The sequence below is a fragment of the Procambarus clarkii genome, chromosome 31 (assembly GCF_040958095.1).
Source record: "Procambarus clarkii isolate CNS0578487 chromosome 31, FALCON_Pclarkii_2.0, whole genome shotgun sequence".
Classification (NCBI taxonomy): domain Eukaryota; kingdom Metazoa; phylum Arthropoda; class Malacostraca; order Decapoda; family Cambaridae; genus Procambarus; species Procambarus clarkii.
The window spans coordinates 14,765,133-14,837,221 of NC_091180.1; the positions used below are offsets into that span (position 1 = coordinate 14,765,133).

The window sequence follows — 72,089 nt, forward strand, 5'->3', positions numbered from 1 at the left end:
GAAAGTTGTTTTTACAAACAGAGTTGCAGATGATTTGAACAAGTTAAGTGAGAAGATGATGGATGCCAAAACCATTAGAAGTTTTAAAGCGTTATATAACAAAGAGTACTACAAAGACGGGATACCACGAGTGTAGCTCTCATCTTGTAACTACACTTAGATAATTACTACTAAGAACTAATTGAAGACTTGATGTAACTTCTCCAAATTAGCAATGAATACTGATTTTAATCTTCTCTCTCTTTTTTTTTCTGTAGCTGTCTATTTTCAGATTATTTTCTTGCTTTCTTCATTCTACACGACCCGTTAAAAAACATATACTGTACACATCAGCCAATTAATCACATTTTCCTCATTGCTCCACGGAGCAAGCACCTGGATTACAGCTAATTTATGCTGTGTCCAAACCTCTTTATAAAATTCTTTAACTAATGTTTCAGTAGATGTCTAAATTTAAATTAAAAAAAATATTAAAGAAATGTCTGAGAGATTTTGTTACGAAAGTCAAGATCTATAATTCCTAGCGAATTCCAAAAAGTGTCTTTTATTAAGACAGCAAAATTAATTCTTTCAGTAGTTGCATAAATAATCCTTTCAAAGCTTCTAAAATACAAAAAATTAATAAAAAGATTAATCAAGACTTAACATGGGGTTTCAATGCACACACAGAAAATAGACCACACACATCTTTTAGATTACAGTATGTGGAAAGGAATTAAAGAACTCTAATAAAGAACGAGATCTAGTGGTGGTTTTTGATGGTAAACTGTTACCAGAGGAAGACAAAAGAACATTGTGCGAGGAGCATATGCGTCTCTTTCTAACTTCAGACTTGCTATTAATTACATGGATGGTGAAATACTAAAGGTACTGTTCATGACTTTTTGCAAGACCAAAATTGGAATATGCAGCCGTTGTATGGTGTCTATATCTCGAGCAGCACATCCATAAACTGGAAAAGGTGCAAACGAATGCATCAAAATGTCTTCCAGAACTTGAAAACAAGAGTTTCGAGGAGAAGCTAGAGGCATTAAATATGCCAAAGCTAGAAAATAGAAGAAAGAGATGTGATACGATCACCACTTACAAAATAATAACAGGAACTGACCAAATTAACGAAGAGGAATTCCAAAAACCAGCAACTTCAAGAACAAGAGGACATAGATTCAAGCTAAGAAAACAAAGGTGCCAAAAAAATATTAGAACGTTTTCTTTTGCAAACAATGGTAGATGGTTGGAACTAGTGAGAAGGTGGTGGAGACCAAAGCTGTCAGTACCTGGTTGATACCTGGTTGATGGGGTTCTGGGAGTTCTTCTACTCCCCAAGCCCGGCCCGAGGCCAGGCTCGACTTGTGAGAAGTTTCAAAGCATTATATAACAAAGCACTGGGAAGATGGGACATCATGTGCGTAGCTCTCATCCTGTAACTTCACTTGGGTAATCACACACACAATTAATGGAAAGTAAAAAATGCAAAATGTAAAAAACAGTTTAATGTACAAGGAACAAATACAAATGTTATGGTATAAAATGGCAAGGCAGATAATGCTCAGACAAAGAGAGTCAGTTTTATCAAAAAAATTCACTTACGTTTGTGTTACTGTATCTCATGATATCAAGGTCAATATATTATAATTTTCAAATCATTCTTCATTATGAAACAACTTTGTAATAGACTATCTACAAACACTTTTCAGGTAATTAGTAATGTAACAAATATTAAGATAATGAAAAGATATTTCTTATTTTATAAAAAAAATTTACCAAATTTTATATGTATTAAATACACTGACATATCAAAATTATCACTCGAGTAAAATACTAGATTTCTTCAAACACTTATTTCATACGACCAGTAAAACAATAAAAAAGATTATGATTTCCCTTATAGCTAATGCAGAAGAGTTACAATTTCAACTTCGCTCACCAAGACCCCAGAGTTTGACGGTCCCGGCATCACGATCTCGTTCTCGATCATCTTTGTCATCACAAGCGTATGCCAGAAGAAAATGCCTTGGGTGCTGAGATGGAAATATGGTATATATATAATAATGCTGAAAACTGAATATGATATATAATTTTACTGAAAATTGATGAGCAGTGCAGCATATAATGAAAACATTACTGTGATAATCTCTGAATAAAAAGCTAAAGGCCACATCGGTACACGATATGAGAAATGCAAGGAAAGGCCTTTTATTTTTCAGTCTTTAATACACAATACCTCATGCATCTCCAAAAATGTATAGGAAAAATTACATCCCAAAACTCCATGCTTTTCACAACAAAAATGACAACATATGTTTAGAGAAAAATAATAATCACTCCACGTTTGTTCCAGAAAATAAAAGTATTTGGTGTATTTTTACCTCATCGCCTCATTTTCCACTTTCATGGGGAGGATAAGTATTATGTTAAATGGGTGTAATTCATTGATATTCATCTAAATTTGTAGTAAACTCTCAATAAACTTCTTCAAATCCTTGTAATAACAGGTGAAAAATTGTATGGAAAAATAAATAATATGGGCACTAGTGGGTTAATTTTGTTCTGCCACAATAAAACAAAAGCCTCAGTATGGGCCAATAGGCCTTCTGCAGTTACATTTATTCTTAAAATTCTGTGCAATTTTGTGCATCATCACTGAACGCAGAAAACGATTCATCTATGTATCATCTAAATAAATTGGAGATAGCATAGGATTGCAAGGGTGAAGCTCGGAGCTACAACTGGATACGCTCACTGTATCGTCCTCATAGGTGCTGTATCACTTGCATCGGACCTTCAGTGTTAGGTCCTTATTGCGCCTAGCTTCACCAATATTATGACCCTTATGTTCTTCAAACAATAAGGTTTGAATTTCACCGACAGAGCTTTAACTTTCAACACCGCGTCGGACAGGTGTTTGGGAGCCAGAGGCGCGAGCGCCACCCATGGTTGCTCACTCAGAATTAACCCAGCCAGCAGCCCTAGGGCATTCTGGGAATTTTTTTCAAGATGGCTGCCTCTCACTGGAGGTCCGAAGAGTCCATTTCGCACACAACCAACCTCGAACACATTTAGAATGGGAACGGAAAAATCAAAGAGTTTTCTTGGTTGGCGCAAGTTTCCCGCCGACCAAGAATACTTAGTTGGCGCAGTTAAGTGGTTAAAGACTGGTTGCACGTTCACTTTCTTGTAGACTTTATGGTATTTAGGTTAGATTTGATGAAGAACTTACAAAATTAATGTTATTTAAAATAAAATCCTCAACTTGGTGTTTCTTTTTATTCCTCACATATCCTTTAAACATCTTGAAGTGTGAGGAAATGCTATAATTGTGACCTTGAATACTCATAAGTTTCATGTCAAAGACAAACTGCTGCAGACATTTAGAGGAAATTTTTGTTGCTCTGGCAGACTTTAGCTTGAGTCAAAATTTTTCTATACACAGCCACACATTAACAAACAGAAAGAAGGCTAAAAAACCAGCATGGAATGTAATGAAATGTCATTTTCTGGGCGAGACCCGGAGGCTCCCCGGAGCTAACCGGGCTGATATGAATGTATTAAACCCTGGCATCACTCCATGCACATTGACTGATGCCAGGGCCTAATACATTCATATCAGCCCGGTTAGCTCCGGGGAGCTGAAGGGATTTCCTCCCCCCCCCCCCCCCCCGAAATACACTTACGCAACTGAAGGTCATTAATATAACATAAAACAATGAATACATATTGATTAAGTTTGTAATGAGAAATGACCTGGAAAAAATAGTAGTTAGGGAGTAGAGGATTGTAGCCTTATGGAAAAAATTACAATGTAATATAATAAAGATGGAATCGCTGGGTTATTTCAAAAGGTTAAACATACAGTACATTGTACAGTACTGTACATGAATTAGTTTGGTTGGGTAAAAATTGGCATGGCTTTACATAGACCAATAGGTCTTCTGCAGTTTCTTATATTCTTATGCTCTTGTTTGACCAAACAGCAGATCGAAAAATGCAACATATTCTGGAGTGCTTTACATGCTACACTATATAGAAGGAGAAAATTTATAAGAAACACCTCTTCACTGGACCATCTCCAGGAAGCACTCATCTCAATGATACAGTCTGGGAACATAAAATTATGTATATATAACGCTCTTGCCCTGATGATGGCAAATCGAGCCAAAAACACATTCAGCATTCTCTAATTCTTCAAATGTGGTTTTTCAGCATACTTGGATCAGTGTTTTTTTTATCATTGTTGCATGTACATATAATTACATGTAGCCTTTAGACAGAAATACCACTACACATTAACTGACACCTTTAATGCTGGTAAGATTTATAACTTTGAGTGTGGGCAAAAGAAATGCATCATAATCTACATCCGTATATAACAAAAGGACCCGTTTCAAATCTGCTCTCCGGAATAACACCACTCAAACCCTCCCCCAGTAATGAAAAGTAGGGACTAAGTAAGTAATTTTCAAAGGAAGGTACCTAGCTGGGAATAGTAGGAGTGAAATGACAACAATGAATAATTCTGTAAACGTAAAAGGCCAAAGGCTATTCAATATCCTCCCTTCAAAAATAAGAGGAATTGCCAGCTGTCTTTAAGAGGAAACTTAACACATACCTGTTAAGTGTTCCCAATCAGCTGGGCTGTGGTGCTTACATTGAACTGGGAGATGCAAGCACCAACAATATGGCTGATCAAGAACACTGTTCAGATATATGCAGTGGTGAATGTCTGTATCACACCCTATCCACTAAATGAGCACCACATCACACCCTATCTACAAGCAAGAAAACTACATTATGTGCTACCTGTAAGCTTAAGGGGCAACAACACACTACCTACAAGTAAGAGGACTACATTGTGTGTTGTGTTACCTGTAGGCATGAGAATCAACATCACACCTTATTTACAAGAGAACTACATCATGTGCTACTGTAGGCTTGAGGCAGCAACAACACACCCTCTCTACAAGTATGAGGACTACATTATGTGTTACCTGTAGATGTAAGAATCAACATCACACCCTATTTACAAGAGGACTACATCATGTGCTACCTGTAGGTATGATAGGTAACACCACACCCTACCTAAACTTGTTTCCTAATCTACTTTATTTACCCATTTTTCAGATGCCACCCATAATTATTAACAGGCAAATTTCTTACAATAATTTCCATAAAGGGCCTTACCCATGCTAGTGTGAAGGTCGGGTAGGCAACACTGATGTGAGCCACTTGCTCTCCTGTAGCCACGTGGGCAATGTCGATCGTCTGATCCTCACTACCCGACGCTAACAGCTGTCCATCATGAGAAAAACTGAGGGTGCGAACTGGCCATTCTAATCTGTAGAATAAATAAATAAAAAGACGGATACAAATTCATAAATAATGTCATATACAGGTACAGTACATTAAAACTATAAATTATATTTTAAAACCATTGTATCTACAACAGCATTAATACTGGCGACATTGTCCTGCCTAACAGTTTGTACAGTATCTGTATTCCAGTATACTGTACAATCTTCCCCAACTGTTTAGTATTTTCATAAAATTCACCAACTTGATTAACAGAAAAAGACCTTTCCTAAGAAAAATGGCATCAATAAATTTGGTCTGTCTTGACAATTTAATTAATAAATATACACAAGAGAAACAATATCTATATCATACCTGGATAAAGTCATCCTGCAGTACAGTTCCTGTGCATCCCAGATGGAGACGAGGGCATCAGCCGAGCCTGTGGCAAAGTACTGTCCATGGGGCTCGAACTTGATGCAAATACAGTTACCAGGATGTGCGTGAATGGAGTGAACCAGCTCCATCTCTGGATAACTGTTAGAAAAAATAAATAACATGATAGCTATAGACAATGAAATAATTGTTAGCTAGAAGGAACACATGTGTGATATGGTACAATATGTGAAATGTGTGTATCATTTTTGTATCAAATTTGTAAAATATGGGTTTATATGTAAATCATGGCACTGAGAATAAACATACATCAAATGAAGGCTAATGTGCCCCGCTGATATAAAATTCAACTTTTTGTCCATCCTATGCGAGCTAAACTTAAGACAAATGCATTTTTGTGATGCATTAGGATAAACATCTAGGTTCGATTATATTTTGAATAAATCCATCCATTCCAACGAAATACCAAGACAAGCATCAAGGTTATACTGTAGTTGTTCTTCTGTAGGTCCACTTATCAACTTTCTGATGACGGAAATTACGAGGAGTCATTATGAAGGAATTTGGCTCTCTGGATTATAGTAAGACCAGTTAATAAATCAGTACTTCCTGAACCCCTTAAGCAGCTCCATTCACTACCTGCAATTACCTTCTGTGCTCGAATTGTGAACAATTTTTTAATACTGTATATGCACAATGTAGGACTTTTAATTAGCCGAGCCATCTAAGGGATAAGTAACCAATGATGCTATTAGTTAGCTAAAAAGCCCAAAAACAATAAAACATATTAAGGAATAACACATATGTACTACATTTTAAGCAACTAAATTAAAGTGCTCTTGACATGCCATACAATAACAAAAATAAAGTGTGAAAACTCTGTAAATGCACAATATATGCTTTAGCACTCATAGCAATGCATACAAATAGTCTGTATATTGAACAGTGCTACACCTTGTGGCTGTTATGGGTTTAAGTACGTCAAACCCACCACAGCAAGGAATTTTATTTATTTATTTATTTATTTATATATACAAGAGTTCTTACATTCTTGTACAGTCACTAGTACGCATAACATTTTGGGCAAGTCCTTAATCCTATGTTCCCCTGGAATACGACCCCCACGAAGAATTGTTTAACAACCAAGTACCCATTTTACTGCCGAGTTAAACAAAGGCTACAGTTAAGGATTTGTGCCCAGTAAATCCTCCCCGGTCAGGATACGAACTCAGGACAAAGCACTCGCAAAACGCTAGGCGAGCGTCTTAACCACTACGCCACGGAGACTGAAATAATCTCTTTGTCTCACAATGATGCGTCGGTCATCAAGTTTTAAATATCAGAGGATTGCAAGTAGAGAAAACTTGCACCAAAGATGTTTGATAGAGCTTAAATTTTTTATATTTGAATTAATTGATTTGCTTACCAAATAAATGAATAATGAGCCATGTATAGTGGCAACTTACAACAACCCATTTCCATGTACCGTACTGAATAGTGAAAAAGTTACCTATGGGTGAAATAAAACTAAAATAATCTTCACTAACTTGTAGATATGTATGTATCCTTGGCCACTTTGTGCATTGGTAAGGTAAAACAAGTCATTGGCATTATTCCATGACAATTCATTAACTTCAAATTTGAACTGTTGCTCATGACGAATTTTCTGGCTGCGCACATCAATAAACGACACAAGATCCTCCTTGTTACCAACAGCAATGGTATGGCCATCCGGGGACCACGTGATGTTGATGTTCTCACCTGGTGAAGAAAGATTACCATTGGTTCATGACTCAAGCCAAGGTCATAAAAATATAACTATGGAAAATGCCATTTAGATTTGATAAATAGGATAAAAGCCATAAAAGCTATTTGTAACATTATCCTACCGATTCAGATTCTCAAGCAATCACTGAACACACTAAACTTCAAAGCTCTTTTATAAAATTTAGTTACATTTTCCTTAAAAATGTCTACTAAAATACTCAAGAGCCTTCCTTCTTAAATGGATAAATAAATAAATAAATAAATAAATAAATATATTTATTTAGTGAGTGAACAAACCATTACTAATTATCATTAAATAGAAATGTTATTGAATCTGCTGAATACAAATCTTGCGAGTCATAATTAGCAGGAATCTAAAAAACCCAAAACACTGCATAAACATTCATAATAAAGCTAATAGGGTGTTAGGATTTATATCTACAAGCATTAGTAATTAAAACCCCTGAAAGTTATCCTTAATCTTTATCTTGTCTTTGTTAGACACCTTGCATTATGCAGTTCAGATTTGGGCACCAAGCTACTGAATAAATGCAAGTTTTCTGGAAAGTATAAAGGGAAAGATTCTGTATACAGGAAAAGATTGCAAAATTAATACCGAGAACTAGGAACCATTCCTATGAAGAAGAGGCTAAGAAAACTTGATTGATATTTCTAGAAACAGTAAAAGCAAACATGATTTAAACAATTTTGAAAGAGGAATATTGTACCAATTTGTACTGTACTGCTATGAAAATAACCAAAGTTAGAATATTCAACAATGAAATCGAGTTGAATTTCAAATGAACTTCACTGAAAATTATATTTAAGAGTAAAGAGATTCAAGCGTCGGTTAGACAAATAATCAAGTGGGATTGCTTTTAAGTAAACAATAGCTGCCTCAAATGGGTAAACCTTTGGCAGATTACTTTATTATAATGTTCATGATTTAGAAGTGTGTACTATACATAGTTCTTTAATGTCTTGAAGAATGTATCGTGTTCTTTAAAGAATGAAACTCTGCATAATTATTTATTGTAATTTTTTCTTTTGTTAGGAATTAGGCCTCAAAGCAGGAACAGTACTGGATTTGGTTAAGTAATTCAGTGCCATGTTATTCCCAGAACACCCTCTACAGATCATCATATATCTCGGTCACCAGTTACTGCTGGGTAGTGGGTATTCAGGAGCAGGATACAAACCCAAAGTCTCTCACTTGCAAAGCAACTGAATTGACCGGTACATAATGGGATGCCCTTATTTATGAAGTCTAAGGGTAAAGTGATTAGAACAAGACACCAAACCCCACTCAAACCCCCTGGGTAGTTATCTAGATACTTGTGATGGTCTGACAGCATATTATAGCTCCAAAACTAGTATATTTTGTGAACTGGCTAGTGAAGCTTGTCCTAAACATAGAATATTCTCAAGTTATAAATTGAAGTTCTAAATTATAAATAGTCTATGCTTAACTCAATTTCTTTGAAACTGTCTGAAGTATTTGGTTTTCTATAAAGGAAATTCTAGAGATACTCAAATAGTTTTTGAATTTCATATTTCACATGTTTGAGAATAATACATGGAGTGTGCACTGATTCATTTACAGCATATGAGTATAGATTTGTGTATGAAGCCATTAAAAACAAGAGAACAACCAGAAGCACACTGAAAATAATAGTCTTCTACAGTAGTTATACATGATGTACAGAACTATACAGGAACTATATACGTATATACTATATACTGTACTGCATTAATATTTTAAGGGGAATCACTGTAAGCCATCTGGCTCTTGAGTAAACAGTACAATAAATACATGTAAAGTACTGCACCGACAACAACAATTTATTTTGAACTTTGATAAATACAATCCTTTATAGGCATATTTTATCTCTTTTAAAGGCTAAACAGTAACATCACTGACCCTTTGTATTGATGGTTGCCGAGCATTTATGTGTGCGTGTGTCCCATATCCTCACTGTCTTGTCCCCACTGGCAGAGGTGAGTTGCTCCGAGTGTGTTGGATGCCAGCATAACTGATCAACGCTGTCTCCATGACCTTTGTATGTGTAATCCTTTCTCTGTAAGTAATTATCAAAATAAGGCATCAAGCTGGGGAGACTATGTAGCATCATCAGTGTCTAGATATTCAAGGGGGCATTATATATCACTGAGGATGCCAATACGAGAACAAAAGCACATAAGGCAAGCGACAGAAAGAGTATCATCAGATTTGCTAAGGATTCTATTGAAGGATAAATGACTAAGAGGGACAGTTGGGAAGCAAGACACATGAATGTCTTGGAAATCGGGACATTCAACAAGATGCATAACTAAGTGGGTCAATGCAGTTTGGACAATAAGGAGCAGGGCTGCGTTCCATTAAGTGTACGCGAGTGAAACCTATAGGGCCAATACATAACATCCCCAGACATTTCCCCACTGCCAGTTACAGTGCAAGGAGGAAGGCCAAGGGAACAGGCTACTCTTAAGAGCACGCAATTTGTTACGAGTGACACATGACCAACGACCCTGCTAACAGTCACAGATTGAGAAATGAATGAATGGTTAGAAATTGGATGGGTCCAATGAGGAATGCCTTTTCGGGAAATCGGACAAGTGCAGACAGACTCTTAGCGGCAGTGTCCTCAAGCTCGTTTAAGGAAATACCAATACGTCTGGGAACCCAACAAATCTTAACTGATTTAATCCTGCCGTTTCTCTGTAAACATAAAAAAAACATCAGAGTTTGACTATACAGTCACACAAAGCTCTCTTGTTGGCCTTGCAGGCAAAATCACTTTTATATTACATCTATTCCATGTGCATTAAATGGAAATTGATAAAAGAATCAGAAACAAAGAAGGAAGATCAATTCATAATAAAGTTAAAAAGTGATCAATTTCTAAAATACTGTACAGTACTTACAAATGCCTAAGCAGGTAGTAAAATTTCAATGAGCTTGAGCAGTGCAACTACTGCATCATGCTTTGTGTTTACATAACTAAATAATAATTGTATTTCTGACAATTTTATTCAAGAACACTGACATAATTAGGTCTCCTACTGTCATGGAGATGATAATAATGTCAGGGACATAATAATAACGTCCGCCAAACCAAGGATGAAGCTGTTTATGCTGTCACCCAGCCAGTTACTAGCCAGAACAGTCAGTAGTATGCAAAAAAAAAAAAAAAAAAAAAAAAGATTGCCATGTGCAACAGGCCCTGTGGTATGCTCAGTTGGGTCACAGACAAATGATCTCACAGGACAGAATCATAATTTGGCAATATTTTCTTTCATCTGATGCCTAAATTGTTTTTTTATTTATATATATAAGAGTTGTTACATTCTTGTACAGCCAGTATACTTGGTACGCTTAGCGTTCCGGGCAAGTCCTTAATCCTATGTTCCCTGAAATACGACCCCCATGAACAATCGTTGTTACAACCAAGTACCCATTTTACTGTTGAGTTAAACAGAGGCTACAGTTAAGGATTTACGCCCAGTAAATCCGGATACAAGACACTCCGTACATTGACAACATCGCACACTAATATTTTTACCACTTCGGACACCAGCTTTCGATGTTTCGCATATGTGTACATGTTCCACATTAAAACGACAATATAATGCTATTAACAATTAAAATCTTCTATTTAACAGGCATATAGTTATTAAATGAAGTTTAGTGATGTAATAGACATAATCCGGAGTTGGTAAGGACGCCGCCCGCCAGCGTAAACACAACACACCCGAATGCCCACAAACACGATACAACGCACAAAACACAACACTTCTGTCAGTTTTTAGATAAACTCCTTTTATATTTATTATGTGATAGTTATACTTGCATAAAATGATAACTATTATAGGTAAGCGCCTAATATTTAATATTAATCAATAAAAAAGAAGTCAGAAGCCACACGCCTGTCTGTACATGTCTTTTGTGAAAAAGTATTTTGGGCGCTCATGTACTTGTGCGCTAGCTGGCGTTCACAACTGTTCTCGCCTACAAGCATTAGAATTAAACAAACGAATTTATTTTTTCATTTATATACAAGAAGAGAAGGCTACCCTTGAGTCTGTAATATTCATCTGATCACAGGTCTCCCATTTGGTCCTCATTGCTTTATCTTACTATTATTGAATGTCAATAACCGTATTATGCAATTTCATTTTCTTCTATTTCTTTCTTTATTATGCATCCCATACCCATCCCGTGGGCCGTGGTGTAAAGGATTACAGAGGCACATAATCGGTTCAGGAACTGAACCCTCTAGTTCGTTTAGCTAAGCAAATAACAATGTTTGATGCTAGTTACAAAATTATTAATGTTGTATACACATGTACACACACACTCATACATACATACACGCATATATATATATATATATATATATATATATATATATATATATATATATATATATATATATATATATATATATATATATATATATATATATATATATATATATATATATATATATATATATATATATATATATATATATATATATATATATATATATATATATATATATATATATATAATATATATATATATATATATATATATAAGTATGTATGTATGTAAGGAGAGTCAGGGAGAGAATGTTAGACACAGAGACGTATAGATAAGGATATGCAAAGTCAGTGAGAGAATGACAGAGATAGAGCGAGGAAAGAGACAGAGAGATAGGCTGACACAGAGAATGTCAGAAACGAGGAGAGGCAGAGACAGAGGGACAGGGACAGACGGACAGGGCCAGAGGAGGGACGGGGGAACAGAGGGGGAGCAGTGGGACAGGGAGGGAGACAGGGACAGAGAGGGGGACATGGACAGAGACAGAGGGACAGGAACACAGGGTCAGAGAGGGGGACCGGGGGACAGAGGGAGGAGAGGGGGGGGCAGGAGACCAAGAGAGAGGGGACAGAGGAGAGACAGGGGATAGAAAGAGTGGGCAGGGGGACAGAGGGAGGGACAGGGACAGACAGAGAAGGACAGGAACAGATGGACAGAAAGGGCGGACAGGGGGACAGAAAGGGTGACAGAAAGGGTGACAGAGAGAGGGACAGGGGGGCAGAGATAGGGACAGGGGAAGAGAGACAGGGACAAGGGGACAGAGATTGATAGGGGGACTGAAGGAAAGGGAGGGGGACAGATGATGGACAGCGGACAGAAAGAGTGGGCAGGGGGACAGAGAGGTACAGGGGACAGAGAGATGGACAGGGGGACATAGAGGAACAGGGGGACAGAGAGTAACAGGGGGACAGAGAGGAACAGGACAGAGAAGAACAGGGGGACAGAGAGAGACAGGGGGTACAGAGAGAGGGACAATGGGATAGAGAGGGACAGGGGGACAGAGATGGAAAGGGGGGACAGGGGGACAGAGAGGGGGACAGAGGGGGGGGAAAGGGATCTGGGACAGAGGACAGAAAATGTGGGCAAGGGGACAAAGTGCGGGACAGGGGACAAAGATGGACAGGGGGACAAAGATGGACAGGGGGGACAGGAGGAAAGGGGGGAGATGTATGAGGGGAAATGTTTGCGGAAGATGGAGAAGGGGTATTTAGAACGGTAAGAACGGTAAGTTAGAGAGGGGGCAACTAAGGCCCATCATTGAAAAACAAATGAGCAGCATTGCAATAGCATAAGCCACGCACATCTTTAGCCTGCGTTGTTGAGACATTGTCAATTAAGCGGTGTCCAATAGCAGTATCTTCGGTATTTAAGCGATACCTTAAAAAATACTGGAAATATTGAAAGATATTAATCCAGATATTAATCCCCTTGTGCAACGCACACAAGAGGCAACAGCTTCTAGCTCTACAAGCGGCAATATAAAATAGAGAACAGGCGATTGTTTTCACTCATAGTGTAATAAACCCACGGACCCGCCCACCCGCTGAAGCCGTAAATGCCAACACATTACTTCCGTTTAAAATTAAGCCGGAATAATCCTCAGGTATGTGGAGGATGTGGGAGGCCTTTGATCAACCGCCGACTTCCTGCCCCGTCGACGGGGCCATCAGCCCTCAGTGTGCCCTCAGCCAAAATAATATGAAACATGTATGTGGGTGTATTAAATATTTTAATTTATTATTTCCAAGATTTAACTGTTAGCTCTTGGACCCCGCCTTTCTAAGCGTCGGTTGTCTAATGTACCGACTCTCGGCCTCTTTTCCTCCATCATATCTAAACATATATTTTTATCTAACACACTCACACATCCCCAAGATGCAGCCTTTAGCAGCTTCCTGACTTTCAGGTTCCTATTTACTGCAAGGTGAATAGAGGCATTAGTGTGTGTATGTTTGTGTCTGTGTGTGTGTGTGTGTGTACGTGTGTACGTGTGTGTGTTTATGTGTATACTCGCCTAGTTGTGGTTGCAGGGGGTTGAGCTCTGGCTCTTTGGTCCCACCTCTCAACTGGCAATCTACTGATGTACAGATTCCTGAGCCTACTGGGCTCTATCATATCTGCATTTGAAACTGTGTATGGAGTCAGCCTCCACCACATCACTGCCTAATGCATTCCATCTATTAACTACTCTGACACTGAAAAAGTTCTTTCTAACATCCCAGTGGCTCATTTGGGTACTAAGTTTCCACCTGTGTCCCCTTGTTCGCCTACCACCCGTGTTAAACAGTTTATCTTTATGTACCCTATCAATTGCTCTGAGAATTTTGTAGGTAGTGATCATGTCTCCCCTTACTCTTCTGTCTTCCAGTGTCATGAGGTGCATTTCTCGCAGCCTGTCCTCGTAACTCATGCCTCTTAGTCCTGGGACTAGCCTATTGGCATACCACTAAACTTTTTCAAGCTTCGTCTTGTGCTTGACAAGGTGTGTGTGTGTGTGTGTGTGTGTGTGTGTGTGTGTGTGTGTGTACGTGTGTAACACACACGTACTTATGTGGTACGTATGTGCTACATAATTGTAAGGCGTTTGCTGAATTAGAAAAGTCGGCTAGCAGTCCACCCTTAACGACACAATTAACTCATTACATAAAAAAATACGTGGCTGTGCAACAGTGTGTGAGAATTGGGGAACTGGTGTGCATTTAGACGACTGGTGAGGACCAACAATGACGTAGAAGGAGGGCACTAGCGTCTGAATCAAAGGGCAGTGAGGGACAACTTGGCTTTATATATTTTAATCCCCTTACTGTACCGTGAGGCGTCCCTGGTAACCTTGCAATACCAACTGGTTTCTGATCAAAAGCTAAAGTCCAGTCGCCGCAAGGGCAATAAAGAGAAACAGGAACATTTGTGGAAGCTTTGGGACCGTTACGAGGAAAAACAGATAAGCACCTCACAGTTCCTCAAGGAATGTTCGCGTTTTATCCCAGGAAGTGCCTGAACTAGAATTAGAAAACAGCAGTCTGTTTACTGGTTGTTATTTAACTTAAGTTAGTTGTAAATGATAATGTAAAAATAAACACTGAGAACTGATGAGTTGCCCAAGACTTTTGCTCGTAAAGAGGGAATTGATTACAAACTTGGACTGCCTTTGAGCAGCCTGAGGGCAGCAATATCCCAGGAACATCAACTAAATTTCGGAGACTTGAGGCAAAGTGAAATTCAAACCAGTTACTCCATCTATCATCATTCTATTATGCAGGAAGAACCGCACGTCTATGGGTCATCCAATAATGTTAGCAGACTTCTAGATGTTACCACTGCTAGGCTTAGGCTCGGCTACAAGTACCTCTGGGAGTTTGTAACATCTGCTGATGTAGATTTGACTAAATGTAAACTCTGTCAGCAGAACTATTCGCATCCTTTGCGTCATTATATAATGGAATGTGAAAAATCGCGGAATTTAGAGATAACACCATCAATAGTGTCCAAGAAATGTGTAAGTACTTCATTCATAATGATGTGTTTTCACATCAAAATGTGTCAAAGATGTGTCAAAGAATTCTCAAAGAATTACTCATTATTGCTAACTAAGATAATTAGACGAGCCAAAACTAATTACTACGAAGATAAATTTACTCAAATAAAGAGCAACATTAAACAAACTTGGAGCACAATTTCACAAATATTGGGATCAAAGAAATCTTTAAATAACAAACCGACTCTCCTGTCTAATAACGATGGTCAGCTTTCAGCCTCTGATTCTGCTATTGAGTTCAATAGGTTCTTCTCTTCCATTGGTTCATCCCTTGCAAATGATATTCCATCTTCCAGTACTGACATTAAGGACTATCTTACAGGTAACTATCCACAGTCTCTGTACCTAAAGCCTATTAACTCCACTGACGTCAATGAGATAATCCTTTCCCTTAAAACCAAGTCTGGTGCCCTTGAGGAGATACCAACTTTAATTTACAAAAAAGCCTCCAGATCTTTAGCCCCTGCTATTGCTTTGCTCTTCAACAAGTCACTTGAACTCCAAACCTTTCCAGATATTCTAAAAAAAGCGAGAGTAACGCCTGTCCACAAATGTGGTGACCCCACAGATGTTAACAACTACAGACCTATATCAATCCTGCCAAACTTGTCAAAAATTTTTGAAAAACTTATATACAAGCAGCTTTACTCATATCTAGCCAAACTCAATATACTTAGCCCTTGCCAATATGGCTTCAGACCCAAAAAAAGCACTAACGATGCACTTATTAGTATGCTTAACTCGATTCATACAGCTCTTGATAAAAAGGAGCTCCCTGTTGGGTTATTTGTGGACCTGCGTAAAGCTTTTGATACTGTCAACCACCAAAACCTTCTTCTTAAATTACATCATTATGGAGTCAGAGGACACTCCCTACAATACCTCGAGTCCTACCTTACTGACAGGCTCCAATATGTTTCTGTGAATAATACAATTTCTCCCACCCTACCCATCAACATTGGTGTTCCTCAGGGCAGCATACTTGGCCCTCTCCTCTTTCTCATCTACATTAATGACCTTCCAAATGCCTCCCAACACCTCAAACCAATTCTATTTGCTGACGACACAACCTTCATTTACTCCAGTCCTGACCCTCTTGCTCTAAATGCCACAGTAAATACTGAGCTAAATAAAGTCCATCTTTGGCTAACTGCCAACAAACTCACCCTTAACATTGACAAAACCTTCTATATTCTGTTTGGCAATAAATCCTCTAGTCTTATAAATCTCAAAATAAACAATACCCAAATTTGTAACAAATAAGATGGCAAATTCCTTGGCATTCTCATTGACCACAAGCTGAATTTCCAGGGACACATTCTAAATATATCAAAAAAAGTTTCAAAAACTGTGGGCATTCTTTCTAAGATCAGATATTATGTACCACGCCCTGCTCTGGTGACTCTCTATTACTCCCTTATCTATCCTTATCTCCACTATGGTATTTGTGCTTGGGGTTCTACTACCCAAAATCACTTACGTCCTCTAATTACCCAACACAAAGCCGCTATTAGAACAATATCCAACTCTGGCCCCAGACATCACTCGGTACCCCTACTCAAATCTCTTAATATGTTAGATATTAAGTCACTGCACATTCTCTCATGTGTATTATACATATATAAAACGCTAAACTATAATGCCAATCCTGATCTTAAAAGCTTCATAGAAGGTTGTAACAGAACCCATGAGCACCACACCAGAAATAAATACAGTTTTGATATTCCTAGAGTACGTCTTAATCAAACTAGAAATGCTCTGCAAATCAAGGGGCCCAGAATGTGGAATGACCTTCCCAACCATGTTAAAGACTGTACCTCTCTCAACCAGTTTAAGATAAAAACTAAACACTACCTAATAAATTCCCTGTAATCTACCTCACTCCTCTATTGTCAACCCATGTCTGTTATTTTCTTTTTTTTTCTTTTTTTTTAATCAACACTGTTTGTCAACCTATTGTATTTGTGCTGCTTTTTCAGTCATGTTCCCCCTTTTTTTTATCTTTATTTGTATTTGTTCTCAACATCTTTTATTCTTTATGCTCAATTAGTATTAAGTTCTAGATATTAATGTTTTTCTTGCCCGAAACGCATTGCGTAATAGTGGCTTTAGGCATTGTATGTACTAGCTCTATCTATATATCAATCCATTAATGTAACATCACTTGTATGTATATACCTTACCTGAATAAACATCTGAATCTGAATCTGAATCTGAATCTGATGTGCTGCTCGAAATCTTAGCGAAGTATCCAAAATTTGCTTACTGTAGGTAATGCATGCACATGACTGTAAAGCTGCCGCCCAGTTGGGTGGGTGTGCAGCAAGACTAGTAACTGTGTGACTCACCATAGATGTAAAGTGCCTTGTATAGTGACTGTTGTGAGCCTCTTGTTGATCACTTGTGACACAAAGATTATTGATGTGTGTATTTGTGTAGGTGATTAGATATGTATGTGTATGTATATATGTATACGTATATATATATATATATATATATATATATATATATATATATATATATATATATATATATATATATATATATATATATATATATATATATATATATATATATATATATATATGTACTTGTATGTATGAGAGTGTGTACATGTATATATAATATTAATAATTTTGTAACTAGCGTCACAAATTGATATTTGCTTAGCTAAACGAACTACAAGGTTCAGTTCCTGAACCGATTATGTGCCTCTGTAATCCTTTACACCACCGCCCACGGGATGGGTATGGGGTGCATAATAAAGAAAGAAATTGAATTGAATTGGTCTGATTAAGACTTTATGACCATGTAATCTATGTTTTGCTCCACTACTTACTGGTTGAGTATGGGGTGCATAACAAATAATAGCCTCCTTCGGGGGCGCCTTGTTTCTAAACGTGTTAGTCTTAAATCCTTTAATTTAATCCTTTTAATAATAATAATTACTAATTATTGCTATCTAAGATAATTAGACGAGCCAAAACTAAATACTACGAAGATAAATTTACTCAAATAAAGAGCAACATTAAACAAACTTGGAGCACAATTTCACAAATATTGGGATCAAAGAAATCTTTAAATAACAAACCGACTCTCCTGTCTAATAACGATGGTCAGCTTTCAGCCTCTGATTCTGCTATTGAGTTCAATAGGTTCTTCTCTTCCATTGGTTCATCCCTTGCAAATGATATTCCATCTTCCAGTACTGACATTAAGGACTATCTTACAGGTAACTATCCACAGTCTCTGTACCTAAAGCCTATTAACTCCACTGACGTCAATGAGATAATCCTTTCCCTTAAAACCAAGTCTGGTGCCCTTGAGGAGATACCAACTTTAATTTACAAAAAAAGCCTCCAGATCTTTAGCCCCTGCTATTGCTTTGCTCTTCAACAAGTCACTTGAACTCCAAACCTTTCCAGATATTCTAAAAAAAGCGAGAGTAACGCCTGTCCACGAATGTGGTGACCCCACAGATGTTAACAACTACAGACCTATATCAATCCTGCCAAACTTGTCAAAAATTTTTGAAAAACTTATATATAAGCAGCTTTACTCATATCTAGCCAAACTCAATATACTTAGCCCTTGCCAATATGGCTTCAGACCCAAAAAAAGCACTAACGATGCCCTTATTATAGTATGCTTAACTCGATTCATACAGCTCTTGATAAAAAGGAGTTCCCTGTTGGGTTATTTGTGGACCTGCGTAAAGCTTTTGATACTGTCAACCACCATAACCTTCTTCTTAAATTACATCATTATGGAGTCAGAGGACATTCCCTACAATACCTCGAGTCCTACCTTACTGACAGGCTCCAATATGTTTCTGTGAATAATACAATTTCTCCCACCCTACCCATCAACATTGGTGTTCCTCAGGGCAGCATACTTGGCCCTCTCCTCTTTCTCATCTACATTAATGACCTTCCAAATGCCTCCCAACACCTCAAACCAATTCTATTTGCTGACGACACAACCTTCATTTACTCCAGTCCTGACCCTCTTGCTCTAAATGCCACAGTAAATACTGAGCTAAATAAAGTCCGTCTTTGGCTAACTGCCAACAAACTCACCCTTAACATTGACAAAACTTTCTATATTCTGTTTGGCAATAAATCCTCTAGTCTTATAAATCTCAAAATAAACAATACCCAAATTTGTAACAAATTAGATGGCAAATTCCTTGGCATTCTCATTGACCACAAGCTGAATTTCCAGGGACACATTCTAAATATATCAAAAAAAGTTTCAAAAACTGTGGGCATTCTTTCTAAGATCAGATATTATGTACCACACCCTGCCCTGGTGACTCTCTATTACTCCCTTATCTATCCTTATCTCAACTATGGTATTTGTGCTTGGGGTTCTACTACCCAAAATCACTTACGTCCTCTAATTACCCAACACAAAGCTGCTATTAGAACAATATCCAACTCTGGCCCCAGACATCACTCGGTACCCCTACTCAAATCTCTGAATATGTTAGATATTAAGTCACTGCACATTCTCTCATGTGTATTATACATATATAAAACGCTAAACTATAATGCCAATCCTGATCTTAAAAGCTTCATAGAAGGTTGTAACAGAACCCATGAGCACCACACCAGAAATAAATACAGTTTTGATATTCCTAGAGTACGTCTTAATCAAACTAGAAATGCTCTGCAAATCAAGGGGCCCAGAATGTGGAATGACCTTCCCAACCATGTTAAAGACTGTACCTCTCTCAACCAGTTTAAGATAAAAACTAAACACTACCTAATAAATTCCCTGTAATCTACCTCACTCCTCTATTGTCAACCCATGTCTGTTATTTTCTTTTTTTTTTTTTAATCAACACTGTTTGTCAACCTATTGTATTTGTGCTGCTTTTTCAGTCATGTTCCCCCTTTTTTTATCTTTATTTGTATTTGTTCTCAACACTTTTTATTCTTTATGCTCAATTAGTATTAAGTTCTAGATATTAATGTTTTTCTTGCCCGAAACGCATTGCGTAATAGTGGCTTTAGGCATTGTATGTACTAGCTCTATCTATATATCAATCCATTAATGTAACATCACTTGTATGTATATACCTTACCTGAATAAACATCTGAATCTGAATCTGAATCTAATCTCAAATCTTGCTACAATGTACCTCTTAATAAATGTTATGTACTCTCGCAACCCAATGTACCTTCTTGTATATAAATAAATAGATTTCAACTGTAAGGGGGTATGGTTTGCACCTTGTTATTCTAATAATGGATAAATAATTCTAATAATGGAAGCGCTAATTATATGAACAAGTGCCATGTATTTATTCAGACGAGAACAACAGCGAACACAAACCAGCGCATATACGAACGGAATGGTTTGTATGTACAAACTTCTCAGTGAACGAAGTTGTTTCTAGCCCGGTATCCGAAATTGCAGTATACGACTTGACCAGTCCCCGTAAATCCTCCCCGGCCAGGATACGAACGCAGGACAAAGCGCTCGCGGAACACCAGGCGAGTGTCTTACCACTATGCTACGGACACTCTTGTTATTCATTGTTGAACTGTGTTACGAGGGGAGAGTTGAATCCTTCCAAAAGGTTTAGGGTTTAAAAGGGGCCTCCATGAGCGGTCATTCTATACCATCCTTAAACTTTAAACAAACTTAACCTAACGAAGGTAAAAGATAATTTCTAGTTTACTACTGTCGGAAAGGGCTTCTCACCAGTGTCTCGCGATGGCCGTCGAACACAAAGATGGTGACACACTTGTCGTAGGACCCCGAGGCCAGACGGCGACCGTCAGCGTTCCAGCCGATAGTGTGAACCTTGCTGTTATGCCCCACGTACTCCTTCTGCTTGTTGTGCGAGTGGAAGTAAGTCTTCATTTCCTCCAAGTAACTCACCATCTTGACCGCCACACGCCAACGCTGACATAAACAAACAACTCTATCGCCGCCAACATCTTACAAATTACAACAACAAATAAATCAAAATTATGATCACATATATAACAGTTTAATAAATATATATATTACGAATAAAGTAAAATGAACTATAATAAAGATGTCATGCACTTTAAATAATTTTGTTCTATTGCGGGATTTCAGTGTCAGTTGACCTGCCTTCAGAAAAACCGGTTGTGTAAATCGGATCCAAACAAACTGTGCACTATTTCAAGGTTATAAAAGTGAAAGTGAATTCAAAATTCAAATTCAAAAATTCAAATGTTTATTCAGGTAAAGTATATACATACAAGAGGTGATACAAAAATTGATAGATTTATAGACAGAGCTAGTACATACAATGCCTAAAGCCACTATTACGCAAAGCGTTTCGAGCAGTTGCACAATGCAACTATGGGCACTCCTCAAACTTGGAGTCTCAAACCTCGCCTACTTCATTCCAAAATGATCTGGTACCAGAAATCTTAGCCAAATATCCCCAGTTTGCTAACTATAGGTTCAAATTCAAATTTAAAATTTAATTTTTTTATTCAGGAAAAGTACATACATAGATGATTTGCCAACATAAAGTTGGATTTATAGATAGAGCTAGTACATACTGTAGCCAGTAAACAATATACTCGCTCCAACCTCTCATTACATTAATGACAAACTTAATTAGCACTAATTGAGAAGCTATAATCTTTTCCATAATTACAGGTAACATTCTTTCTATCCTATTGGAGGAAGCTGAGGTATAGTCTAATAATATAAGCATCGAGAAGAGAATAGCCAATTTTTTTGCAGGAGACATCTCCCGTCACGCAGGGTGCAGTCGCACCTCCACAGATCTCCAGTATCATCTATTGATACTGGTAATGGCTCAAAAGGGCTACCACTTACGGGCTATTCATGCTCGTGCCACCTCTTGGGTGGCTTAATCTTTATCAATCAGAATAGCCAACCCCAGACGTCACCGCTCCTGTGCCAGGTAAGTCCACTACGGGCTCACCATAGCCCATGCTACTTGCCCCGCTCCTGTGCCAGGTAAGTCCACTACGGGCTCACCATAGCCCGTGCTACTTGCCCCGCTCCTGTGCCAGGTAAGTCCACTACGGGCTCACCATAGCCCGTGCTATTTGCCCCACTCCTGTGCCAGGTAAGTCCATTACGGGCTCACCATAGCCCGTGCTATTTGCCCCGCTCCTGTGCCAGGTAAGTCCACTACGGGCTCACCATAGCCCGTGCTACTTGGAACTTGTTCCGAGTAGCTGAATCTATAACAACAACAACAACGAATAGCCAACAGTACAATTTCCACAGTGATTCAGTTAACTTCAGTACAGACGCTTCGGAGTTACCACACCTCCTGAACCTCAAGAATGTAGCACTCGGCGTCTACAATTCTAAACGACCCAAGATGCTACAGCTTCGACACAGAGCAGACAGCAGACTATGACCGCATCGAGCTTCAACGCTCTCGCTCCCCATCGAGTTTAGACACTCATGATTCCCCATTGAGCCGCTACGCTCTCCCACATAGAGCTCCGCGACTCAGCCTCACTCAGCTCTTTGCTCTGCTCCAAGCTCTGTCTCAACGTCTATGACACTGCCAACAATTGTCTGCTGTAATCAAGACTACTAAATAAATATGAAACCCATTAAACACTGTGTATCTAGTCTATCCATCAACGCAACATAATCGTACGTTACAATACAATACCTAAAGCCACTAATACGCATAGCGTTTCTGGCAAAAGGTAGTAACCTATCTAACCTATAAGTACAAAGTGATTGTAACCTATCCACCGCTGTCCACTAGATGGGGGCGGTGTGCAGGACAAACATATCAATCGTGACACTAGCTCTCCACATATGTCAGTTGCTTAATTTAGAAACTGTACTTGTGGTCGATCTCGAGCCCATTGATGATGTGACGATGTGTATTGAATTTTGTAACTAACTCGTCAAGACTAACTGGCTTAGCTAAATGAATTGTGGGGTTCAGTCCCTGAACCCATTATGTGCCTCTGTAACCCTTTCCACTACCGCCCACAAGATGGGTATGGGGTGCATAATAAATGAACTAAACTAAAAACTTATCTGTACTAATAAATAGGGCCCCGTTAGTACTGTCGGTTTCGTTTTTGACGCACAATCGAGAATTCCTGATTCGAATCCCGGGCGGGACAGACATGGTTCAGCACATTTCCTTTCACCTAATGTACCTGTTCACCTAGCAGTGAGTAGGTGGTCAGGAGTTAGTCAGCTTGTTGAGGGGTTGCATCCTGGGCGGGGTCAGTAATTGGGCCTTGGGAGAGGGAAGACTCTGGTAAACTATTGGCTGGTGTGATGAGTTGTAAAACCAGTAATTACGTATTAAACAGTCAGGAAGTTATACCAGTTAATATATATAATAATTCATTGTGTCAGGAGACAGCCAGAGTGTATTTATACACGTTATGCTTATACTGAGGCCCCCCCCCCCCAACCACCAAAGTCGAATTACTGACCCTCCCCAGGATGCAACCCCATAACAAGCTGATTAACTCCTGAGTACCTACTCACTGCTAGGTGAACAGGTGCATTAGGTGATGGGAAATGCGCCCAATCATTTCTGTCACCCGGTATTCGAACCCGGAATTCTTGATTGTGAGTTTTAGGGTCCCGACTGTACAGTCGGGACCCTAAAAGTGTGGTGGTAGAAATATGCACCCTTCTCCTGGTTGCCCGCCCTCCATCGTTCATCAGAGTTTAGAGAATTAGGAGAGCTGTGCAAGAAGGCTCATCTCTAGTCTTGACGAAGTCTGGTGGCAACGGTTAGAACACAGGGTCTGGGAGAGAGGGGAGAAAAATGGAGTGGTGGGAAGGATGGGGGAGAAGAGCTTCAGAGGGGTTAGGAAGGAGGGAAGATTGGGAGAGGGGGGAAGAGAGAGTAAAGGGAAATATTTAAAGAGGGGGGAAGTAAGAAATTATCAAAAGAAGACACCAAGCCGGGAAGGCTAAAAGAGGGGGGGAGGGGGAAAGAGAACAACATATTCTCTTCATTTGTCACAACGGACAAAAATATAGTGTTTCTGAAATTGTGACGTAAGGTGTATGTGACCACTCTGCCCTTCCACCCGAGTGCTTGTGGGTCATACGTAAAAACTTGGACTGGCTTCAGGAGGAACTTCCAGACTTCCTGTAATTTCAGTAGAAATCCGGTTGTATGACTTTTACAAACCGTCCCCCCCCCCTCCACCACCAACCAATGTAGAGAAGACATGCAGCAGCAGAAGACCTGCCAGCTGTACATCCAAAATAGATGGTGGGAGACCTGACCTCGAAAGACCACCTGGAAAGATTGGTGGTGAAGCCTCAATCACAAAGGAATGGCTTCCGATCCCACCCCCCCCCCCTCTCCCACCCCAACAGCCGAATGTGTGGGGCTTGGGGGAAGAGCCACAACAATTTTCTTTGACCTCTCAAATTGTTAAATAGACATGTGTGACTGGGGTCACAGCTTAGGACCCTCAGGTCTCCAGGGCTGCTACCTGGTGGCGAGGGAGTGAACCTAACTACAGGTAAGCCCTAGACAATGAGTGTGAGCATATAGGTCAAATCAGGGTTACAAATGTCCAAGAAGTTGCTTGTTTTTGTGTGATCTGCTTTTTTGCTGGATTTTATTTCAATTTTGATTACCATTACTTCTACCATATTATTTGTAATGTTTAGCAGTAGTTTAGAAGGGGGTTTAATGTACATTCTGATCCCCATTCTGTAGCCTATGTATGCTGTTGCATTTTAAAAGATGGTATCCATATTTCACTGTCATATTAGTCCTCTGCATGTATATCAGTTAAGGCTGCAAATACTTCATTTGGTTCACTGAGGAAGCCAGTTATAAAATGGACTTTGCTTACCTTGATAACTTATATTTTGGCAAATAAGAATGATGTTATCGTGTGTTCATATTCTATCTGTGGTCCGCTGGTGGGGACGCTACGGTCTTGTGTTGTGTTGTGTCTACTATTTCACTGAGTTGGTGGTAAGAGTCTTGACATTTCTAGACATTCTTATTTTCTTCCCTTTACTAAGCAATCTCCCTGGCATGTAGGGTTGTGGCTGTTTCAATAATGGCGTTGTTGGTGTTCACTGATATGTTGTCGGAAAGTGCTAAGCTTAGTCTTGATTTCTGGGAGTTTGGGATATTTGGGGTATTTGGGGAGTTTGGAGTATTTCTGGGGGTATCTTTTGGAGTTTGGTGTATTTCTGGGGCATTTGGGGAGTTTGGAGTATTTCTGGGGTATTTGGGGAGTTTGGAGTATTTCTGGGGTATTTGGGGAGTTTGAACCACGTCTTCAAGTAGATCTGATCAAATGTAAACTTTTCATTATAGGTAAGTTTTTATATGTATTTAGTTCACCATAAATGTAAATTATTTTTTTTAAAGTTCATTGGAGGCCACTCATTCACAGTATTGTATAAGGATGGAGCTCAAAATAAACTAAAAATAATACAACTCGTGTAACTTGTTACATATGTAGGACCTCTTGGGGCCACAGTGATGTTAGTTTGGTCACCTGTTAATAGATTGAAAATTATAATGTTTATGTTAACCAATTATGCAAGCTCATAAATGCGATAACTCATTTAGCTAAATGATTTTTTAAGGTTCGGTTCTTCAGCCCATTATCATCTGTAACCTTTTCCACCATCATTCGCAAGATGAATATGAACTGCATAATAATATATGTAGTGCTTACAAAAGGAGCATTGGTCAAAATGCAGTATCAACATGAATCGAGACTTTGTGAATACTGTACCGTACATAAAAGGGTGAACGTTCATTTAATGTAAAGGGTGAAAGTTCGTTTAATGTAAAAGGCCAAAACGCTATGAGTGTTAGTGGCTTTGCAAGAATGTAAAAATACCAATCATATGTAATCTTACCAACCCAGTGTGCCTTTTTGCGAAGAAAAATGATTATTATATTATTATTATCTAGTTTAAAACGTAACTTATACCATGATTTCCAAGTTAATGGTTCTATGGACTATCAAAATGTTTAGGATACAGGTACTTTGAAATACTGATAAATATAAATACTGTAGACTGATTTGCAGTTATGAGAAATATAGTAGTTTTGCTTGTGTAGAAGTCATTTGCCGATACTTATTTTGATCGTAGGCTACCTGTAAAATTTAAACAATATGTAACACGTGATTTTATCAAATAATATTAATAATAATAATAATCTAATATCATGGTTGTTATATTGAGTGTATATTCTTGGATAACAAGAACTTTTCACACTAGAGATGCTATACCGATGATGATACTTTTCAAAACGCTTGTGCTCTCTAGAGTAGAGTATTGCTGCACAATGACAGCACCTTTCAAAGCTGGAGAAATTGCTGACCTGGAGAGCGTGCAAAGATCCTTTACTGCTAGAATCCACTCAGTAAAACATCTAAACTATTGGGACCGACTAAAGAGCCTAAAACTGTACTCCCTTGAGCGCAGGCGGGAGAGGTACATAATAATTTACACGTGGAAAATATTAGAGGGGCTGGTCCCAAACCTGCACACAGAAATAACATCACATGAGACCAGAAGACATGGCAGGATGTGCAGAATACCCCCGTTGAAAAGCAGAGGTGCAACAGGTACTCTGAGAGAGAACTCTATCAACATCAGAGGTCCGAGACTGTTCAACACGCTTCCACTACACATAAGGGGCATAACTGGCCGACCCCTCACAGTGTTCAAGAGAGAACTGGATAAGCACCTCCAAAGGATACCTGATCAACCAGGCTGTGACTCATACGTCAGGCTGCGAGCAGCCGCGTCCAACAGCCTGGTTGATCAGTCCGGCAACCAGGAGGCCTGGTCGACGACCGGGCCGCGAGGACGCTAAGCCCCGGAAGCACCTCAAGGTAAGGTAACCTCAAGGTACTGCATTACTCCTTGAAATGATCCTCAAAGTGTGCTACAGTGAACCAATGTATAACCCTGAAATTTTACCCTGATGTAACAAGTAATTCATGTTCATTATTGTGTATTGTTCTTATTGTGTATTAATCTAATCTTTGTTTATTGTGTCAAAATTTCTTACAATGTACATGTAATTTTTTTTGTCAATTTTACTGTAAATTATCTACTTAAAATTATCTGTTAGTTTAAGGACCTGCCCGAAATGCTATGTACTCACCTAATTGTGCTTGCAGGGGTTGAGCTTTGGCTCTTTGGTCCCGCCTCTCAACTGTCAATCAACTGGTGTACAGATTCCTGAGCCTATTGGGCTCTATCATATCTACATTTGAAACTGTGTATGGAGTCAGCCTCCACTACATCACTGCCTAGTGCATTCCATTTATTAACTACTCTGACAGTGAAATTCACACCAGTTACTCCATCTATCATCATTTTATTATGCACGAAGAACCGCACATCTATGGGTCATCCAATAATGTTAGCAGACTTTTAGATGTTACCAGTGCTAGGCTTAGGCTCGGCTACAAGTACCTCTTGGAGTTTGTAACATCTGCTGATGTAGATTTGACTAAATGTAAACTCTGTCAGCAGAACTATTCGCATACTTTGCGTCATTATATAATGGAATGCGAAAAAAATCGCGGAATTTAGAGATAACACCATCAATAATGTCCAAGAAATGTGTAAGTACTTCATTCATAATGATGTGCTGCCCGAAATCTTAGCGAAATATCCAAAATTTGCTTCCTGTAGGTAATGCATGCACATGACTGTAAAGCTGCCGCCCAGTTGGGTGGGTGTGGAGCACATGACTGTAAAGCTGCCGCCCAGTTGGGTGGGTGTGGAGCACATGACTGTAAAGCTGCCGCCCAGTTGGGTGGGTGTGGAGCACATGACTGTAAAGCTGCCGCCCAGTTGGGTGGGTGTGGAGCACATGACTGTAAAGCTGCCGCCCAGTTGGGTGGGTGTAGAGCAAGACTAGTAACTGTGTGACTCACCATAGATGTAAAGTGCCTTGTATAGTGACTGTTGTGAGCCTCTTGTTAAATCACTTGTGACACAAGAGATTATTGATGTGTGTATTTGTGTGGGTGATTAAATATGTATGTTTATGCATATATGTATACGTATGTATATGTACATGTATGCATGAGTATGTGTACATGTATATATAACATTAATAATTTTATAACTAGCGTCAAAAGATTGTTATTTGCTTAGCTAAACGAATTAGAGGGTTCAGTTCCTGAACCGATTATGTGCCTCTGTAACCCTTTACACCACCGCCCACGGGATGGGTATGGGGTACATAATAAAGTAAGAAATTGAATTGACACTGAAAAAGTTCTTTCTGACGTCTCTATGTGTGCTAGTGGCTTTACAAGAATGTAAAATCAACATCATTTCTATGTACTCTCTTAACCCCCCAATGTACCTTCTTGTATATAAATAATTAAATAAATAAATAAATAAATAATAATATGTTATAATAATAATTTACAATAATTTATTAAACAATTCTGATCAACAAAAAATTCAAATTCACAAATACATTCAAATAACACAGAACTCGCTAGACAGAATTTTTGCTACATGATTCAAACCACAACAATATATATAAAATATATTTCTATTGTTTATAATAAATATTTAACTACAGTAATAAGAATCTAAAAAAAATTCACAACAATAATATCTTATAGGCTGTAATTAACAGTCAACAACACAGATGCAAATATGACTTGGCAGCTGAAGTTCAGTAGTCAGCAGCTGTCATATCTTGCATGGTTCAGTTATCAGTCACACACACATGTACAGTATAGGCATTTTAAATATTAACTTTATATCACAGGAAAGAAAGCATATATACATGTGTACATACTGTATATACAGTATATATATATATTGTACACATGTACATTTGTGCATATTCATTATGAATATATCAAATTTAAATGATTAATTCTTTACAAACATAGTATAGGCATCCGTGAGTCAGGCACATGTGCATTCATGTACACATTTGCCTAAAACAATGAGGTCATGCACACTTCAATACTGAATGTCCTTGTAAGTAATAAATAACTGACCCAGTCATGTTTAAATATGTACAAAAGTCCCTTTATTGCAGTTTTTGAAGTTTTCATCTTAAAATTAAACTTTTCCGCTTCTTCAATGGCAAAAGTTTAATTTTACACTTTTAAGGAAAGTTTATTTTGGCTCATTGCTATTGTCCTGTTCAATATACGTATCAAATTAAACACGGATTTTTCTCTAAGTTCAAATGCAAGAACATAATGTATTAAAGTCGTTTTCAAGTTTATTTTCAAACATTCATTGTAAAATGTTAAGTACTGTAAGCAAATGCACCTGAAACTAGTGGTACACCTAATACCTCTTGCTAATAAGTTCAGTGTTGACCATTTGCTCTCTGGTACATCTTACTTGGATCCTAATTTCAATGTTCTGTTTAAATCACAAGTAAATTGCTGAATGCCTAATTTTATATTCCAATTCACTTTTGAAGTTCAGTGTTATTGTCATCTCTAAACGTTTGCAAGCAGTCATTTCATAGGTTAAGTGCTTAAATGATCAGCTGCATTATAAATTCTATAAATTCACTTTCAGGAGCCAAATCCTCCTGTTAGGACATTGACATATACTAAAATAAGATGGGCCTTAGTTAGGACCCCTGTGGTATTTTCCATTTTAGAGTTGATTACCACAAGGGATATACACTGCTTTCACCACTTCGTTCAATTTCAGTAGTGGAATAATGTCTGTATCTTTGGCTCTCATCATATTCAAATAATTTTCCTCCTTCTGGTGTAATTTCTAACTTGGCAAGTCTTTTCTGTGAGGGACATCATTAATTTAATCTCTTAGATGTAATAGTAGGTTACGGGTCCAGCTTAAAAACATCCTGAAAACTTTCCTTAAGTACTGTACTATACTTTGTATACTTAGCACTCTCCAGGTGCCCCACTCTTGTAAAGACTGATCACCTGATCATTCACAGATATCCTCCTCTTGATGTTGTTGTGGAGCAATTTTGAATGGTCCTTAGCTGTGGATACTACGTCCTCATACTGCTGCTTCACTACATTCTTAATTCCTATTTGCCTCTTCTCCTTTTTTATATACATTGTAAGTCCCTTATATTGTGCACTGCAATACCTATTTTCAATGCTATGTAGGTTCTACTTTCAGCCTACCAGATCACGGGATCTTGTTTTTCCTTTGTCTCTTAAGAGGCAGTATAAACTTTCTCTTTTCTTTTGAGATTACTTGTTATGAACCCTATCATGTCTTGTGTTGTTTTACCTCCAAGCTTTCCTCTCTGGAATTCTCTCAAAGGATTTCTCTGCCAATTTGATATGCCGCATTATTGTATGCTAGTCTTCCATTTTGCCTTTTCTTCCTCATTCTATAGCTTTCATGACTACTACATATACAAAGACTAAAATTCAGTTGTCACTGACCCTCATTAGCATTTCATGTTTGACAATATCAATGTACATACTGTACAGTACATCACATTCTTTGCAAAGACGAAGTCTAGCTTTATTGGACTGATCACTTCCCTTCTCTGTGTTTCCTCCTTGAGAGATGTCATGAAGTTTCCTTTCTACTACTTCTACCGGTTTTGCTTTCAATCTCAATTCTTTCTCTCTCTCAAGGTCCATTGTTTCTCCAGTCAATTAGACAATGGTTGAAGTCTCCTATTACAAGGAGGTTTGTTCTTGGTACAGTACGTGGGTTGTCTCTGTCATCCCTTGAAGAATGTTTTTGCCTGGTTCTTCTTTTTTTTTGCACTCTTGTCTCGGTCTTCTGTGACTTTTGAGGAGGATTAAGCTCACGGCTGTCTCGACTTTCTCTCCTTTCATATAAATGATTTCCAAAATGTCTTTTAGACTCTTTATTGTTATTCAGTCTTCTGTTTGACAAATTACCAGCCTGGGGGTGGATACTGGTTGAATTTGGTTGAAGGGAGGGTGGAAGGAAGGGAGGGAGGAATGTGGATTGAAGTGGGGTAGTGGGGGTTACTGGGAAGAGAACGGAATGGAGGAGAGTGGGAGGTAAGATCTGTCTTCTGCTTGTATTATGGTTTGTGCTAGTTTCAAGCCAGACACCCAAAAGATCATCATATAGGCCTAAGTACAATGACAATTACCTCACCAGAAGTTAAGGCAGACTTGCAGTGTGATTAGAATAATGAAGTACAGACATCCAGTACACAAACACACGCATTATAGTCTGTTTAGTTGTCATCTAGTGGCAATGCTGTTGCATTCTGTCCCATTGGCCTAGGGAGCTCCTCCACAAATCCGTTCCTTTGGGAAGGGGCCATGTGGTACAACGTGGGAAAATCTGAATCAAAGAATCCATTTCCGGGATAGAAGCCAGTACCTGTTCCTTGGCCATATTCCAAGTTTGCCCGCACACGTGTCTTTCCACCTTGGACAGGCATTGTGGTGGCGAGTGTTAGGTAGGGTGGATGAAGAGGGTTGGAGAGACTGGTGAGGACGTGAGGGACTGTGTTGCAAAGGTCCTAAGTGGATACTGTGTTAAGGAACGAGGAGGTGGACTTGGAACTGGGGGTCGCATAAGTGATGGGTTTGGGAGCTGAGGGTGTGCAAGCGGTGGCTTGGGAGGTAAGGGTTGTAGAGGGCCTTGGGAAAGTGGTGGAGATCGTGGATAGTTAGCATCTGGAAGTGTTGGATAGTGAACCTGCAGGAGAGTTTGAAGCATGTGCATAGGGTCCCCTTGGATACTTGAACCTGGGTAGTAGGATTTCCCTTGGGTTGTAGTAGTAGCTTGGATAATTCGTGCGAGAATATGGCGAGAATAACCATCCAAAGAGACCAGAGTTCAGAAAAGAGTTGGAAGGAGTCCGAACTACATAGGGATTACTTGCCACATTCGGATAGTGAACTTGATGAGGTAAGTTAGGTCGACTAGGGATGATGGGTGGCTCTCTGAAAGGCTTGCGAGGACCATTTCTAAAATAGTCTTGGCTGAAATCCTGAACAGGTCTTGAAGGTTCTTGAGAGCCTTGGTCATTCATGTTATGGTTCTCCAGCAGTTGAGCATAGCTTGAGTCTTCATATTCATCACTGAAGTCTTCGTCAAAGTCATCATCAAATGTGTCTATATCTTCATCTTCATAGCGCCCTTCTGATGGTGAGGTTGGATTGGGTTCATGAGAGTCCTGGGATGGTGGATTCTCGGGTGGGGAGCTGTTAGGTGGCTCATTCATCATCTTCAAACGGATTTTTTTCTGGCGTCTTGGATGTAGCAGAACTGTCCTTAAGATAGAGGTTTCCATCCTGGCCAATATAAAGGTCATCTCTAAGTGGGGAATCCTCTTTAAACCGATAACCTTGGTGCAGATCTTGGTTAGGATCCATTAGCACCTCATATTTAATATCTCCCTTAGGTATATCCTTCAGGTCAGCAACGTTTATGTCTATAGGCCTTGGGTGGTGGAAGCCGTGTGGTCTGCGAGGGTCATAACTTGGAGGCGGGACGGGATGCGGGTAGCGAGGCAGTTGAGGGAACTGATTAGATCCCAGCAGATTAAATGGGTTTAGCATCTGCATGAGAGTGTCAGCAGTGTTTCCCAGGACTGGAGTATGGTGGACGGGCAAAGGTGTTTGGTGGGGGAGGCTGTGGTCGCACACCTCCACTAGGGAATCTAAATGGCACATTGGCAGGAGCAGAAGGGGCACGGGGAGGTGGGTCACTGTAACTACTGGTCTCTACTGGTATGCGGCCATGGTTGTTGCTGATACGATCGATGTCCTGCATCTCCTGCTGATTGAAGCTCTTGTAGTACTTGTCAAAGGAGTTGTGGAATGAGTTCCCAAAAGCATTGCCAGTATCAAACCTGGATGTGGATTTCTGTAATGGGTTGAGCCTCATATTTGTTGTGACAGCAGGGACCGGTTGGTTTCTATTGGGGGGCTGCCCAGGTGGCAGCTGTGGCTGCTGGGTTTTGTATTTGACAACTCGCAGCCCCATCAGGTTGGCCAAGGAGGGAACATGCTCCATTGTCACCCCCTGACTGGCCAGTCGTCCAGGGTCTATCCAGGCTAGTGCTTCTGGCTCAGGAAGCTCCTCTCCCTTTGTTTCTTCCCTTTCAAGTTCAGGCAGTTCATCTCCTTTTGTCCCATTATTTTCACTACTGTTGCTGCCTACTGCTACACTTTCATCAACAGTTCTATTTTCCTTCCCCACATCTCTTTTTCTACGTGAAGAACATTTACCATCCAACATACCGCACTGGATTTTCCTCATACCCAACAACCTCAATTTCTCCACTGGGACTCCAAGATATGTCTTAATGCCAATGTTTTCCGAATCCTTTCTCAGCCTCTGGTTAACTCTCTGTTCTACACGATCATCACCTCCACAGCCTTGGCGTCCCTTGCTACTGAAAGGACTGTGGCAGAGGGAGGAGTGAGCATTACCAACTGACTTCAGCAGCAAAGCGTGAAAAGAGGGAGTGGATGTAATGCCTTGCCATGCTGCTATGTTCCTTCCCTCTTGAACCACCCTCATACCACCATCACTATTATAACTTTCCTTCTCTGTGCTCACATCTTCCTTCTCACTTGCCAATGATGCTGCCACCTAGAAAAATAAGAATCAAGTGTGAGACAGAATTAAATGGCTTCAGGAAACTTTTTAACGTAATAAGTAATCTAAATATTTGTCTTTTAAATTGCATTTTTTTAGAAACTTATCTAACAATAAATTTGTAATGTTAGTGTTGATAAAACTATAATTTTTAATACAGTAGTGATATTTTCCTCGTCATTACCTATGTAGTGACTTCAGTCGCCCTTATAACATGGCAGAGTTCAGGTAAAAGTGATTTAACTAAGTCTGCTAAAACATCACAGACGATTGTCTGATTGGTGTTTCTTTCTAAAAGGTAATAATTTGTGGCTTCTCATAGAACACACAACTTTCTGTTCTAGTGGAACATTAATTTATATACTATGAAGTATTTAAAGTTATTATTTCACTCTTCCCTGTAGGATACTGTGTCATAACTAATTGAAGCCCCTAATGGTGTTTAGTAAAGCATAATTATGGTCTACATTACTGTATCCCTCCACGTACATCTTTGTCTTTATTAGTCTGTTAACTTAGAAAATACATTTAGTTTTTTACAGTAAATAATATTAAAATACCTGCTCTTGCTGAGGATCATATGGTTACAATTTATCAGATTTTAGCTTTATAAACTATTTTTTTTAGCCCCCATTGCAGAAGAAATATAACATACCTGTACCAGTAATATATATATACATGAAGCATACTGTGATCAACTGTGAGAAGGACTGTGCTGTATACTGTATATGCTACTGTACTTCTACAGGTACTTCATATTTGTAGAGGGAATGATACAAATTGTATTTATCATTAATTTTTGAATGGAGAATGAAATATATCTTTTATGACTATAATTTTGTACCAGGTATAAAGCAATGTGAATTTATATCACTCTTACCAGTAAGAGTACAAGGAAGATTGGGAGTAGCTTGATCATGATGGATGAGACACTCGAAGCAGTTAGTAAGAGTTGGTCCTTTGTGTGGTTCAACTATTCTTCGTTGGTAGGTTGCTGTGTCTTCCAGGGAAGCTGTCTCCTCCAGGGAAGCTGTCTCCTCCAGGAAGCTGTCTCCTCCAGGAAGCTGTCTCCTCCAGGAAGCTGTCTCCTCCAGGAAGCTGTCTCTTCCAGGAAGCTGTCTCTTCCAGGAAGCTGTCTCTTCCAGGAAGCTGTCTCTTCCAGGAAAGCTGTCTCTTCCAGGAAACTGTCTCTTCCAGGAAGCTGTCTCTTCCAGGAAGCTGTCTCTTCCAGGAAGCTGTCTCTTCCAGGAAGCTGTCTCTTCCAGGAAGCTGTCTCTTCCAGGAAGCTGTCTCCTCTAGGAAGCTGTCTCCTCCAGGAAGCTGTCTCCTCCAGGAAGCTGTCTCCTCTAGGAAGCTGTCTCCTCCAGGAAGCTGTCTCCTCCAGGAAGCTGTCTCTTCCGGAAAGCTGTGTCTTCCAGAAAACACTATATTTTTAAGAAAACTATGTCTTTCAGATCTGTGACTTCCAGAGTACTGTGTCACCCACAGCAATACAAGTGTCCAAGTTCTGTGTCGGGTTAGCGTGAAAGGCCTGTAGTGCTCTTAGGCCGTGTGGGGAAAGTACGAATTGATGAGCTCTAAGTTACAGTTACTTTGGTGAAGTTAGTATTCACAAGTTGAGCTAGGATGTATTCTACAATTTTTTTTAACCCAGTTGATGAATTCCAAGTTACTTGACTAATGAAGGTACTGAGCTCATTTTTTCCTAATACAGTACTGACTTGCTGTATTCCTTCTGAACAGTTTGAATACAGTACACGTTTTCATTTCAGTTCTCATTGAAGTCTTTTGCTAACAGCCTTTTCTAAAATAAAATAAAAATATGTAACTACTATTAATCAAATGTGCAATTACAATAATATTTATAATAAAAACATAACAAAATGAATGTAAATTACTTCTTAGATGTTCTGAAATTCATTTAAATTGCTGATGTAATTAATTATAACAGATTTCACTCATTAAATTGATAAATTCATTAATACATATGAGTAATACTATAATAACCGAATATAACTAGGCACAGAGATATATATATATAGTTAGTAATTTTATTATGGGCTCTATACCCATCGTGCTGGTAAGTGGAAGAAACGGGGTTCAAGAACTGAACCCCATTCATCCTTAAACTAAGCAAATTACGTTTCTGGTGAAGTTGTCATACATAACTGTAATTAACACATCGTGCATGGCAGTGGGAAAAGATACATTCAGGCGCATGAATGTTTACCTACAGTAGGTAAACTTGGAATACTGTACCTGGGGTAAGATTTCTGTTACATTATTACAGTACAGAATATATTTAATAATGATATATGTAACTATTTCTTGAACATTAGTAAAATGTTTAGCTCTTCGTGACAACAGCTTTAGAGATAACTCTATTACTAATCAATACAGTATCTATTAGTGATAATGCTAGTCTGTCCAAAGTTTAGGGCAAACTTCAACCAACTTTATATGAGGAATAGTGGGGTAGGGGTCAGCCTAACTGCTCTCACTAATTGGGGCTCGGTCCCACTATGGGGCTAGGCCTCATTGCTCCCATTAAAAAGGGGGTCAGGTCCATTCAGCCCCGTGGTGTAGTGGTTAAGACACTTCGCCTGGCGTCCGCGAGCGCTTTGTCATGGGTTCGTATCCTGGCCGGAGAGGATTTACTGGGCGCAAATCCTTAACTGTAGCCTCTGTTTAACTCAACAGTAAAATGGGTGCCTGGTTGTTAAACGATTCTTCGCGGGGGTCATATTCCAGGTACCATAGGATTAAGGACTTGCCCGAAACGCTACGCGTACTAGTCAAGAATGTAACAACTCTTGTATATATCAATAAAAAAAATAAGGTAAATTCAAAGACGACCCCATATAAAATCGGTGAAAGATGGTTGACTGAGTCCCAAGACTTTTATGATGTTACACAAGCTGCTAACATTTTTATTAGCACAGCATTGTGCTAATAAAATGTGAATGTAAATGTTTGTCCACGTCTGTGGTAGAAAATAATAATAATAAAAAAACTGCTACTTTATTCACTCTTGTGTTGATGATATCCTCATATGACTAACCATCCTGTGTGATGGGGATTTTTTATCATCACGTAGTTAGCTTTTTTTTGACACACTGTACTACACTTCATATAGTCTAGGGTAGCTGCACAAATGCAGATGTATCTCATGTATTAATAATAATAAAAATCTAACATATACAGTATAAAACAAGAGCTACCATAGGCGGTTATTTCATCTAATACTGTATTCAGTAAATGTCTAAATATACAATTAAATATGTATACAATTAAATATATATACAATAATATTTTCCCCCCAAAGTATCCCCCCTTTTCAGTTCTGCTCATTGGTCATGCACCCCATACACAACCAGGCATAGTCACATAATGGACTCGGGAACTGAACCCGAAAATTCATTTAGCTAATCAAATTACAGTCTTGATAAGCTACGCATTCAACTGTTCGATATCAACAATGGGCTCTAGAGCTGGGCCACAAGTCTTCAAACTCAGCAATTTTATGTGCGCGCGAGCTATACAATTTTTGTGCTTATCATGCACGAAGCGATACAATCACCCGCAGGCACCACCTACAGTTAGCAGATACATCACATTACTGTCATTTCCTTGTGTAATTGAATGGAGCGTTTGGTGGAGAACTCCATTGCCCACGCCAAAGTGGGGGTGGGATACTGGTAAAACTACTAGAGTTGATACCAGCTCGGTACTGCCAGATCCCTAGTGGGTTCAGTAAGGTCCCAGGATTAATTAATAAATAACCCTTAGCATGTCGTGGCCTAGGGGTATGGCGCATGTTGGACGCTGGTTCAATCATCTTACTGCTTCAATGAATTATTGTTCCTCTAACGTACTTACCTATTTACTTACTAATATATTTACCTATATAGACCAATTCTGGGGAGTTGTTGACACGGCTAGGGCATTTTAAAAGCACCGAATCACCTTCTGTGGTTGATTGTTTAATAAACCCTTGCACTATATGTTTAACTGATCTCTAACCCTGTCCATGGAGGACAGAAGAAAATGTATATATGCTGGTTAGCATTGTAAATGTGTGGCCACGTCTGTGGTAGAAAAATAATAAAAAAATAAAAAAAAATAATAAAAAATAAAACGGCTAGGGAATATGGCGCCCTGCTGTTGCATAGATGTAAATATTATGCAGCTGCACAGATATATACTGTGTTGCATATATAAATATTCTGCTGTTGTATAGAAGTATGAGGATTAGAGCATGACATGCGACCCGGCATTTACGTCCTACTTTCACCACAATTAATCACTTAACCTGCTCCACTGCCACCAACTCCCATGTATTCTTGTCAAATTTCACGAAAATTGGTAGGCTGTATATTATGATTATATCTAGTGAGAATTGTCTGACAAATGAATAAACAGAGCACTGGACATTCAATGAATTAGACATCTGTCTAACGTTCTATTTATTCATATATTAGAAAATTCTCACCAATTTGATTGAGAGAGGTCTTCTTCAATCACAAATTGTAAAAGCATTTTAAATTTAAATGTTATTGAATCTACATTTATATAAATTACAAAGCCACTTAATTAACATGAATATTATTTTTGATTGACACACTGAACTTGTATTTAATGGATCAACGTGGCATACACAGCATAAATACTATAATTTTAGACAAAATTGTGAAAGGAATGTCGGATGCAGGGATCCCAACAAGGCGTCTCGTGGATTTTTTTTTTTTTGAGATATATACAAGAGTTGTTACATTCTTGTACATTCGGGAGAGACATGAAATGAGAGACAGACAGACAGACGGGTGTGGACAGTCAAGGAGGGGCTGTGACGTGGACACTGGTATAAGCCTTTATTGTTACTTTTGTACCTGGTTAAGCCGTGTTTAATTTATACGGCCGAGATACATATTTTTTGTGAATCTCTTCGTAAGGTTTATAAGTGGACTGAGGTGGATTATTTCTTAAGATTTAAGCTCTTAGAATATTACTGTAATTACTTGTCATTGAAATGGCTGGTTGCCTTGCTTATTTAATCTTATTCGGGTAATAATTCGGTGGTGCATTCTTGCTATGTCCTGCAGTATCTGTACAAATTAATAGTCCCTGTAGGACAAAGTCTGACCTTCCTCAAGAAGGTCCATCCCCTTCTGCAGGTGATGAGTCACAATAACGTGGCTAAAGTAAGTTGACCAGACCACACACTAGAAGGTGAAGGGACGACGACGTTTCGGTCCGTCCTGGACCATTCTCAAGTCGACTTGAGAATGGTCCAGGACGGACCGAAACGTCATTGTCCCTTCACCTTCTAGTGTGTGGTCTGGTCAATCATCCCCTTCTGTTCACAACAGTTGACTATCTCCCGGATAACTATTTACTGCTACATGAACGGGAACATCGAGTAACGTGTCCAAACGTGTGTGTTCTGCGCGGGAATCTCGAATCTGAAAGTTGTTCTTACATTTCTTTGTTTATATTTTTGGTAATTCATGTCCCCTGCCAAGAGTCTCTTCGACTATTGGTATAATATTCTTTAACACACACTGTAGCGATTATAATAGACGTAGACTTATATTTCATTAAGCTAATGAGTTTGGAGCGAGTATATTGTTTACATGACATTGGTGTTGTAGAGAGTATATTATGTACTCTCACAACCTAATGTACCTTCTTGTAAATAAATAAATTAATTAATTCACATGGTTTGCTTGCCTGTACATATAAATAGCATACATATTTTGAATAATTATCCAGTCTATTACACAGCTATTTAATAATAGATTTTTGCATTTTTATCATGGATGTGTATTGTTAGGCTAATATGTTAAATCTATCATTTAATCTGTGGATGACGTACACGAAGTATCACTATTGCCCTGCCATTGTAGTCACGACTCTCACGTTGCCCGCTGTACACAGCCAAGTGTACTCTGGTTCCAAGACAAATAAATGATTAACTTCGGCTTCATCTTCGAGTTAATGAGCTGTTTCCCTTTCATTGTGCACTCTGTGTACAATGAAAGGGAATGTGTGTGTAAGTAATTATCAAAAGAAGGCACCATGCCGGGAAGGCTATGTAGCACCGGAATGTGTGTATTTACTATTTGTCCCTGCAGAATCAATCTATTGGACCCCGCCTTTTTAATGATTCTATTTATCCTCTATTATGTTTACCATATATTTCTTTCTGACACATACCCCCAGGAAGCAGCAACTCCCAGGCCCCTATTTACTGCTAGGTGAACAGGTGCATCAGGGTGAAAGTAACTGCCCTTTTTGTTTCTGCCTCGGCCAGGACCCTTAGAACTACGACCACAGAGCGCTGTCCACTCAGCCGCTAGACCTCTAGACCTGAGAAGCTTGCATGCATGCTTCTCTCCCTTTCATCTAATGCAGGGCTTATCATTAGCTTTTGGGCCCAACTTCTTGAGTTGTCAGTCGTCTAATGCAATTATTTCCCGACTAACTAGATTTAAATTAAATTTTGCTCTGAGGGGCGAGTTTATTGGGCAGCGCCACTCATCTTGAGAGTGGACACACCGCTATTCCTATCAGATGAACATTTAGGTTATATCATGATAGCGAGCGTGGACGCGCGTGTGTACACACAGGGAAATAGAAACAATACACCAGAACGCTCTCGCTCTCTTAATGATAAAGGAAAGTGGCCGGATAAATATTTAAATATTTTCTTTTCCAAGTGTTTTATGCTTATCTGAACCACATGTTTTTTTGGGAATCTTTCTTAGTATGTAATATATACCCGTTTTGTTCTAGTAAGAATGTATACCATGGTCAGAGAATATGTCACAATAACGTGCCTGAAACCAATAGCTTAACCCTCACAGGGAATTATTAAATTCTCTTTTATGCTGTATTTAGCCGTCATTATGCCTTTTGCAGTTCCTCTTTTCTTATGTTAACTCGGTTCTCGTGCTACATTTCTCCACTCCCTTCCCCCCCCCCCTCACTACCTCTCATCGCACCTTCCTTAGTTTAGTTCATTTATTATACACCTCATACCCATCTCGTGGGCAGTAGTGGAAAGGACTCATACCCGTGCCACCTTTTGGGTGGTTTAATCTTTATCAATCAATTCTGACACAGAGTGAGTTACGGGCTCACCATAGCCCGTGCTACAGGGACATTTCGTTCTGAGTAGCTAAATCTAAAACAACAACAACATCCTAACACGTCACGTCACGAGTTAACAGAGTCCAAGACGTCGTCACAGTTGACTTCGTTATCGACTCAATCTCAGGGATTCTGGACTCGATTCCCGGCGGGACACAAATGGTTGGGCACGTTTCGTTTCAACTATTGCTTATGTTCGCCTATCAGTAAATATGTACCCAAGAGTTGGGTAACTGTTGTGGGGTTGCATCCTGGGAAAGGTCGGTACTTCGCTCCTGAGGGGGGGGGGGGAGCTCAATACAAGATGCAATAGTCAATCCATAACTATATAAATATATATATTCTTAGGGTTCTTATTATCATGCGACCCATATTTTTCCGTATTCATATTTGGCAGTTTCGTAATTCCGTTCACAATTGTGTAAAGTTTCCAAGGTACAAAACGATACATTTACACGCAAAGAACATCTGCCAAACATTCGTCGATTTTAAGTTAGCATAAATCATGTAACGAATTACAGTTCACGCCTGAATTTCTTAATTCCTGCCATATTTTAGTGTCATCGGCAAATTTTGTAATGCTGCTGTTCAAACCTAGGTCTAGGTCGTTTATATGTACAAGGAATAAGTTACAATAACGTGGGTGAAACAACTAACGCAACCCATACATATGAAAAGAAAAGAAAAAAGCGGCGGCCTTCTGAGTTACGAGAGGTCCCAAGGACAGTCTTGAGGCACTGACCTTTCACTGACTGCCTCAGGTAACTGTTTCCCACTATGTCCTGTCTATTTACACTGACCCTGTTTACCACTAGGGCCTACTTACACTGACCCTGTTTACCACTAGGACCTATTTACACTGACCCTGTTTACCACTAGGACCTATTTACACTGACCCTGTTTACCACTAGGACCTATTTACACTGACCCTGTTTCCTTTCAAATAATACAAATTAAGACAATCTAATGCTGCAGAGGTAATTCTAATCTGACTTGTCGCAAAGTTAATTTTTTTAAATTAAAACAATAAGCTCGTGAGATTGAATAATCTCAAATTTATTCCGGATAGCCTATAATGGAAAATCCTATACGAACGACACGTGTATGTGAAAACGCACATACACGATTTAAATATGAACACAATATCTAAAATATACACGCAAAACAACTCACAGAAAAACTAAAGCATACGAGTGTATGCAGCATTTTATATATATATATATATATATATATATATATATATATATATATATATATATATATATATATATATATATATATATATATAAAAGAGTGCACATGAATGGTTCACATTCCTCGTGCTTACACAGCCAGTATATGGCCGCAATTCACATGCGTGTCTCAAAGTAGTGGTTTAATGCCTTATAGTCAACAGAGCATCACATGACATTTCACGTAAAGGGGAATCTCACCCACCACGAACAGGATAGCCTAACATGTAGTCTATAGTACAGTATGTATCTATACACTAGATACAAAGAGTAACTAGACTATAGCCTAGTTATCTATGTAAGGTTAGTGTTGAATACCTTTCAATACTGCAGTGTCCTTAATTCTTATGCTGTTATGAATGAACTTGTGAATAAAACTGATGTACTCAATTTTATAGGGAAGATACAGAGAAAGGGAGCGTCTAGTCAAATAGCGCGTACCAGTGCGGGGTTCAGCCAACCATTACTAACACGCTGAACCCACCCCAATGTCTGTCTCTCTCTGGCTCTCTCTCCCCCTCTCCTGCCCTCCCTCCCCTCCTCTACACTCTTCCTACCTCCAAGATCATTACTGGGATTAGCTCAGTAGAGTAATATTCCCACGGAAGACGAGCCATCATTCATAATGGGACGCCCTTCACCGACACGTACACCGGGAGTCAATAACCTCGCTACATGAAACAAAACCATGAATTTCCATTCTAAAACATGACTTGTGAATTTTTAACACCATATTAATATCTCCTTTCATCCATTTGTATACTTCAATCATGTCACCCATTACTACTCTTCGTTTTTCCAGAGAAGGTAACCTTAATTTTGTTAATCTAAGAAATTTGTTGTTAGACATAAGAGATTATTGTTAACATAAAAGATTTCCAATCCCTGAGATTGGAACTTCGTCATCCTCCTCTGTACATATTCAAAATATTAATGTTCACTATAGTACAGAGGCCAAAAAGAACTGCATAATCAACATAGGGCCTAAGCAAGGCAAGATAAACCTGAAGAGTAACATTAAACGTTGCTTTCTTGGTTTGAAGATACATAGCATTCTATAATTATAGATTAATAATAATCATGTATTATGGGGCTGCCATTTTATGGGCCCTGGTTCAGCTGCAACACGGCACCATGGTCCTCTGTAAATCCGGCACTTGGGGAAATAAATCTTTATGGGTCCCCCTCTTTATTTCAGGCCCTAAGTATGTGCTTATTGTGGTTAATGGTTAATCCAAGGCTGGCCCCAATTCACGGCACATTACATTTTGTTTATGCTTACTACTTGATATAAAACTTGATTAATAAATTGTAATTCTAATACAAAAATTCTCCATTGGTCTCCGCTCGACCATCAGAAAATGAAGATTTTTCGGTTGCGTTTTAGCTCATTGCAATTACTGTCCACATAAGTTGTTTTTAAAGTTGAGGATTTTGACATCCTTTCCTCATTCCCTGATTTCTTTGACCCGCGAAAATGTATAGTTTTGACCCGCGAAAATGTATAGTTTTGACCCGCGAAAATGTAGAGTTTTGTCCCGCGAAAATGTATAGTTTTGACCCACGAAAATGTGTAAAATATATGATGTGGACCCTCGTATTGTACATTGCATTTTGACGTATAAATCCCCAAAGGCCAAAATATGACGTACTGTAAATCATCAGCCTCTCCTCTCAAGTGCTCACGTCACTAAACTGATGCACTAAATTGCCTGAAACTCACTCTCACGAATAGAAAACGGGACTTCATTTTTGAGAGCTGATATGATTATTAGTACAGAATTTTTTGGCCTTAGGGAAATTTATACGCAAAATGCACTGTACTATTCAAGAAGACGGATTGTTGTTGTTGATTGAGGGGCGACGACTATCGCGGGCTCGGATGCTCCCTGGTGCACCCGTATGGGGTTAATCGCAAATCCCAATGGCGATACGAAAACGCGTATCACCAAACACTAAGATGTCCTCGCGTCAAAGAAACGCAGTGAGGCAGATGAGTGGGGAGTTCCAGGAGTCCCTCAGGGTGACAAGTGCCGGCCCCGCTCCACAGACACACCGGGTAGCAAAACCAATAACTCGGCCCCCACCTAAAATGCAAAAGTCATCCGGTGCCCTCCGGCAGAGCTGATGCCAGCCGCCCACCACGAGCCCACCAAGACCCGCTAACCCTCAGACACCTCTCGGCCAAGCCGGCGCCGGACACCGTCACCCTGCTGGGATATGGGTGTTTCATTAGCAGTGACAAAGAGAATACTTAAACAAATATCTAGTGAAAATCTCACCGACCTAACAAATTCACAAAGACCTAAAAGTTGTAGCATTAAATATTATGATAGATATCGTGAGGAGACATTCACATATGGGACTAATAGAACAAGAACCCGGCAATGTGATGTTATAGTGGCCAGAATACGCCTGGGATATAGACGTATCTGGCAGCCTTCTCAAAACCAAATGTCGAGTACACAATGTGTCAACTTAGTGAAAAAGAAAACATGCACTCACGTGAACATTATATTGCAGAATGTCCCATATTGACTGACTTTCGCCCCCCCACCCTGGGCTAAGGTATGCTGAACTCTGTAATTATATGAGTACTGGAACACTTGATATATTGGACTTGTACCCTAGATTGACCATGTAATATATCAATTATATAATGTATGTGATGTAACTATATAACCTGAGCTTGTAAAAGCATCTTAATCACCATCAGTGATTAAGTGCTTAATTGCACACTAGTTTCTCTATCAGCTATGTCACCCTGTCAGTGTAAAAGAGACAAATGTATGTGTGTGTATATGTATATATACGTATATGTGTGTGTATATATATTATATATATATATATATATATATATATATATATATATATATATATATATATATATATATATATATGTATAAAGTACATATGGAAGCTGATCAGAATTACATTTCACCTTTGTAAATGCACATTAATGACACATCGAACACTTTATGTAGGGCATACGTAAATCTGTGTATTTATGTATTTAAGTATGTAGGTTAGCTTAGCATTTTAAAAGCACCGAATCACCTTCTGTGGTTGATTGTTCAATAAATCCCTGAACTATATGTTTAACACATCTCTAACCCTGTCCATGGGACAGAAGAAAATGTATGGCCACGTCTGTGGTAGGAAATAAAAAAAAACGCCGAGAGAACCAACCAGAACACGTTCAAAATCTATCAACAACCCTGTGACCCAGGGCGATGTGTGCGCCAGGCGTCGTACAAATCAGACCGTGGAATAGCGATGCCAAACGGCAATATCAAATCCAAAATCGGAACGTGATGCGGCGGCTTCCAGGGCGGAGGTGTCCAGACGTTCGCTCGTTAAGGTTGAACCAGGGGCCAGATTCACAAAGAAGCTACGCAAGCACTTACGAAGCTGTACATCTTTTCTCAATCTTTGGCGGCTTTGTTTCCAATTCTTAAACAGTTATTGAGCTCCGAAGCACCAGGAGGCTGTTTATAACAATAACAGTTGAATGGGAAGTTTTCATGCTTGTAAACTGTTTAATAAATGTATCCAAATCCGTCAAAGATTGAGGAAAGATGTACACGTTCGTACGTGCTTGCGTAAGTGCTTTCGTGAATCTGGCCCAAGTCCCAAGAGGACGGGTTGTTTAGCGACTCACAAAATTGACGGGCTGTCCCGTTTTCTATTCGTAGGGTCCTCGGTTAGGGTTCGGGCAATTTAATACATCAGTTTAGTGAGGTTGTGGCAACTCGAGAGGACGGGCTGGTAGATGGACCTCAATAAATCTAATTAACAAGCTTCCTGATCCAACAATGGGAAACTATATGTATATAAGTAAGTAATTATCAAAAGAAGGCGCCAATCCGGATGTGTATATAAAATTTCAACTGATTTCATAAATTATCCATCGAATTTTGTCTGCGGTAATGGGTCACGTGCCAGGAACAGGGACATGAACATAAAAGTTCAAATTAAACAGATGTGCCCTTGTGTTCAACATACACCTCAATTTATACAGCGTATACAATATTATGGTGAAGTTGTGGTTTGCCATCCACATTAGTAAACCTGTTTAGAGGCCTGACCAACTCCCAGGCCCACACACAACGGCAATCAATTCCTGTTACAAAATAGTAACAGGAATTGATAAAATCGATAGGGAAGATTTCCTGAGACCTGGAACTTCCAGAACAAGAGGTCATAGATTTAAACTAGCTAAACACAGATGCCGAAGAAATATAAGAAAATTCACTTTCGCAAACAGAGTGGTAGACGGTTGGAACAAGTTCGGTGAGGTGGTGGAGGCCAAGACCGTCAGTAGTTTCAAAGCGTTATATGACAAAGAGTGCTGGGAAGACGGGACACCACGAGCGTAGCTCTCATCCTGTAACTACACTTAGGTAATTACTCACAAACCTTGACACGTGCACGGAGAAAACAGGTGGAAACTTGGCATTCAAATGTGCCAGGCAAGGGCCCCTGACAGCTGAGTGGACAGCGCTCGGGATTTGTAACAAGGTTCCTGGTTCGATCCCCAGTGGAGACGGAAACAACTGGGCAAAGTTTCTTTCATCCTGATGCCCTTGTTACCTAGCGGTAAACAGGTACCTGGGAGTTAGACAGCTGCTATGGGCTGTTTCCTGGGGGTGTGTAACAAAAAGGAGGCCTGGTCGAGGACCGGGCCGCGGGGACGCTAAGCCCCGAAATCATCTCAAGATAACCTGACACATTATAAAGAATATTTTCAGTGTCAAGAATGCGTTAACAAGTGAAGTCTTGGAGGCCAACTCCATAAGCAGTTTCCAATGTAGATATGACAAAAGCTAAATAGGCTTTGGAACTTGTACACTATTAGAGTGAACAGGCGAGACCCAAGAGCCGGAGCTCGTTCCCAGCAAGTACAGACTCCAAGACCAACAGACCTACACACACGTGACCAACATACATATACCTGCATAATTCCAAAACCCCACATTACTGTTCCAGTACTTCCATCAGTAACTGATAATCACTATCATTCCAAAACTACATCACTTTTTACATTGCATGATTCGTGTATTTTAAAGTGTAAAAGTTGCAACTTAAAATCCAAATTCCTCCTTTGCCTAAACAAATTGAAACGTATAAACATCTGCAAGAATAAATACATTGTTATGTATATATATATTTTACTTTTAGCTAAGCAAGGCTAACCAAATACATCAAAACACATCGTATACCAATGCCGTTAAAAAAACATCCTTTACTTTTTTTATTTATTTTTTTTATTTCGAAGCATGAGAAAATTTAGTTTCACAAAATTTGAGTCTAGCTCTGTCGGGGCAGTGAACCTTGAAATAGGAAATGAGTCTAGTGTTTGGACTCATCCGTCGCCCTTCAGAGACCAATAAGAACTAGTACTTCAGAACCCGTTCTGGCACTGTGATTGGCTGATGGATGAGACACGTAGACGCCGAGATGTAAGTGGTTGACGGCGGCAAGGTTAAGGTGACGCCTGGTCGATGAGAAGCTGACGAAGCACAATTTTGTGGAGCAAAAGCTTTAATTGAAGCTGAGGGTGATGATGGATGCTTGGGGTGTATGGGGGGGTGGGGGATGCTGGAGGTAAGGGAGACGTACGGGTGTAGGGGGGATGTTAGGGGGTAAGGGGGGATGTTTGGGAGGACGTGCCATAGGGAGCGGGGTTGGGGATGGATGACAGGGGTCGAGGGGCAGTAGGAAGGAGTGGGGGAGAGGGAATTGACAGGGAGAGATGTGGAGGACAGTTGTAAAGGTGCTAGATATGTATGGCCACGTGACTCACTGTACTGGATATTGACCCAACATCCTCACTCTAACAACTCACCACACTCAACAACCTCACTATAACAACTGAGTTATGACCCAACGGCCTCACAATAAGCAGTTATGATACGACTCCCCCTCACTACCGCAGGAGGCCAGGCTATCGCCAACTCCCATAAGTTTCTCCATGACTTCCTGGAAATGTCGTTGGCCCCAGGCATCCTAAAACATGTTTCTTATAAGCAAAATTCTCGTATGAGATGACGGATCGCTTATTTGTATAACTTGGTAGCTATATAAAATCTTATAGCCTAATAACCTTAAAAAATTAATTATGATCACAACTGGTAATCCTCACAATTTTTTTGTATCATAATAGTCGATATAATATATACACTGATTCAAATATATCCCCAAAATGGGAATTAAAAAAATGCAAATAATGGAAAGTTAGACAGTTTAATCAGTATAGAAACGAGGAAAGATAAGGATAAATTTCAGTGTCAAAAATATGCTATCATTATTTTTCGAATATCAAAAATTCTTTAAAAATAATATAAGTAGCAACAACACAAATAGAACGATACAATTAAATAGAAAGTAGAGAGATCTGTCATACAAACACAAAGTCATAAAAGTATTTGTATGTACGTCTGATACCATACTTATGTACTTGTGTAAAGGAGGAAATGTATATGTTTATCTCTCAGAATGTTCGGTAATACGTTTATTGTCTGTGATGTGTGTCTATGTATGTATTAACACGATGTACTGAACAGGGTGAGAATAGCTTGAGCTACCTCATCCTTTTGTGTGTATTTTACCTCAATAAACTTATTTCAATTTCAACACAAAGTGGAGTTGCACCGATGATAAAGTAAATCTCTCTCATGAAATTACGGGCTATTCATGCCCGTGCCACCTCTTGTGTGGCTTAATCTTTATCAATCAATCTCATGAAACAAACATTAAAATATATATAAATATAATTCAATAACACAATGTACAGTAAGACAGTATAACATGAAAACGGGAAGACTTTGCTTCCTACAACAGCACCGTTGTGTACAACAGTAGCTACTGGGTCGTCCAGTCACCAACCCGTTAACGGTCTGTTTGTTGGATGGCCCAAATGGAGCAGTGAAAAAAAAAAAACTTGTTTTTGCTGTTACAAGCGGTCGGGCGAGTAACGTTGGTAGTTCAACGTTGATTGTACGTGGTCAGCTGAGAGTAACGTTGGTAGTTCAACGTTAATTATATGTGGTCAGCTGAGAGTAACGTTGGTAGTTCAACGTTGATTGTATGCCGCAGCTGAGAGTAACGTTGGTAGTTTAACGTTGATTGTATGCCGCAGCTGAGAGTAACGTTGGTAGTTCAACGTTGATTGTATGCCGCAGCTGAGAGTAACGTTGGTAGTTCAACGTTGATTGTATGCCGCAGCTGAGAGTAACGTTGGTAGTTCAACGTTGATTGTATGCCGCAGCTGAGAGTAACGTTGGTAGTTCAACGTTGGTCCGCTAAATGTTCGTTTTTGCCATTATTGCTTTTATTTTATAATTATAAATTATGTTGTTTTACTTATTTAATTAAGCTGGTCAGATTTTCGTTTGTAATGTAATTATTATTTTCGTCATGTCCTCGTAAACGTTTGTCATTTTATACAGCTTGAAATTGTACAGAAAACGTGACATTAAAAATGTCAGATATAACAAATTAATTCATAAAAACGTTTTTCGATTACATCCAACGTTGCCACGATATAAACTGCTTGCCACAATATCCAAATTCCTTCTCGCCAGCTTCAGCACAAACATATCTAAACAACTGCTGTTTTACCGTTTCCATGGTAATGCTTTGGATAACTAAATATTAAACTTTTTTATATTAATTTTTAGTATTGCTGTTATTACAGCATTGAGGGGTAGAAATAGCCTAAGCTACTCTATACCTTTGAGATGTATTTCTTTCTATCTCAATAAACATACTTGAACTTGAATTACAGTATTACAACTGTTTCTTATCTTACAAGCCAAGACGCTGAACGCGTTGCCTAGTCTTTCCTTCTAGAAGTATTTGATATACGATTATAATGCTATAATCAATAACATGGCAAGAGTTCTGCAGTATAGGCTATAGGCCTACGTAGATTATGTTATACTTCAGTTTACAGAAAATGCAGTCATATTTCTCAGTGAAAACACACACACACCTTTCCTTTTAAAGCTAAGGAAACAAAGGTGCTGAAAAAATATTGGAAAGTTTTCTTTTGCAAACAGAGTGATAGACGGTTGGAATACGCTAAGTGAGAAAGTGGTGGAGGCCAAAACCGTCAGTGGTTTCAAAGCGTTATATGACAGAGTGCTGGGTAGACGGGACACCACGAGCGTAGCTCATCCTGTAACTACACTTAGGTAATTACACACACATATAAGGATATTAGTGAACGCTGGACACAATTGAGCGGAAGAGGTGTAAGGAGGAACAAATCCACAAGGGCCGTGATGAGGATTCGAACCTACGTCCGAGAGCATCCCAGAGGTGTTAAGGTGTTAGCCGTTCCCAGTACGGGTGGTCGGCAAGTGGAGTGCAGTGACGGAAAGGGTTGTTGAAGCCAATTCCAACCACAAGGAAAAATTATGATGAAAACGTTAATGTTGAGAGATGTAATTATCGCGTCAGGTATAAACTGCTATAGGAGAGGAAGCATGAGTACAAGATCACACACACACGCACGCCTGTACTCACTGATAAGTACAACTTATGACCGCATACAAATATTCCTCTATAATCACAAAGAAACTAACGTGATCAATACTGTAATGTGAAACATATGACCATGAAGGTAAATGAAATATGAAATACATGGGCGCTTTCCTCTATATTTCAATACGTCTAATGAGGTGATATTAAAGAGAGACGACTAAAGCTGAAAACAATTATGAAATACATTAAATGTTTCATTTCCCTTCGCTGTCAAAAGTTTTCACATTATTCCTCACATGTTAATTTCCTTCTGAGATTTATATATATACAGTATTGACAAAAAACAAGCAATTGAGAATTAACTGTACAAGACACGTAATAACTACACAACTAATAACGTGTAAACTCATCTCCGCAATTATTAAACACCTTCCAGAAAAAAAATTAATAATATACACATCTCCGTGTATTAAAACATAAGAGAGAATACTACTCACAGTTCAAAACACTTATGCCCTTTAGCAGTATCAAAATGACTAAATAGCAAACTTAAATATAATAGCCCGAGGAGAGGAGAGGAGAGGAGTGCACATCCTCCCGCGGCGGCTTCCAGCGGGCGACTGACACAATAACCTGCACTCGGAGGCTTCCAGTTGTGCGAGCTTAACTTTCCAGGGACGGGCGCATGGGGGACCCATTTCTGCCACCCCATTATTACTGGAAGCTGCGTCACGCTCAACACCCAATTATGTGCGTGGCGTTGTGTCATCTCTCAACGTGACACTCGCACGCCGGTTATCAGAGCGGTGATGACTGAATTGAAATTGAAATTGAAATAAGTTTATTGAGGTAAAATACACACAAAGGGATGAGGTAGCTCAAGCTATTCTCACCCCATTCAGTACAACGTGTTAATATATACATAGACACACATCACAAATAAACACATTACCAAACATTTTGAGAGGTAAAAATATACATTTCCTCCTTCACAAGTAGTATGTTATCAGACGTACACACAAATACTTTTATGACCTAGGTATACTGTATAGACAAATTGCAAGACACCTGCAGATAATTCAACAAAATATTACAATCTTGGTGCAAAATTCTTATATCTCTCACGGTGATGACTGGTATGGGGTTATTGTTGTCGGTTATCTGAGCGGTGATGACTGGTATGAGGTTATTGTTGCCGGTTATCTGAGCGGTGATGACTGGTATGAGGTTATTGTTGCCGGTTACCAGAGCGGTGATGACTGGTATGAGGTTATTGTTGCCGGTTACCAGAGCGGTGATGACTGGTATGAGGTTATTGTTGCCGGTTATCTGAGCGGTGATGACTGGTATGAGGTTATTGTTGCCGGTTATCTGAGCGGTGATGACTGGTATGAGGTTATTGTTGCCGGTTACCAGAGCGGTGATGACTGGTATGAGGTTATTGTTGCCGGTTATCTGAGCGGTGATGACTGGTATGGGGTTATTGTTGCCGGTTATTAGAGCGGTGATGACTGGTATGGGGTTATTGTTGCCGGTTATCAGAGCGGTGATGACTGGTATGAGGTTATTGTTGCCGGGTATCTAGAGCGGTGATGACTGGTATGAGGTTATTGTTGCCGGTTATTAGAGCTGTGATGACTGGTATGAGGTTATTGTTGCCGGGTATCTGAGCGGTGATGACTGGTATGAGGTTATTGTTGCCGGTTATTAGAGCGGTGATGACTGGTATGGGGTTATTGTTGCCGGGTATTAGAGCGGCTACCGATAGTGTGATGATAATGGTAATATTTTTGTGTGATAGTGATGACGTTTTTGGAGAGTGTTGCTGTTTTTTTTGGTTGATGCGTTTTTGGTAGTAATTAAATATTCGTGACTGTGATGTTTTTGTTTGATGGGTTTTGATATGATGATTTCGGTAGCGATTGTGATTTTTTGTTAATGGTTAGGATGCTTTAGGCAGTGATTGTAATATTTTGGCAGTTATTGGTATTTTGGTGGTGATTGTGGCGTTTAGTAGTGATCGTTATATTTTTTGGTAGTGATTGTGATGCTTTGGCAGTGATTGTGATGTTTTTGGTTGCGATTGTTATTTTTTTTTTTGTAGTAACTGATGTTTAGAAGCAGAGTAATATTTGGAGGCATTTTAAAGTGAAAAATGCATCCCATGGGCCACAAAATACAATAGTTGGCAAGTTGCAGTCCAAATGCTCTATTGTTTTCCAAACATTCCTACCTTCTTATAGGGAGAATTGCTTCTTGAGAACTATATCTGAAGGAACGAGGATCTCGGTAGTATAGTTGGGTTAGTTCTCGTCTCGCAGTCGGAAATCCCGAGCGGGACTGAAATGGCTGGCCAAGTTTCCTTTCACCTAATGCTCCTGTTCACCTAGCAGTAAATAGGTAGCCAGTAGTCAATTGTTGTGGGGTTACTTCCTGGGGAGGTTAGGTAGTTCAACCTTATGGGGACCTCGATACATACGTGTATGTGTGTATATCACGAAAATAAACACGTGATTAAGAATGTGACAATGTCAGACCACGGAGGAAAATGAAACAGGAATTTCCTTAAGTACTTTCGTATATTAAATACATCTTCAGAAGGAATCTGAAGTATATATATATATGTGTACTCACCTAATTGTGCTTGCGGGGGTTGAGCTCTGGCTCTTTGGTCCCGCCTCTCAACTGTCAATCAACTGGTGTACAGATTCCTGAGCCTACTGGGCTCTATCATATCTACATTTGAAACTGTGTATGGAGTCAGCCTCCACCACATCACTTCCTAGTGCATTCCATTTACTAACTACTCTGACACTGAAAAAGTTCTTTCTAACGTCTCTGTGGCTCATTTGGGTACTCAGTTTCCACCTGTGTCCCCTTGTTCGTGTCCCACCAGTGTTTAGTTCATCCTTGTTCACCCGGTCGATTCCCCTGAGAATTTTGTAGGTTGTGATCATGTCCCCCCTTACTCTTCTGTCTTCCAGTGTCGTAAGGTGCATTTCCCGCAGCCTTTCCTCATAACTCATGCCTCTTAGTTCTGGGACTAGTCTAGTAGCATACCTTTGGACTTTTTCCAGTTTCGTCTTGTGCTTGACAAGGTACGGGCTCCATGCTGGGGCCGCATACTCCAGGATTGGTCTTACATATGTGGTGTACAAGATTCTGAATGATTCCTTACACAGGTTCCTGAACGCCGTTCTGATGTTAGCCAGCCTCGCATATGCCGCAGACGTTATTCTCTTTATGTGGGCTTCAGGAGACAGGTTTGGTGTGATATCACTCCTAGATCTTTCTCTGTCTGTTTCATTAAGTACTTCATCTCCTATTCTGTATCCTGTGTGTGGCCTCCTGTTTCCACTGCCTAGTTTCATTATTTTGCATTTACTCAGGTTGAACTTCAACAGCCATTTGTTGGAGCATTCACTCAGTCTATCTAGGTCATCTTGTAGCCTCCTACTATCATCCTCAGTTTCAATCCTCCTCATAATTTTTGCATCGTCGGCAAACATTGAGAGGAACGAATCTATACCCTCTGGGAGATCATTTACATATACCAGAAACAGTATAGGTCCAAGGAACTGACCTCTGCGGGACTCCACTTGTAACGTCTCGCCAATCTGAGACCTCACCCCTCACACAGACTCGTTGTCTCCTGTTGCTTAGGTACTCCTCTATCCACCCGTAGTAAACAGGTATCCAGGAGGACAGGAGGGAGGCAACTGTTGTGGGGATACCTCCTGGGGAAAGCGTAAGTAGTTCACTGTGGAGGGCACAAGAGTCACGTCTTATGCTTAATAAGCAATGATAGGTAACCACTTACCTTTTTCAATCAGGGAAACCATACGTATATGGCTGGTTCGGGCCTGTTATATCTTTATTTGGTGGCTGATGATAAGATTCACAAAATAATAAAACTTCTTGCTTAATTATTCAGTTGGATGACAGAACAATGTTGATGTTGAATATGTCTGTAGACATAGCTGAAAAATTAAAAAGGGAGCACATTTTCTGTAATATACTCATGTACCTATCGTTTCCTATTGCATGCAACCATACAGTACTGTATACTATATAGTACTGTGAACAAAATTTTGACAAATTATTGCCACTTTCATACCAACGTTAAGTTAATAAAACCCATTTTATCATAGAAAACTTTTATTATAAATCAAAAATTATTTTTTACCAATACTGTACAGTATACAAGTACACCACTGACAGATCACCACCACAGAACAAAATCATTCAAACTCTACCTCAAGAGGGTTCAGCTACATCTTCTCCAGACTGTCCATGATGGGGAGCAGCACCTCCAGCTCTGATCTCAATAAGGCCAGCTGGAAATATAAAGCATAGGCGTTGTATAGACGCTTCAACTGCAATCACAAAAAAGTAGATTTGAGCATAATGAAAAGCTCTATTGTTTCAGCAAGCTATTTCAGTTGTTTCATATGGCCAAAACATGAGATGCTCAATCATGGCAGATCATCAATCTGGATCAGACGCTGCAGCAATTTTGTCAATTTGTCCCTGCCAGGTCATACTAGTGTTAGGGAGACAATGGAGAAAACCCAATCAAGCCCTGAGGGAACTATAAGGGTAAAGCGCCAAGCGTATATAGTACTTGGAAGGGGGTAAGAAATCAAGCCCTGAATGACGGCGAGAAAACATTTCACCAAATCTCAAAGATCTTCCATTGGCATCCCAAAGACCACCAATTAGTGCTACTAACAGGCACAACAAACCTGATACGAGTTGGAAAAGGAGGGGGTAGGGGGGGGGGAAGGGAGGAGGATGGACATGCGAAGCTTTCATCTCAAATTATTTAGCTCAAAAGAGGCAATAGTAAATAATCTTACCTTTGTGTTATGAGCATCCTGGATATGTGCTGGTGCCTTCTCAGCAAAGCCAGGAGATGATACAAGTTTGAAAATTTTACTCTCCTCTTTCTTCAGCTTGCTCATCTTTGCTCTTAAGCGCGTCAGCTCACTCTTTGGGTCAATCATACCCTGTGTGTATCATACAACATTCATGGAGGTTTTAATCTTTTTACAGAGAAAGGTAATATTTCTTGAAAATTCAATTGAATATTAGTGATATTACCAAGGCAAAAATATTCACCTATATATCAGCACAAAAATTAAATTGAAATGGGGACGATACACAATAAATACAACACACTGAATAAGACTACAGATGAATATACTGTACAGTGTAAATAGGGCTTTTATGTACTGTGTACTCTCACTTGAACAGAACCAGCTTCTTCAGAAGCCAGTTGTCCTGGATGCTTTTAATCTACTGAAAAATGCAAATGATATCGGGTGAACCAGACATTTTATGAAAGTGTCTGGCCAAATCTAGGAGGCTATATCAGTACATCAGAATTAATACAAACATTTATGGCAAGTCAACAAAGTGCCTGGCAAGGACCTAGTTGGAGCACAGAGTGGCAAACATCAATAACTAATAATTGGATCAGGGATAAGTGATGAGATATAAACAGTGGTACAGTAAATTGCTCTAGTAATGCAATTACTAGAGCGATTAAAAAACATGTATAGGCCGAGTGATGGAAACGCCCAATAAGATGACAAAGACAAGTAAAACAAGGCAGATTTGAGCTAGCCAGAGAATAATGGCAACGTGAGGCAGAGTAGTGTTACTGCAGGAGTGTATTGTTCTGAGCAGACTGTATGTGCATTATAGTAATCAGAGAAGTGAGAAAAACAATAAATGTGGGCTGGGAAAGTGAAATAGAAACAAAAATAGGCGAAGTAGAGAAATGGAAACAGGTGGCCGGTAACATCTGGTAACTGATATGAGGAGTGGTTCAATGCATAGATGATGTTTAAAGGAAAGACCTGTCCATGTGTATGCTACTGGGGGGAGAGTGAGAGGAGGCACAGTGCCAATATTTACAAATTTAGCTCAGTACTAAATGGTAAATATTGGCTCCATGTCACACTATGTTATGCACAACATATGGTCAATGGAAGGGGTTATCGTTTCTTTTTTCTTTTAGTAGCTTCAGCTTTCTTCTGACACCACTCCTTATTTTCTCTGCTGATTCCCCCCTAACTGATGAGGATGGGGACATTAGGGAATAATGAACAACAAATGCCAAAGTTGGACATGCCTGGAGATCAAGGTAAATAGTAGTAGAGTCACAGGGTGCTGCTACTGCCGAAGCTGCAGGGGGCAATGCATGCTTCTCTAAGGCAGTCAACGATTTTATGAACCCCAAAGTCTTCACAACATTCAAGTTTGCTTCCAAGACAGCATTCAGATGGTCATTTGAACACACAAAATAACCTGGAAAATATTGCAACATTACAGGACATGGCTCAGCCTCTGGATCACATGCTGCAAACACAACTATGTAAATAAGCTTTTTTTCCCCTTTAAGTGGAAACATACATCAATTAAAATAGTGAGAACCCTCACAAATCATTTGCTTTTCTCCATTAAAACTACCGGATATGGTTACTATAAGATTAATTATGCAAAATATACACACATACCGTACTGTACAAAGAAATCTAGCTAAATAAAACAATTAGAAAATCATTTATTTTATTACCATGTACTCTGCTGTGCTTGATGTTATAGTTTGCCTTTATAGAACGAAACGCTGAAGCCATCTGCAATAAATTCTGCACATGCTCTTCCTTCACGTGGTCTTTCCAGCAGATCCACTGAAATGTATACAGATTATCTGTATTTATCTGAGTGCATTAGATACTGGCAGAGGTTTCATGTAGTGGAGTGGCCAATGTGGAAATTGTCGCCACAGTGCTTTATATGCATTTCTCATCACCGTTATTTATCCAAAACCTTCAACAATTCCATGTAGCACATAAACTTGATAATTAAGCCATGCTTTACATGTGCGATCGACAATATGTTGCACATACCCAATGAAATCAGGAAAATGTTATGTATCTATGAGAAAATGCTGAGGTTGAAAGATAGGACTGAACTCGTCTCCCAATGTAATACCTCAATATTTCCTCGAGTAACATTTTTTGGGTAAAATATAGTCAATTAACTTGTTTAGGTAAAATTTGGCAGCTAACCTGTTCTGTCTGGGGATAATCAGACTCCATGATACTCTCAAATTTCTTTGTAATCCTCGGCAGTCTCTGGTAGAGTTCCTCTGTCAAGAAAGGCATGAAAGGGGAGAGGACGTGTAGCCCAACATCCACACACGTCCAGAGTGTTCTTAGTGCTGATGACTTTGCTTCATCTGATCCTTTATTTAAAACAAATTTAATGCTTTCCTAGAAAGATGGAGAAAATTTGTCCTCCATTATAAACTTCTTTGCCCTTATCTATATATAAACAAAATGGTGAATACTGTGTTTTAAGACATTTGCATCTCCATGGTTGTATTTATGCTTGCCTGCTGTAAGTTACATCTTGCATAAGAATAGGTATATGAAAAGGCAAGTATCCTAACCTGGCTGAACTATTAATGTTTTCTTAATTGATGGCAAGTTTAATACTAATGACCCGCCGCAAACCACCGAACTCCATTCAATCACAGCAAGCAGTGGCAATTGGCATCAGATGTAAGAGTTAGATTTTTTTTTAATACCTATGTACAGTGTATTATTATTGAGAGAGATCATAAATATATATTTATATTTGAGGAAAGTTGGGGGTCTAAAATTTATCCGGGCATAAATTTTTCCATGTTGCTAAGATGAGCAGATTTAACCTGCAAACTGTTTTAAAGGAACACATCCATCATACAATTTGAGGGAATATGATGATGATGATGATGATGATGATGATGATGATGATGATGATGATGATGATAAGTTCACTTCTATTTTTTTAACACAGGTGGATACAGGAACAGATGACTTCTGTTTCCTGTCAGCAGGCTGAGAGCTTTCCCTTCCCATAACTCATGGTAAGCCTTAACCCATCCGTTTTGCCTTGAACACGACCCGCCAATAGGTAACAATTGGGTGCCTAACTGCTGCTGGGTGAACAGAGGCAAATAGTTAAGGACTGGAGCCCTATGTCACTTACCAGATACGTACTACACAGGTCATTCTGCCAGAACGTAACAAAACTTGAGGTGACAAAATGCAGGTCATAGGATTCAAAATTCTGATTGGCATCATAAACTAGTTGCCCCAAATGACTCAAGATCCACTTGTCCATTATACTAAGCTCATCATTCCTGAAAATTGTACATTACAAAATAACCATATGTGCTTTTGTTATACAAAATACTACAGATTTTTATGCATCTTAAAAGTATAGCATTCATGCATGCATATTATATATATATATATATATATATATATATATATATATATATATATATATAATAAATATATATATATATAAATATATATAAATATTATGTAGACTGACCAGTATAGACAAAAACTAAGATTTTTGAAAGGTAATTTACAATTTATATTACAAACCTCTCTGATATTTTCACACGAGTAGCACACTGCACTGCGTTGGGAACTTTTGCCATTGAATTTAGTAAAAATCGGAAGGCCTGCCAAATTTTGTTGCACAAAAATCTGTTTTGTTCCATGCGATTGACATCAACACTCATAAGCTGATCTGTAACAAGGTAATACACATAAAATCTTTTATGTAATGTTAATTACCTAATGACAATAAAGGGAGAGAGAAAACTGTATTCTGATATAAATCTATAGGGACATGTATAATAAGCATTCCCTTCTAAACCCATCACCTAACTTAAAAAATATGAATTTTCTAACTAACCTGCAGGTTAGTCAGGTTTTACTAACCTTTTCTATGCATCTATTTTTGTAGCAACAATAGTTTATACTTGCAGTGAAGAAAAAGTGTTGCAGGTTTCAATGAAGCAGATTAAAGGTTAACCTCAAGGCAAAATGGAATAAATTTAGAGTAAAATTTAGCTTCCAACTGTCTTTTTTCATTAAATAAATCACCATCTTTGCAGTACAGTAATCATTTGTGAGGTGCAATTAGTCCTGCATTATATGGCTAATTTTATTCAACAGGGAACCCTTCTTGCAAAAACTTTTCTGTCTACAGTACAGGCAAAATTAATCTAGTTTTTTTTTTTTATATATCAAACATCTGTCACTATAATTCCACATTTCTCCAAACTGATGCCTCCCTACTCTATGGCGGAGAGAAACGAGGTAATGAAAATAAATGAATGAACTTACTCTATGACGATAAGAAACAGGGTAATGAAAATAAATGAATGAACTAAATTATTATATGATGACCCAAATCTAAACTTACTTTTAATGTTGTACGAGCAGAGGGTAAACCTGAGAGCGTCGGTGCCACATTCTGGGATGCCGTTTGGGAAATTAGACCGCTGCCCTTGTAATGCTTCGCATGCTTCTTTGCTGGACAGTATCCCATTATTTTCACTTGATTTAATACGTTCCTTAAGCACCTAAATGATGAAATACAATATTAGTACTGTATAGTCTCTCTCAAATCAACTTCCTTCAATAAAAGTCTGTAATCAATAAACAGCTGAATGCTTTCCAGTTAGGTCTTGAGCATCTGATCAACTTGAACATGTAAATCAGTAGAGGGAGAGATACTAAACTAACATAATAGACATACCTGTAATGAAGCTCCTTCAATAACATCAATTGGGTCAATCACATTTCCTCGTGATTTTGACATCTTGTGGCCATGGGCATCACATAGCAACCCGTGAAGAAGCACATTCTGGAGGAAAAACATGAATGAACTATATTAGAAAAGTGAGACAAGAGGCCTGGTGGTGTCTCATGCCTGCACTACCATGCACCAAACGGTATACCACTTTCCTCACCAAGATGTTGGCCTTTGTAGTGAGGATCTAACAATTATGATAAAAACAATTGTGTATTGAAATGTAAGAAACATAAATAAGGATGTAGACCATCGATGATCATACTGTACATGCAATTATCCAAGCGAAGTTACAAGACGAGAGCTACACTTGTGGCACCTTGTCTTCCCAGTACTCTGTCATATGACACTCTGAAACTACTGACAGTTTTGGCCTCCAACACCTTCTCACTTAACTGTTTCTACTGTCTACCACTCTGTTTGCAAACGTGAACTTTATTTTTGTTTTTGTTTCCTTGGCTTGATGTTATTTTGTTCTTGAAGTTGAAATAACACTCAAAAACCTGCAAACTCCACATTCTTCAGGCAGTGCCAACTAGCCAGTCATTTTCCTCAGGCACAGTGGAATCTTAAAATAGGGAGCAGCAAAAAAGGAATAACTGATATATTGTATTAACATCTATCACTGCCAGCATCTTACGTATCACATGCCGAAGTATCTCTACCAGCCTTCCCGTGAAGGAATGCCAGCGTAAGTAATGTGTGAACTAGTTCCCTCCCCCCCCCCCACCCCAGTAAAGATTGAAATATTACCAAAGTGTGATTACCAACAAGTGAATTCAGGAATGAGCACTTAACAACATTACTAGATTAACCAATCATATGTTTACAATACCGTTTATATATATGATTATAACATGATTATATGTACACAGTACCAGTATATGATTACAAGACATTACAACAATAATAATCTTTTATATATATGTAAAACTATATTTGATTATAATATTACAAAAATATCTTTAGATACAATTTTCTAGCTGAAATGTAACAAAAAGGAAATTAGTTCCAATAAAGAGTAGAGAAGTTAAAAGTCAAATCAACACACCTTAAATGGCAGCTCTCCTGTGAGGTTCCAACCCAACATGACCATCCGTGCTACCCAAAAGAAGAGAATATCATGTCCAGTCTCCAGGAGAGTGGTTGGATAGTATTTCTTCAAGTCTTCTGAATTTTGTGGCCATCCAAAGGCAGCAAAAGGAAAGAGGGCCTGAGGAGAACCACGTATCCAACACGTCTTCTTCTTGATGCACCGATGAGATACTCGACTCAGATATTCCTAAAAATAGCACAGTACTGCTAATGCAAACTTCTCTACAAGACATGTCAATACAGTATTAAACATCTCCAAGAAAAACACTGCTTTCTCTACACTCTACGTACAAATACAACCTCATTAACGTTCACCGCTAGAACAGTATAAACAAAATTATGCATTAATTCCACACCACACCATTTAATTTAGCCAATTCAAATTGAATTTCTACCCATAAAATTATGCAACTACAATGATAAACATTCAATTCATTCTACTAAAATAATAAATTGTTTTTGGCATTCAGATCCTAGTACTGTAATTCTTTTAATTTTATAACACTGTCATTGTGCACAATTTCAATACATTCATAGTACCATCAACGTCATATAAACATCCTTTTCCATCTATGTTAAATATCCATTCTCCATCCACTGCATCTGTTGATCACAAGTACCTCTGAATATAAAGACACAAAACTAGTAATTTTGTTTACCAATGTCATGTATAGGGCATACATACACCTTTGTATAGGGCATACATACACCTTTGTATAGGGCATACATACACCTTTGTATAGGGCATACATACACCTTTGTATAGGGCATACATACATATACATGAATTACTGTATTCAAGCTTGGCAGTCATACGTACGAACAAAATCAAGCACTGATGTAATGAAATATCCATTCATCTGTTCATTTAACATTACCAAACCATCTGGCTACTCATGCCTAAATCTTTCTTGTATACACATGAAAATGTGACCAACCTTCTTTTGCTGCAACTTTCCTCTTAGCATCTTCTATAGATCGTGCAGCAACCCAGAACTCCCCAGCATCAGAGCACACACAGTATGCAGGAATTCGGTGGCCCCACCAAAGCTGCCGTGAAACGCACCAATCATTGGTGTTCTCCAACCATTTGTCCCAAACTCTCTTGTAAGTCTCCGGGAGGATATGTAGATCACCTCTTCGAACAACATTGATAGCTTCAGCAGCCATGTCACTGCATCTAATGAACCTATTTGGAGATGGATCAGTACATTATTAGTTACCTAACAATGTGTGAGTAATTAAAAATTAAGTAGCATTACACTTAACTCACCATAGTTCAGTATCTAATGAAATCAACACCAGCTACATTTTTATTTAAAACCATATAATCTGAAAGCAGTATATATATAAACGAATTCTCTCCATTTAACAGCATGAAAATAGTTCATTAAACATCCGAGTTACTAACATTTACAGCGACCAACAGATAAACACTTAAAGCCTCACCATTGAGGTTTCAACAGTGGTTCAATAACATCCTGGGTCCTGCTGCAGCGAGGCACCATCATGGGGTGGGCCCGAGAGCCACGATAGAGTTCCATAACGGTTAAAGCATCTATCACGGCTTGTCGTGCTGTGAATCTTGGAAGGTTCTGCAGAAAATACAAGTATTGTACATAAATATTTTAGTCAAACTGAATAAATGATTATGTTGTGTATAGGCCCTAATATGAGTAACTTAAGTACTTAATGACAAATTTAGGGAACGCAGGTGATACAGGATCTTTTAGCAGCAATAGATATTTGTGTAGACTAAATAAGATTTGTATTGATTGAGCCAAACAAGGTTGTGAATGTGATAAAAGTAAAATTGTTGGGGTCGAGTGAGAAGGAAATTACATGTAATATCAATGTAAACGGTGAAATGTCTAAAATGAATATCACTTTAAATACAGCACTTGGGAATGAGTTTCAGAAAAGAGGAAGTTGTTCCAACAAAGACGAGAGGAGACAGAATCAGGAAAAAGAGCAATTGCACTCACAATCACCATTTATACGCTATTAATTTTGAATTTCACATACCAGCAAATTAAACTACAACATGAGAACATGAGAAGCAATTCATTGCCCCTGGACATCCCATCATTCATTAACAGGCATACTCTTGCTTAACTTTCATTTTCTCCAACACTCACTCTTATACTGTACCAGTAATATTTACTTCATTTCACACATCATTTCATTAGGTAGCACTACTTAATGAAATTTTATGAGTTTGTCTCACAGAAACTTTCACAAACCAACTTTCCTTCTTTAAAAACTTTTACCACTTCCAGCTTCTGTTCCTAATTTAGTCTCATAACATTCCACATAGCTGCACATGTCAGCCTTTGTGTTGCGAGGAGTGAGAAAGGTTAGGTCCCAATCCAAGGTCAATTTTACCTACAGTATTACGAGGAAAGATGGAGCCCATGCCCTGTGCCCCTTTATCACAGGAATGTCATCTTGGTCGCACTAAATAGTGGTGGGCAGTGCGTTGCCACACTCCCACTCACAGGGAATGTGAACAGGTTGTGACAACCACACCCTTTTCCTTACATAGTAGGCTTTTTATATAGATATAAAAAGCAGTATTTAATGCCTCATCACACTAAATGAACTATGAAATTAAATCCTGTTACATTAATGAACATTTACAAACTCGAACCTTAAATTCTGGTACAATGTCTGTTGTCTTTCCAAATTCATCAAAAACTGTAAGCTGAGGTAGTGAGTGTCTTTCTCCGACATCATAGTCATCTTGGCTGTGGCCAGGTGTTACTTTCACCACACCTGTTGGTGGAGTCAAACAGTCCTGAATAGCATTTTCTCAACATCTGCTTCATGGGAATAAATAATAAATTATTTTCACCATTCCTGTGTACTAAATAGGCAGGAGGGTGGATCGGAGAGCAGGATGGCTAGGGGATGGTGGATGGCCTTCCTACCTATCCCTTCCCTAGATGTATTGGTGGAAAGATATAGGTAGGTGGGTTAGCTAGTGGGCAGAAAGGCACGGGTGGGTGAATGTGTGGGTGAAAAGACATGGATAGATGGACTAGCTAGTGGGTAGGCTGGCTGGTGAGTGAATGCATGTGGGTTGAAAGATATGGGGCCTTCCTGAAGGCTACTTGGCCTTCAGCCAGCAGGTTAGCTGGCTGGTGGGTGAATGTATGGGTGGAAAGACATGGGTGGGTGGGCTGCATGGTGGGTGGGTATGTGGGTGGAGAGACTTCAGTGAGCGAGTTGGTTGGTGGCCATATTTGTGGGCATGTGCTACATATAACAGAACAAATCTCGTGTTACCAGGACTTACACACACAACACTAAAATGGTTCAGTTGTTATTTTTGAATAAAATATCCATATTTATGGAAACAAAAAGCCTTAAGTCAGTCACAGCAAGCTGGTAGAAAAGGGCAAAATGGAGAGTGGAGAAATAATGTTCAGTCCACTGAATACCATGCAATGAACGAGGAAACAATATGTTGCTGACAGTTACCGTCAACAAGGAAACTATTTCACACTGCTGGCAGTCACAGTGAACAAGGAAACAATATGCTGCCAACAGTCACAATGAACAAAGAAACAATATGCTGCCAACAGTCACAATGAACAAGGAAACAATATGCTGCCAACAGTCACAATGAACAAAGAAACAATATGCTGCCAACAGTCACAATGAACAAGGAAACAATATGCTGCCAACAGTCACAATGAACAAAGAAACAATATGCTGCCAACAGTCACAATGAACAAAAACAATATGCTGCCAACAGTCACAATGAACAAAGAAACAATATGCTGCCAACAGTCACAATGAACAAAGAAACAATATGCTGCCAACAGTCACAATGAACAAAGAAACAATATGCTGCCAACAGTCACAATGAACAAGGAAACAATATGCTGCCAACAGTCACAATGAACAAAGAAACAATATGCTGCCAACAGTCACAATGAACAAAGAAACAATATGCTGCCAACAGTCACAATGAACAAGGAAACAGTATGTTGCTGACAGTCATAATGAACAAGGCATCTCATTACATCAGTACCTGTGCCAAACTGGGGATCAACCTGGGAATCAGCAATCACAGGAATGGTGACTTTTCGGAATGGGTGGAAGACGCGCTTGCCGTGAAGATGTATGTAGCGTTGGTCTTCGGGATGAACCATCACAGCTGTGTCCCCCAGCATAGTCTCGGGTCGTGTTGTGCTTACTACCAGCTCTCCTCCTAATACAATAAGCATACAGTATAAGTCAAATCTATTCAGTACTGTATATGGTTCACTGCTATGCCAGCATATCTCAGTATAAATAACACTGTACTGCATTGTGAAAAATCCTTTAATATGAAACAAATTAAATTATTGTATATTAATGATACAGTATTCAATATTTTGTACAGTTTATGTTACATATACTGTACTGTACAAATAAAAGCACTGAATAAAATACTAAAGATTTAATTTATTGTATCATAATTTGACATATATAGTACAGTATAAGCATATTATACTTATCTGAATTAAAATCCTAAAATGGGATAACAAATAAAATATTTTAACATGTTTCAAGATACAGGTAAATCTACCGGTATATAATTAAATCTGCTCAGGCCTCAGCATATAGTGTCTGAGCTATTCAACTTGAATATCTCCAAAGGCAAGATCACCGAAGATCCCACGATAGTCGGGCGTGATGTTCAATCCGGCCCTCAGTAACTACAGAAAGTATACTCCAAAACACTCAGCGCCTTATCATGGTCCATTCAGTAGAGCTCTTTCAAATCATCAGTTGCCCAATTGGACGACATCTCTGACCATCACCAGATGATGGCACCCTCACTAACCTCACTACATTGTCTCAAGCCCCCTTGCATGTTTCCCTGACCTGTTCTTGTGATGCTTAGGCAAGTTCAAGACCAGATTCTGCCGACTGATTTGTTTATATGCTCATAAATCTAGATTTCACTGTACACAGGGCTCGTGCTGTGTACTTGATAAGGCTTTGATTATATTTGGAATGCTTTCCTTATTTTGCTGCTCACACAGGTGCAGGCTAGAGTAGATGTAGAAGGTAGGTTCTCTGTTCCTCCTGTGTCCCATCATATAGAAAAAGTGTCCTCTTCCTTTCCAGTGGGAATCATGTGGCTTCTGTTGGCGGACTATCCTTTAGGTCAGTGGTTTTGCTCTTGTTGGGGGGCCCCTGGATGTCCACTGGCAGCAATTCAAGTCACTAAATACTGCTTGTCCACCAGCTTCAAGAGATCCACTTTACAGGAGTTTTTTTATCCCTCATTTATTTTTCAGTCTTGATGGTTGCTCATTGAATAACTCAGAAATCAGGCTTTGTGTGGATATAATTACCTGAATTTACCTGAGAGCCACTAACATTCTAGTGGCCTTGAGGACAGGAATCCAGTGGCTTGTCAAAGGTTCCCCCCCCCCTCCATTTGTCCTGATATTTAACAACTTGTAACTACTTTTAAAAAATTGCACTCATATGGTCACTTTTCCTTCCAAGAGTCCCCTGATTCATCTGTATGAAGATATTTATCTTTGTCAGTCATACTGGTAAACTGACTGACTGTGCCTGAAATGCTGCGCATACTACTGGCTTTAGGTATTGTATGTACTAGCTCTATCTTTAAATCCAACATTATGTTTGTAACTCATCTTCAATGTATGTACCTTTACCTGAATAAAAAATTTAATCTAATCTAATCTAATTTAACAATGTGCTGGAGCTTGAGGCTCACAACTGAGTATTGGTACAGGTGCTGCTATCTGTTGGCAAGTGGGCAGGATAACTAGCGTTTGATGCGATTACTGTACTACTTTTGTGTCCCTATGATACCAAGTAGTCACTTTGAGATGGAACGGTATGAACATTTGGTCAAAATCCACGTTCTACTGGTGGAGAACATCACCTTCCCGTATTATCATAATCTTGTTCAAACACTAAATGAACATACCTGATGGAAAGTAGCATTTCATATTCACTTAAAACTTAATTTATGTTTTCTGCTTAAATTGGGAAGACATGGCAAATGAACTTACCAGAATCGTTGATTTTGTATGCAAAGTCATACATCTTCCCAAACGTAACAGGCTTTTCATACCCAGGAACAGTAAGCTCTGTTGGGCCTGTCAGATGCAAGTGATCAACTTCAATATCAGAGACGGCTGACTGTAGACTACAACACCAATTGATTAAAGATTCTTTTCTGTACACCAAGCCAGAGTCATAAAGCTGGATGAAGGCCTCTGTCACAGCTTTACTCAGATGCTGAAAGCCATGAATATTAATATTAAAAATAAATTAAAAATTACATAACTGCAAATACAGCAGACTACATTAAATCAAAAATACTAATTATATACTGTACCTAAAAAGGTATACAGCATCTTAGCTTATCGATGCAAAATTTATCAACACACAATCAAAATATATTGATGGCCAAAGTTTCGGCACCCTTATAATAATAATAATAATAATAATAAATAAATAATAAATAATAATAATAAATAATAAATAATAATAATATATAATAATAATAATAATAATAATAAATAATAAATAATAATAATAATTTCATTGTGTTGGGGGACAGAAAGCTAGAGTGTATTCATACACGTTTTGACTTTTATCAAGGTCCACCCTTAAGGCTGAATTACTGACCCTCCCGAGGATGCAACCCCACAACAAGCTGACTAACTCCTGAGTATCTACTCACTACTCGGTGAACATAGGCATTATTTGAAAGGAAATGTGCCCAACTACTACTGTCCCGCCCGGGATTCGAACCCGGAAATCTCGATTGTGTGTCAAGAATGAACCCGACTGTACTACCGGGACCCTTAATGGTGGTTGTTTTCTATGTATAGGTAGCTACATCACCTTTTAAAATATATTTCACCTGTTTAAATGTGTATATACTATATATATATACATATATATCCTGAGGTTAACCTACGGCAGTATGATGCTAGAATTAGTTTAATTTCCTAAAGTACCTCAGAAACAGATTATACAATAATGACAGATCTTAATACAGTATTTAATATATATCCATCAGTTGGATGTGTGTCTGTATGGAAAGGTTGATGAGTTAGGGTATGAGGGGAAGGTTGTATTTACTATTTGTGCAGGCAGAATCGAGCTACAGTATTACCTTTTGGACCCCATCTTTTTAACTGATCTATTTTATTCTCTATTATGTCTACTACATATATTTCTCTAACACATGGACACACACACACACACACACACACACACACACATGTATATGTGTAAAATAAGTATATGGAGCACCACTTGGCAAATGGAATTTAATGTTAATAAATGTCATGTTATGGAATGTGGAATAGGAGAACATAGACCCCACACAACCTATATATTATGTGAGAAATCTTTAAAGAATTCTGATAAAGAAAGAGATCTAGGAGTGGTTCTAGATAGAAAACTTTCACCTGAGGACCACATAAAGAATATTGTGCAAGGAGCCTATGCTATGCTTTCTAACTTCAGAATTGCATTTAAATACATGGATGGCGATATACTAAAGAAATTGTTCATGACTTTTGTTAGGCCAAAGCTAGAATATGCAGCTGTTGTGCGGTGCCCATATCTTAAGAAGCACATCAACAAACTGGAAAAGGTGCAAAGACATGCTACTAAGTGGCTCCCAGAACTGAAGGGCAAGAGCTACGAGGAGAGGTTAGAAGCATTAAATATGCCAAAACTAGAAGACAGAAGAAAAAGAGGTGATATGATCACTACATACAAAATAGTAACAGGAATTGATAAAATCGACAGGGAAGACTTCCTGAGACCTGGAATTTCAAGAACAAGAGGTCATAGATTTAAACTAGCTAAACACAGATGCCGAAGAAATATAAGAAAATTCACCTTCGCAAATAGAGTGGTAGACGGTTGGAACAAGTTAAGTGAGAAGGTGGTGGAGGCCAAGACCGTCAGTAGTTTCAAAGCGTTATATGACAAAGAGTGCTGGGAAGACGGGACACCACGAGCGTAGCTCTCATCCTGTAACTACACTTAGGTAATTACACTTAGGTAATTACATCATCAGGAAACAGCCCGTGGCAGCTGTCTAATAACTAGGTACCTAGTTACTGCTAGATGAACAGAGGCATCAGGTGAAAGAAACAACTCTATCCATTTGTTTCTGTCACAGCCAAGAATCGAACTCAGGCCCTTATGACCATAACCCTCATATAGGCTGTAATTACTCAAGTGTAGTAACAGGATGAGAGTTACGCTCGTGGTGTCCCGTCTTCCCAGTACTCGGTCATATAATGCTTTTAAACTACTGACAGTTTAGTAGTTTTATCCCTTCCATTTTATTTTTCCATTTTATCCCTACACATTTCTACATACTGTACTTTAATGTTTTCTGAAATCTACATTTTGTGTGAAAACCTCATTTTGCATAAACACGCTTTGAAACTGTTCATTTAGGTGTTTCACACATTTCCTTTTTAGTTTCTATGACTCTGTTCCCCATTTTCAACCTCTGGATTTTATTCTTTACATGCAACTTGCTTGTAATAAATGTGTGTGATTGCAAGTGTATGTGTGCTTGAATGGATGAGGGAGTGTTTTTACTTCCTAGACACACCTTTGCTAGGTGTGTCTTACACCTAGCTATGTTTTAACCCCTTTCACTGTAATATTTAACTGGGAATGATTTATGAAAAGAAGCTCTCAATATTCAACATTTCTCCATATGCTTAAACAAAAATTTATATGTATATTAATGTGATGGTCAACCAGATCCTTGAACAAATTAGCACTTTTTTATTCCACAACCCAGCTACCACCATTGTTTATCCTTACATTTTCATCATTTATCTAATTACTCCCATAGTTTACAAACATAGGATGAACAGGAATTCATTTGGATTACCCGAAAATTCGGGTTACCAGGATTCGGATTACCGAGCTCTTACAATACTGGTAGTATTAAATTATAGTGATTTCTAATATGATTTACAATATATAATAATTTATGTGTAATACTATTTGCAAAAAGCATTAAACCAGACTGAATTGTATATAAAAATATAAATATACTCAGATACCATACAGTACACCTACAACAGCAAAATACGCTTCTGAGAAAGACCTTGTATTTGCACCAGGACAATCCTAGGGCATGGATAATTATTCGTTTAATTATTTAATAGCTGTCTATATACTATAAATACAATAACTTTATCAAATCATAAAAGGAAAATATTAAATTATATTTATATTTTGTCCACTCTGAGAAGTTGATGTACTGTAATTAGAAAATTCAACTGTAAGGTCTTGCTGCTCTAAGTGCAAGAGGTTAAAAACTCGCCAGTTAACTTTCAGGATCACACTTTATATAAAGTTGACTCACAGCATCCATAGTAAACACAGATTTACTCCAGTCAAGGGAAGCTCCAAGTCGCTTCAGCTGATCATATATGACCAAGCCCTTTTCCTCCTTCCACTTCCACACTTCGTTAACAAATCTGAAAAGGTTTACAAAATTGATCTCGAGGGGTCATAATACATCTGAAATTCAAGGAAAAGAAGCATGATAAGCAGACAATGCCCAGAGATACTTAAATTAAAATACTGTATATGTATTATAACATACACAATATTCTAACAGCTGAAGAATTCAAAAAAGAAAATTAATGCTGGTACAGGTACTCTACAGATATTTTTATACAAATGATAAAATATTGGGTAACGTGAAGCAACACATGCACACTACCCAGACATCCAAGGTCTTCATGTTGAGTTAAAAAGAATCAAATACTATGTTGATTCATGCTGCTACTACTGATAGCAGACAAGTAACCAAGGTGTTACGGTAATCGCCTGCTTAGGCAGAAGATCCTGCCTATTCACTTTACCACCTATTCACCAACATATATGCATGCTCCAACATAAGGAATCAACATCAACAACAATACGTGTTCAGAAGCCTCAGTGTCTAGACACGACACCCCCCTCCCCCTTCACCCTGTAATACCCAAGACATCTGGACACCTGCTATCTGGGCAGAGACCCAGTGCCACTCACTAACTGCTTGTTTAATTGCCGACCAATGGTTACCCACGACATCAACGCCATCTATGCTGACCTGGGCCGCATATATAAGGAGCTTGCTGATGTCCAGTCCTCGGAAGACCCTTCGTGCTCCAAGATGCAACATCTACTCTCGCTCCCCTGGGTGTCAGGTAGACTCGAGCAGCTCTTATATAGAGAATTAATTTGCACCTTTCTTTTGTTTAACGTAATAATTTACCTGTGTTTATATTTCTTTTATAATTTATGTTGTGTTATTGTCAAGTGGATAAGGGGCTTTATTTTGTTTGTTTTTAAAGTCATTTTTGTTATATTAAATGTTTTAAGTGTTTATTCTCTTTGTATTACCCGCAGCTCTCACACAGTAGAGGTCACAAGCGTCTTATTTACTTTTACTTTTTTTTTATTAATGTGATTGGCACAACATCAGCCAGAATAGCCACTGCTCTATTTTCAGATTAATGTCACA

General features: G+C 38.9%; 2 protein-coding genes and 1 non-coding gene across 3 annotated transcripts in view; all 3 read right to left on the bottom strand.

The window, feature by feature from the left end:
* Positions 1–1,478: 1,478 nt before the first annotated feature.
* On the bottom strand, positions 1,479–21,301 carry tex (THO complex 3 homolog tex). The gene is made up of 6 exons (XM_045743200.2): positions 21,066–21,301; positions 9,374–9,530; positions 7,233–7,446; positions 5,665–5,826; positions 5,182–5,335; positions 1,479–2,021 (listed from the first exon to the last, which is right to left on the bottom strand). The coding sequence occupies exons 1-6, from the start codon at positions 21,246–21,248 to the stop codon at positions 1,914–1,916; spliced, it is 978 nt and encodes a 325-aa protein (XP_045599156.1). The 5' UTR covers positions 21,249–21,301; the 3' UTR covers positions 1,479–1,913.
* A 7,454-nt stretch (positions 21,302–28,755) lies between these two features.
* On the bottom strand, positions 28,756–35,708 carry LOC123758666 (uncharacterized). The gene is made up of 3 exons (XR_011230066.1): positions 34,786–35,708; positions 31,978–33,899; positions 28,756–31,815 (listed from the first exon to the last, which is right to left on the bottom strand). It is a non-coding gene; the product is annotated as an uncharacterized protein (transcript).
* Positions 35,709–54,919: 19,211 nt separating this feature from the next.
* LOC123758665 (valine--tRNA ligase) overlaps positions 54,920–72,089 on the bottom strand; it is a 24,718-nt gene continuing 7,548 nt past the window's right edge. The window contains 17 exon segments of the mRNA XM_045743198.2: positions 54,920–55,116; positions 55,639–55,788; positions 56,919–57,094; positions 57,363–57,477; positions 57,859–58,062; positions 58,823–58,976; positions 59,230–59,377; positions 60,059–60,218; positions 60,395–60,502; positions 61,500–61,661; positions 61,663–61,730; positions 62,482–62,732; positions 62,993–63,138; positions 64,194–64,318; positions 65,583–65,762; positions 67,591–67,819; positions 70,941–71,055. Of these exon segments, the coding sequence (XP_045599154.2) occupies positions 55,051–55,116; positions 55,639–55,788; positions 56,919–57,094; positions 57,363–57,477; positions 57,859–58,062; positions 58,823–58,976; positions 59,230–59,377; positions 60,059–60,218; positions 60,395–60,502; positions 61,500–61,661; positions 61,663–61,730; positions 62,482–62,732; positions 62,993–63,138; positions 64,194–64,318; positions 65,583–65,762; positions 67,591–67,819; positions 70,941–71,055 (2,557 nt within the window). The 3' untranslated portion in view covers positions 54,920–55,050.

Excerpts from the sequence above, each read along its gene's own strand:
- tex (XM_045743200.2), bottom strand. The coding sequence starts at position 21,248 with ATGGTGAGTTACTTGGAGGAAATGAAGACTTACTTCCACTCGCACAAC. Across the intron at positions 5,336-5,664 it reads TGCAGGATGACTTTATCCAG|ATTAGAATGGCCAGTTCGCA; the intron begins GTATGATATAGA and ends TTTATTCTACAG. Across the intron at positions 2,022-5,181 it reads CGACCTTCACACTAGCATGG|CACCCAAGGCATTTTCTTCT; the intron begins GTAAGGCCCTTT and ends TTTCCATCTCAG.